The sequence below is a fragment of the Gigantopelta aegis genome, unplaced genomic scaffold (genome assembly GCF_016097555.1).
Source record: "Gigantopelta aegis isolate Gae_Host unplaced genomic scaffold, Gae_host_genome ctg1970_pilon_pilon, whole genome shotgun sequence".
Taxonomy (NCBI): Eukaryota; Metazoa; Mollusca; class Gastropoda; order Neomphalida; family Peltospiridae; genus Gigantopelta; species Gigantopelta aegis.
Window position 1 is genome coordinate 120,004 of NW_024532815.1, and position 72,089 is coordinate 192,092.

At 33.3% G+C, this 72,089-nt stretch overlaps 5 protein-coding genes and 1 pseudogene across 5 annotated transcripts; 5 read left to right on the forward strand and 1 right to left on the reverse strand.

Annotated features, from left to right (window-relative positions):
- Nucleotides 1-13,838: 13,838 nt before the first annotated feature.
- LOC121391228 lies at nt 13,839-15,233 on the forward strand (annotated as a pseudogene).
- A 112-nt stretch (nt 15,234-15,345) lies between these two features.
- Nucleotides 15,346-24,764, forward strand: LOC121391229 (50S ribosomal protein L13-like). Its single transcript, XM_041522924.1, is given in 8 exon segments — nt 15,346-15,366; nt 15,423-15,539; nt 15,747-15,827; nt 15,829-15,842; nt 15,890-15,950; nt 15,995-16,016; nt 16,019-16,080; nt 24,618-24,764. Coding segments are annotated over 8 exon segments (525 nt in total).
- A 1,437-nt stretch (nt 24,765-26,201) lies between these two features.
- On the forward strand, nt 26,202-28,109 carry LOC121391230 (L-threonine 3-dehydrogenase, mitochondrial-like). Its single transcript, XM_041522926.1, has 5 exons — nt 26,202-26,386; nt 26,487-26,557; nt 26,774-26,910; nt 27,081-27,266; nt 27,900-28,109. Exons 1-5 carry the CDS (start codon nt 26,202-26,204, stop codon nt 28,107-28,109), a joined length of 789 nt encoding a protein of 262 aa, XP_041378860.1.
- Nucleotides 28,110-29,159: 1,050 nt separating this feature from the next.
- Nucleotides 29,160-33,566, reverse strand: LOC121391231 (acyl-protein thioesterase 2-like). Its single transcript, XM_041522927.1, has 7 exons — nt 33,516-33,566; nt 33,304-33,335; nt 32,883-32,948; nt 31,685-31,755; nt 31,425-31,442; nt 31,224-31,339; nt 29,160-29,201 (listed from the first exon to the last, which is right to left on the reverse strand). The coding sequence occupies exons 1-7, from the start codon at nt 33,564-33,566 to the stop codon at nt 29,160-29,162; spliced, it is 396 nt and encodes a 131-aa protein (XP_041378861.1).
- A 12,578-nt stretch (nt 33,567-46,144) lies between these two features.
- Nucleotides 46,145-51,671, forward strand: LOC121391232 (PITH domain-containing protein 1-like). The gene is given in 8 exon segments (XM_041522928.1): nt 46,145-46,333; nt 46,490-46,533; nt 46,618-46,664; nt 46,667-46,693; nt 46,696-46,798; nt 46,922-47,030; nt 48,456-48,531; nt 51,532-51,671. Coding segments are annotated over 8 exon segments (735 nt in total).
- A 906-nt stretch (nt 51,672-52,577) lies between these two features.
- On the forward strand, nt 52,578-62,054 carry LOC121391233 (transcription factor AP-2-epsilon-like; the record flags this gene model as incomplete). The annotated part of the gene is made up of 4 exons (XM_041522929.1): nt 52,578-52,707; nt 58,818-59,034; nt 61,554-61,814; nt 61,901-62,054. Coding segments are annotated over exons 1-4 (762 nt in total), but the record flags the coding sequence as incomplete, so codon positions are not given.
- Nucleotides 62,055-72,089: the final 10,035 nt, after the last annotated feature.

Below are 72,089 nucleotides of genomic sequence, written 5' to 3' on the forward strand. Positions count from 1 at the left end.
TCTTAGCCCACTTCTTTTGTAGGTCTTTAAACAGCCCTTGCAATACTGATAACAAGGTTTATTACAGTTAGTTAACTATTAACTGTACTTCTTATAAAAGAAGCTGCACTCCTTAGCAAATCATTTAGAGAGCAGCTGATCTTTCAGGTTATCATTTACCAAATCACATTCTAGCTTTCCAGTGTATAGCACGATGTCTACTCATCAATACGTCTCGTTTACTACTGATTTTTTTGAGACTCCTTCTCTGGGATGCCTGCCTCTTAATCCTTTACCACAACCAAATTGTTACGATGTGTCCGAATATGTACCAGAAAATGCTACTGAAGTTTTGATCTATGTTTTTATAACCGTTCGCAATAATCCTGAAGGTACTACTAGACGATCTGTGTATGACATTTTTACTAAAGATGGTGCTGGACGACGCTACAGTCAACTCATGAATGTGGTGTTCACTAAAGACAATGACTTGTCATGAATTCCGCAAATATATGCTGCCACTTCATGGACGGAAGTTTTATATACGCTTGCCTGGTGAGTGGACTGTTCCTCCTCCAAACGCAATCAAGGAGTCAACAAAGACCCATTCTAATCTTGGTGAAGCAATGAAGGAGTTTACAGAAGGATCAGAAGATATTTTTAATGAAGTCTTTCTACTTGGATATCGTAACTAGCTCAAACTGAGAATATGAACGGTTCAATGACTCAATGAGTATGTAGGCCCTTTTTAAATTGTGTAATGTGTTTTTTTGTAGTAACAAAGAAGTCAATTGATCAAGTGATCATTGTTGTTGTTGTTTAAAGAATCATTAAATTAAAAAAAATCATTAAATTTTTCACACTGTAACAAAGAAGTCAATTTGACTGACATTTAGAGACATTTAGTCTGTCTCTAAACAAAGAGACCCCTTAGTCTAAGACATTACTTGTATACAAGTTAACATGTGTCAGTTATGTACCCCTGATGTTATATAATGCTTGTTTGTCAAAGTGTTATCTTCCTCTGAGAGAAGGTCTGGTTGCTGTTATCCATATATAAAACAGCTTTCAAATCCAAATAGTTTGGAATTAGAAGTGTTAATAAAATTACAATTGTAAGCATATAAAACTGAATATACTTCAAACATACTGACATTGATGAGCTATTGTTTTATAAGTAGGTTTACTGCATAAAAACTGCATATATTCCATATCGTACTATAGTAATGTACTTTCATATATCGTTAATGTACTTTCATATGATAAGGGGTCAATCAATAAGGTCTATTATTTTCATGGGGACAGCAAAATTGAGAAGAAGACTATCATTGACTTAAGAGTAATGAAGCCACTTTTTGTTAACCAGCAAATTACACACCTGTTCTTGTGGTAAGAAAATGAGACTACAGATAAATTAGTTTGTGAGGCATCGTGGTTGAGAGGAACGTTTTAACTTATTATAGTACATTATATAACATGGACCACATATGGCTGTGATAGTAAGCAAATGTAACGATACTCTTAATGATAAAATACAAGGTTGTTATATGTTATTATAGAGGCAAATATAAGGGATTCACATGGTCATATGTCCACTTGGTATAATTGTGTGGGCTCAAATCAGACCAGCACGCCCTGGTATTTGTATGGCAAAAAATGAACATTAAAGTTTTGACATTATCAATTCAGTTGTACTGACTACAAAATCTTTGCTATAAGGTTTCAGATTTATGTAATTAAACAATGTGTGATGAAGATAATTATATTGTATGTGCTGTTGCTATGTTAATGTTGTTATGGTAACTGTTACTATGGTAATGTTGTTTGTGGTAATTGTCCTATGGGAAGTTTTGCTATGTACATATATAATACATGTTGTTGCTATGGTAAACTTTGCTATAGTAATGGTTACTAGTCTGCAGTGATGGAAGTATAGAATATTAAGGTAAATGCCATCATAATAAGGTGGGATTAGTTTATATCACTGTGATTTAATGTACCTGGACAAAAACAACATAAAATTACAGCTCTGGATTTAGTAATGGTAGAACTCTTCTAATACAATACACTAACATAATTCCTTTACTATAGAAACAATAAATATGCTAATATTCCTTTACCTCTACAAACAATATTTAGGACTTAATAACCCCTCTCACATTCTACTGTATCCTATCACACAATTAAATGGACACAATGGTCCTTGTCAAAGTCTTGCTTGGTCTCCAAATTATACTAATATATTGTTCTCTGGTTTGTTAAATATCTCTTAATATAATGTTGTTATAGATGGTATTAGATGGCTTGGTTAGGATATGTAATCTCTGGATATACAACAATCACTGATGACATCATAAACTATCTATTATAATCTTCCATTCATTCATCCTATGCTGTATCTTCAGTGATAAATACAACAGGCAACAATAGAGGCCACATACCTTTAATAATTACACCATCTACAATACATAAGAGATACTTATAAGTTGATGGATAATGTGGTTGTTATCTATCTCAGAGATTATATATCCCCACCTAATTATAATAAATACCATTTATAACAACATTATATTAAGAGATATTTAACTAACCAGAGAACAATATATTAGTATCATTTGGAGACCAAGCAAGACTTCGACAAGGACCATTGTGCGCATTTAATTGTATAATAGGATATATCCTATTATCTTTAGAGTGCAGTAATGAGAGAGAGGTTATCAAGTCCCAAATACTGATTGTTCCTAGAGCAAAGGAATATTAGTGTATTTATTATTCATAGAACAAAAGAACATTACTGTATTGTATTTGAAAAGGCCATCATTACTAAATCCAGCTGCAATTTTATGTGTTGTCCAAGTAATCAATATAAGCAGAGACATCAACCAAATTGGTTACTAATAAATACAACAATGACAATCACAAAGAGGAATAAAGTTAATAGTTACTAAATGTAACAAGAACTAGTTATTAAATGTTGTTAATGTTTTAATAGTTATAACTACACATTTTATAAATGTCCTTTATGTTTCACTTTTAGTATTAGCTATTAATATTATTTGACTAGACAACTAATTATATTAATTGTTTGTTATTTGTCTAACTATTATGTCTCAATATAAATCAATGTGACTAAGTATTCCCTAATATGATATTATATTTATAACTGTATATTAAACTTATTATACTATTAGGATATGTTTTCCTATACATAGTTAATAAACTATTTAAATTAAGACTTATAATTCTATATAAGAGCTGTTAACTAGTGTGACAATCAGTCTAGCTATCCAGAGATTTCCCTTAACTTAAATCAAAAAATTCACAAAGTTCAAGTTTTCCAGTAGATATCATAATGTCTACACACCAATATGTCTCTTTTACTACTGACTTTTTCGAGACTCCATGGCTGGGAAAACTACCTTTAAGTAGTCAAATTCCCCCAGTATGCTATGACGTGTCCAAATATGTACCACCTAATGCAACTGAGATATTGGTCTATATCTTTGTGACTGTGCGTGAAGCTAAAGGACCTCTCAGGAGATCTGTTTATGAAGTTTTACACTCAAGATATGGCTGGACGACACTACAGTCAACTCATGAACATGGTTTTCACTAAAGATGATGACTTGTCATGAATTCTGCAAATCTATGGTTGCCTCTTCATGAGCAAAAATTTTATATACGTCTACCTCATGAGTGGACAATCCCTGAGACTAGCTTGCCACAGTCAAAAAAAAGACCTACAAAAATCTTGCTGAGGCAATGAAAGCCTTTACAAGTGGGACAGATGATATATTTACTGACGTTTTTCTTCTTGGCTATCGTAATTAGCCTACAAAAGGCAAAAATGCTGCAAGACTCTTTAAATATATATTATAGGCTAACTATTTTTGATATATAAACTTTATTGAGGCTCATTTCTTGCAGTTGATAATTTGTTTAATTATATAATTCATATACATTTTTTTGAGGTTAATAAAATCATTAATTTCTATACAAATAACTGTCATAACTACCAAATTAATAACTTTTAAATAATACAGTTAACTTGGTCAATTCTATTAATGGTTGTGCATCAGTTTGTTATCAGAAAACCGTGTACATAATATTAACTAAGCTATTGATAGACATGCATGTGCAATGTTAATTATGATGATGTTATATTGTCCTGACCCTCTTATTAGTCAGTGATTATGTAGATGAAACATGGCAATAACTCATTGGATTTAATATAATTTTAAGATCATGATAAAGACTTTAGATTGGTGTGTATTTGAAATACAAGTGTTATAACAATGTTTATTGTTGTTGACTATGTCATATTATAGGAGACTTGTAGTTGATAATAGGTGTGGACAAGGAAGGTAGACGGAAAAAAGGTGACACTTGTACTCTAAAAACTGTTACATAAACTAATGACAGCTGCATCATTTGTTTAGCGGTAATATCACATCACTGCTTTACATTTCCTAGTTTGACAAATTTGCTAATGTCTTGCTATCAATGCAACTTATGTTAACATTATGATAACAGTCATCAGTGTATAAGTGTTTCTCAAAATTGTACAGTGAGCTATAAATATTTGTATCATAACTAAATCCACCAAGTGGGGATTGAACAAAAATAGATATGTCAGGCTTTGTCAGCTAAATCATATTTTTGAGATTCCAGCTTCATTTTTTAATTCTTAATTTCTAAAAATACCATGAATTATATAGTCCATGGTTTGAATTAAAAAATGACTCAGATGATTGTTAAGTAGTGTCTTTGTTTGTGGTCAGTCAAAGTTTATAAAATAGCTAAAGACATTCATTAATTTACTAATGTACATGTACTAAATGGATTATTATAATTTTTAACAAATCAATGTTATCATTAATGTCATTCAATAAGGACCTAAAAGTCTGAATCAATAAAAATTTAAAGTGATTATGTTACAAAACTACTCTGATACAATCTATATTATCATCTTAATTTGAGTTCATGATCGAAAATGAATATGTTCATCTTAACTAATGTGAACTATACTTACAAACTGTTCCTGTATTACAAACAAGCCTGAAATAGTTTGGATAGTCCTCATAAAGATAGATTAATGCAAAACTATTATATTACACATGTATGAAGATAGCATGTATTATTATTAATAACAAAGAGGAATAAAGTTTATTAGTCACTAAATATAACAAGAACTAGTTATTAAATGAAGTTGTTAATGTTTTAATAGTTATAACTACACATTTCATAAATGTCCTTTATGTTTCAATTTTTAATATTATCTATTAATATTATTTGACTATTTCAATAGATAACTAACTATATTGTTTGTTATTTGTCTAACTATTATGTCTCAATATAAATCAATGTGACTAAGTATTCCCTAATATGATATTATATTTATAACTGTATATTAAACTTATTATACTATTAGGATATGTTTCCTATACATAGTTAATAAACTATTTAAATTAAGACTTATAATTCTATATAAGAGCTGTTAACTAGTGTGACAATCAGTCTAGCTATCTAGAGACTTGTCTCAATTCACATCACCAAATTCACAAAGTTCAAGTTTTACAGCATATATCATAATGTCTTACACACCAATATGTTTCGTTTTACTACTGACTTTTTCCAGACTCCATGGTTGGGAAAACTACCTTTAAGTAGTAAAGTTCCCCCAGTATGCTATGATGTGTCCCCCAATATGTTCCACCTATGCAACTGAGATATTGATTTATATCTTTGTGACTGTGCGTGAAGCTAAAGGACCTCTCAGGAGATCTGTTTTATGAAGTTTACACTCAAGATATGGCTGGACGGACACTACAGTCAACTCATGAACATGGTTTTCACTAAAGATGATGACTTTGTCATGAATTCTGCAAATCTATGGTTGCCTCTTCATGAGCAAAAGTTTTTATATACGCTTGCCTGGTGAGTGGACAATCCCTGAGACTCGTTTGCCACAGTCACAGAAGATCTACAAAAATCTTGCTGAGGCAATGAAAGCCTTTACAAGTGGGACAGATGATATATTTACTGACGTTTTTCTTCTTGGCTATCGTAATTAGCCTACAAAAGGCAAAAATGCTGCAAGACTCTTTAAATATACATAGGCTAACTATTTTTGATATATAAACTTATTGAGGCTCATTTCTTGCAGTGATAATTTGTTTAATTGTATATTTCATATACATTTTTTTTTGAGGTTAATAAAATCATTAATTTCTATACAAATAACTGTCATAACTACCAAATTAATAACTTTTAAATAATAGAGTTAGCTTGGGTCAATTCTATTATTGGTCTAGTGGAGGATTAGCTGTTCAAGAGAGTTTTCAAAAATCTTATCATAATGACTACAATCATTTCAAACTATAACAATTAACATAACAACTGACGTATATATAGCCAACTTTTATACATATATGACCAGAACATATATATATATATATATATACATATAATATTATATATGTATATATATTTACACACATATATTATATACAAGTATATATAGTTTATAAAATCCAACTTACATCATTTTAGGTTTTCTGCATTAACCAATATAGAGTGCTTGCTTAACAATGTTAAAGGGAATTGAAAACATTTTAATGATATACCAACATACTGGTGTTCTGATTAATCCTAAACAAAAAATAGTGCATTAATTGTATCAGAAAATAGTATACATAATATTAACTAGTTATTGTGTGCAATGTTAAGTATGATGACATTATATATAAGCTGAATATGTTCTGACTCTCTTATTAGTCAGTGGTCATTGAAACAATGGCAATCAACTCATTGGATTTAATACAATGTAAGATCATGATAAAGACTTTAGATAAAAGTGTATTTGAAATACATTTGTATCATATACAGGTGTCGAGAAGGAAGTTAGAGGTATTGATATAAATTATTGTAACTGTGTTAATGTACAGCGAATACTGACTATATCACACAACAGGATATTTGTATATAGTTGGTAACAATTGCTTTTGGAGGTATAGACAAGGAAGGTAGACGGAAAAAAGGTGACACAAGCACTATAAAAGTGTTATATAATGTATTGATAATTGCGTTATTTATTTGACAGTAATATCACGTCAATACTCAACATTTCCTAGTTTGATAAATTTGCTAATGTTTCCTGCTATCAATACAACTTGTTTTGACAACAGTTATTAGTATACAAATGTTTCCCAATAGTGCACAGAAAAGCTATAAATATTTATCATTCATACTAAGTCCACCCAGTGGGCGTCAAAAAAATGGGGGCGTGTCAGCGTAGGAAGGGTGGAGCTCGTTTGTAAGAAATGAACAAGCCAAAGAAACAGTCAATGGAAAGAGGTAGAGGAGCTAAGGTAAGTTTTCAATTTTTGGAGATCTGTAAAATCATATTTTTTTAGGCTTCAACATCTCAGCATCAACCAAGGCAAAAAGGCAGAGCAATCCACCAATCTTTTCTTCCTAATCCTGACTACTTACTAGAAGGTTCTGTAGAAAAGCATTGTCATGTGAGCTATCTGTCAATTTCTCTATCTAAAGCAAATAGAATAAACTTGATAATTATATTTTATATCTCTATTTCACTGTTGTTTTGATGTTAGGAGGTGATAGATGACCTATCATAAAATATGAGCTATCCTCTAGACACTCATATACTGTCTATACTTGATAAGAAAAGGGTATGTTAGACAATACATTGTAAAGAGTTAAATATTTACACTCAACTACTATAATTAAACTAAGTCAGTAATACCCAATGTGTTCATATTGTGTATGTAGAATGCAGGCCAACTTCCGTGGCAGCTCGGTCAAAAAAATCGTGTCATACTTTCTCTATCAGCTTATGGAATTAAAGTAGTTCAAGACAACAATTCTTTTGTAAGTTAATACATAGCAATAAACTGCTCTATGTTAAACATATTAAGGATTTTAGCCAGTAATCTGAGTATCATTAGTAAGCTCTAAACCAGTAAACATCATGACCTAGGATAGCTACCATTAGTAAGCTCTAGACTAGTGAACATCATACTTATCACAGTGACCCATTAGTAAGCTCTATACTAGTAAAACATCAGTACTTACCACAGTGATCTAGGATAGCTACCATTAGTAATCTCTATACTAGTGAACATCAGTACTTACCACAGGATAACCCAGTTTTAAATTAGTAAACATCAGTACTTACCATACACAGGCTACACTTCATCGTATTCCACTACATGAGATAGCCTCGGTGAGCTACATACGAGACGACCAGATCACTTTTTATTCATAAAAACTGGACATAGCAAGCACACCACTCTCTGCAAGATATTCGTTTTCTTGTACAAAACAGGTTAGCAATCATTGGATCCATCCACTCTACTTCTTCCATCCACCAACTCCACTTAATAGTGTGTATATTATATATCTATTGACCCATCCAGGGTGAAGCAGAGGAAATGTGTAATATATTAGAACAAGCCTTTGAATAGTCTATACTGAAGCTACAATACAACAACTACAAGAGTCAATTGACTACTCTGAACCCTCCCCTCGGCTACACACCCTTTCCTCTACTCCTCTTCCACCCAACTATATTGTAAAGACCATGAGTCAGCCTTAGCTGGAGACGAGATGTCAGATGAAACGTTAGTTATTTAAAGTAAAATGTCTCCTTGTTTAAGTATAGATTTAAAAGCCTTTGTGTTAATATGGTCACAATTACCTCATATACCATTTACTAACTTAAAAGCTATTAACATTTCTTATAGACTTCAGGCATCTCCTTATCCCAAGATTCTTCGTCCCACATCACTAACAACCCCTCCAGCAGATATACCCACAATCACAATTGTACCATCACCTCCTTCCTCACCCTCTCCTCTCCCCATCTCCATCACCATCACTTTCCTCTGCTAAGAGAGATACCAACATCCTCTCTCCCCTATCTCCCTCCGATGACATCAGAGGATTCAGAACAGTTAGTAAAACAATACATGGAGATGTAAGTCAATTTATTATGCACAAGAGACAAATCCAAGGACACATCTAACCTTGACAAGAATTGAACCATCTTCTCCTTCAATACCCTATGACCTGATCCATGGATTAGGCTAGCTAGGATAAAGAGAGCTTCTCTCTGAATAAGTCTAACCAGTAATTTTAGAACTTGTCCCATACTAATATCTATATTGTGGACACCTTTATAGTGAGGGGACAATATTCAAGGTGCTAATATATAGAGGTGGAAAAATTTGTGCATTGTATTCTACAGAAACACACTATCTAAATAAAGATATAAGTGTATGAGTATGTGAATATAATAACTTAGAATAAATAGTATAAAGGATTCTACCTTTAAAAAACATGTCATGGTTGTTCTGAAAGTTATTCTTTCTCAAACAGCTTCATAAACAGTTAAACTTCAAAGAACTCCAACAGTTTGCTGACTACTTGAAGTTGTATCGTCATGGACGACCAGTGGAGGAATTCTGTCAACAGTAATGGCCCTATATGGAGAATCGAGATACTTTTTTATTACCAGGTATGTAAATTAATAAGATTATATTATTATTAATAAGGTATGTAGATTAATAAAAAAATATTTTATACTAATTTCACAAAATATTTTGGACTGTATCTGCTAATAATATTTTAATTATTTTAGTAGTACAATAGATACTGTATTATATAATCCTGTAAAATATTTGTATGGTCTTCACCTCAAAATTTTGTCTTGTGATGCTGCAATATTATTAACAGACAATCTATTGTTTAATTTTTTTATAAATATGAAGACTTTTATTCCTGAAAAAGATAGACCAAATTTTGAAAAATTCTTGAGTGAAAAATTTGTCTACAGAGACAAAAAGTATACAATCATCTTCTCTACCTATATCTTTTTATTACCATCATCTATAACACCACCTCCTCCATCACAAACTCCTCCTCCTACTTCACCACCACCACCACCACCCCACCACCACCCCCCACCACCACCACCTCCCCCTCCTCCATCACCACCATCACAAGCTCCACCACCACCACCATCACAAGCTCCACCACCTCCTCCTCCTCCTCCTCCACCACCACCACCACCACCACCATCACAAGCTCCACCATCTCCCCCTCCTCCACCACCACACCATCACAAGCTCTACTGCCACCTCCTCCTCCACCACCACCACCACCACCACCACCACCTCTATCTCAAGTTCCCCCTTGCACCACCATCTTCACTTCATCCACCACCTCAAGCTCCTCCTCCACATCACCACCTACTGATCAGGTAAGCTAAATTATAATAATACTCAATATAATTTGATAAGTCCTTTGAAGTCAAATCATACTCTCTGTGAAAAACTACAGAGACAATCAGAAATAATGACTGTATCCATAATTATCACAATAGTAGAGATTGTAGACTATATTTAGACTTTAATTACAGTCAAAAAGGTGTTCTTTAATTTTAATTTCCAATAAAACTTTTTCCAATTGTATCCTTGCATAAAACTACCAATTAACTTGTATCATTACTAGTTTTTGTATATTCTGACAGTCACAAATGCTTGTAATAAGTGGATAGATTTCATATTTAGCTTACCCATAAAATTTATATAACACTTTTTTTCTCTCTTAGTCAATGATTGATCAGTATTTGCAAATATGTAACAAACAATGGACGGAATAACAGAAGGTCATGTTCTATAACTTAATTCGACTGTTTGGTTTTTTATTAATAGAATTTCCCCAAAAAATATTTCAAATAAAATATTTAATTTATATTTATATTATATTAATTTAATGCTAATATATGTCATCATTCTCATGTACTTTTAAGTCATGTGACAAATACAATGACAATCATGTGATTTTGAGATTTAAGTACTTTCAAATGATGTACTAACTGAAGAAAAGGTTTGTAAATAAGTTTGTCTATAAGAAAGCATAACAAAACTAAAAAAATGCTTTTTAGTTGTTTTTAATTGAAGTATTAATTAAATTAATTATTTTTACTGTTAAATGTTTAGTTCCTTGTCTTTTGAAGCGGCCATTTTAATTTGAACATTTTTTTAATCTGTAAACTCTAAAATAATTGAGGAAAGAAAATTAATAGTTTTTAATAACAACTCCGGCCCATGGTACTAGATAAGATTGGGATTAATAACGGCTTGTGTCACTTTTAGTCATTTTTATGCCATGTGGATTTCAATTATTAGGGATGATGCAAAAATTTTTTTCTTAACTTATATAATTATTTAATTGAAACAAAGCATACCTTAAACTTTGTTAATAATATATTCACGTCCACTAGGGGGGAGGACTTAGTCATAAGGATGATGACGATAATCTCGTCTAGTTGTAGGACCACCACCTTTTCTTTCACACTTCCATTACCGACGCACCACCTACACCACAATAAATTACCACGCCCCACACCTAATACGAACAAGGACACCCCCCTAAAAGCATAACTTACAATTAAAGAGAACCCCTCTATATTAAGGATACCCCTATACAAAGGGACACCCCCTATACTAAGGACACTTGTTTAAGGACCCCCCCTATATTAAGGACACTTGCTTTGAGATACTCCATATTAAGGACACTTGTTTAAGGATGCCCCTACTATATTAGGACACTTGTTTTGAGGATGCCCTATATAGAGGACATTTGTTTAAGGACAACCCCCTATATATAGGACACTTGTTTGAGGAGTTACCCCTATTTAAGGACAATGTCATTATAAGAATAGTTAATATGTACTGAATATGGGAGCCTTGCCTTGATGTAGAAGATTACAAAAAAGGACTATGAATATCATAATTTACGGTCATGCTTATCACTGTCAGTAGGCAGAACTTACAAGTCAACCCATACCAGCAGTAGTAATACACTACAGACCGGTGGTTGTGGTTCATCAGAAGGACCCACCTGTAAGCTTGCTAGCCATATTACTATAATATCTGGCTACCATACAGGAGGATGTCCCTTTAATCACACATTAAAATGAAACATTGTCTTTTTTAATGTACTTTCTACAATAACATTACCATAAGACTCCCTCCTGGTACTATCAGCATCGAAAGTTTAAAAATAACTATCTCGCTAGAATATAACGAGTCCCCTCCATAAAATGACTCTATCAACTCCACCTATATTCACCATAACTAGATACCCTGAAACCCAATGATATATGACATCATAATGAACATCCATTTGGACTAAACCTACCCATGATTATAAATCTTTTGGATATAGCCCTTTCTCGCCAAGAGTCAACGCCCACTAGCTAGATTAGAGCCACCTGCGTGAGAATTCATTTCCATACAAACTAATAACAATTAGAAGAATGTTTTTACTGAAATAGTTAAATGACCTTGTTATAAAGAGTCTGACAAATCTAATGAAATCACATTACTGCTAGCAATAAAGCATAGCAAGAGAGTTTTAAATTACTACAATTCTCTCACTACAAATTATATGCTTTTTTAATATATACCTTTTTTGTCTTCTAACAGAAGTGCTATCCTTCCCGGATCTAACATGTAGTGATAATATCAAATAGGTTCTCTCTCTCTCACTCTCTCTCACACACACACACACACACACACTTTATCTTGGCACTTTAACGCTAACCTTCCATCCCCCTTCCCCTCTTCCTCTCCCTTCCCTCCAAGACACCAACCCTATTCCCCGACCACGACACGTCCACTACCACGTCCACTAATGACTTGGTTGAGGTGACCGGTGTGGGGTAATATAGGTGGACGAGGTTCCTCTTCCCATGGAGCTAACCTCCCCCCGAGAAAGTAGCGCAGCTTCGTACTTAGAAGCAAAAGTCTGGCTGACCAGGTTCCTACCATATATACACATACTATAGTCCTTATACTAATAGCATGTGTATTAACCATGAATGGTATGCACTATCCATGATGTTATTTAAAACCCAATTTTATTAACGATTGCCATAGTAAAGCAGTACTGTTACCATGGTGGACTACACTTACTGGTGCCGGGATCAGCATTTGTGAACTTCAGCAACGCCAGCTGCTATTTTTTGTAATGAATTAGGAGGGTGGAGACACTCAATAAGACATCGAAGTCAGCCCACCGCAAATGAGCGTAGGCAGGATTACCAGTCTTTTTACGGAAAGCTCTTCCTCCTTGTTTCGATCTTTAATACTGCCACGCCCCAAAATGCTTCACTTTTTGGTATTGGTCTCAGCTTGGATACGCCTTTAAGGTGAGGCCTTCTTTGGGAACAAGTAATCGACAATGAGATTGAATTCTTTTTTTTTTTGATCATCAATGAGACCAAAAATTTTTTCCGACTGAGGTTGAAAGGATCTCCTGCAGACGAAAACGATTTGATCTCTGTGTATGGAATGAAAAGACAAAAAATGATTGATTTCAAGAAATAAATTCCGTAAGTTACTGGAGCTTAACCTAAGTCAAGTAGACTAAAACACAATGAACGATGCATAAGGGTCTAAAGCATTTCCTCTCTGCTTTTGTTTCATCTAATACATTCCTTTGCACAATTCATTTGCCCTATAGACGTTTGAAATGGTTGAGAAAGACCGGGGTTGCCCTGGTCTCTTTTCTCCTCCATTTAAAAGCACGTCAGCACATGCAATTGCTATAATTCCGATTGCTCATGCGCAGAATGTTTTTGATATTTTAGGTATAACCCCCAACCCTCAATTCCGACCGTTGCCCTCTCTGAGCTGCCTGCATTCGACGTTACTTTTATAGATTTCTTAAATTCTTATGATTTTTTCCCCACAGGAATTCACCCTAGCTGTATCTTAATATCCGACAAAAGAAATTAATATGTGCCAATTAACTCAATATTGTGTATAGGTTGCGGTTATGTCGTGGCCCACTTGTACTGTGATTGCTTAAAAATGTCCTAATATTAAAGTGACTGTTGTAGATATTAACAAGGAGAGGATCAGTGCTTGGAATTCAGATGACCTGCCTATATTCGACCCGGTTTAGCAGAGATAGTAAAGTCTTGCCGTGGCGAAACTGTTCTCTTTTTCAGATGATTGTGGTCAAGGGATTACAGAACTGATCTTATCTTTATCTCTGTTAATACACCCACTAAGACTTTTGGTATGGGTAAAGGTCGAGCACCTGATTTGAAGTATATCGAGTCTGCAGCTAGAAAGATAGCCGAGGTTGCTAAGAATCCTAAAATTGTTGTAGTAAAAAAAGTACCGTTCCTGTAAAGCTGCTGAAAGTATCTCAAAAATTCTTAGACATAATTCTCCGACATTGTTTCCTTCCAAATTCTTTTCCAATCCCGGTTTCTTGCCGAGGGTACAGCTATTAAAGACCTGTTAATCCAGATCGTGTACTTATAGGTGGAGAACCAACAGAGAGTGGTCAACAAGCAATTGCTGAGTTAATGCAATATATTAAGTTTGGGTACCAACCAAAGGAACGCATACTCACGACGAATAATTGTCATCTGAGCTTTCGAAATTAACAGCAAAGGCTTTCTTATCTCAGAGGATATCCAGTATAAATGCCATTAGTGGCTGTGTGTGAAACTACTGGAGCTGATGTCCAAGAAGTAGCATTCGCTATAGGTAAGGACTCGAGAATTGGAGATACAATTTCTTCGTGCTAGCGTGGATTTGGTGGCAGCTGCTTTTCCAAAAGATGTTCTTATTTTAGTGTATCTTTGCGAGGCTCTTAATTTTGCCTGAAGTAGCAGAGTATTGCACCAAGTCATAGTTTTAAATAACTATCAGAGACGTCGCTTTGCACAAAAGATTATTGAGCGCCTCTTTGTACAATAACAGGTAAACGCATTACAATTTATGGTTTTGCCTTCAAAAAAAAAAAACAAGGTGGACTCGAGAGTCTTCAAGCTTGTATGTTAGCAGTACCTACTAGAGGAGGAAGCCAATTTGATTATTTATTGATCCGAAAGTAGAGCTGAACAGATCCGCTTTGATCTTACTGACTGTGATGTTTTCCACTCACCAGCTGATTTGACAAATATGTGAAAATTGCATCCGATCCTTATAAGGCAGGGAAAGGTTCACATGCTATTGTCATATGTACTGAATGGGATGAGTTTGTTACTTTGGATTATCAGCAAATTTATGAGTTGATGCAAAAAACCTGCATTCATTTTTGATGGTCGGCTAATTCTTGATCATAAGCGTCTTACTGAAATTGGTTTTGAGGTGGAAGCTGTTGGAAAAGTGACACCACGCCCCAATTCCCCCCTCCACTGATGTCTAGATGATGTACTAAATTAAAATTACATATTAGATGTTCTAATTATTAGTATATATAATTATGTTAACTCTAAAGAAATTTTGAAATTAATTGTGATATATGGAAAGCATGGCCTCTAGACTCAGTCAGGTAATGAAGTACACTGTTAAATAACTAATATATATAATATCTTTGCTAGAGTATAGCAACACATACTAAGTTTATGGTACCTCATTGATGCTCGTAATCAAGTGGTCGGTCGTCTAGCAACAATGATCTCTTTGATATTGCAAGGAAAAAAAAACCAATCTACCATCCTTCAGGTACCTCAACCAATATATCATTATAAGCATTACCATGGTAACATAGTTTCATTATACCATTATGACATCAACTACCCATTTCTGCATTAAACATATACCAATATAAGCATTACCATGGTAACATAGTTTCATTATACCATTATGACATCAACTACCCATTTCTGCATTAACCAATGTACCAATATAACTGATCTTCTCTCTATATAGTGGACACTGGGTGATCATGTTGTAGTCATTAATACTAGTCATATTAGCTTCACTGGTCGCAAATGGGATCAAAAATTATATCGTCCATCACACTGGGTAAATAAATTTATTAAAACAACTTAATTTATCAATTAAAATTGCAGATTTCCTGGTGGTCTAAAAGAGATTTTAGCAAAAGATTTACATGAAAAAGACCATACAAAGGTTATTTCATTCTTCTTTTGTCTTTCTCCATTCTGTTACTACAGGTATTAAGGAAAGCTGTAAATGGAATTTACCAAAAAACAATTTACGGAAAAAGAGAATGAGACGTTTACATCTCTTTCCAGATGAGGTCAGTATAATTAAATTTTAATTAACCAGGGGTTATCTCTCCATATAGACTTATCCTTATCAAGCTAATATTTATAAAGAGTTACCTGGTCCTTGTCCAATAATAAAAAGACTAGAAGATTATACTTTAGAAGAAATAGAAAATTTTCCAAGTCTTGTTGATCTTCCTCACTTGTAAAAGAACATATATGGAATGACATTACTACAATATGTGAACTGCTATAGAAATTTATGGACAATGAATTGTTAACATTCATAAACAGAATAAAATCATTATTATATATAATAATAATAATAATAATAACAATAATAATAATATAATGAAGTGATTTGATAAATATTATATAATATATAATAATACGTAAAATTTTAAACAAAGTGTACCGCAGCTGGTTATAGTTGGAGATACAAAGTGATTATTAGTGCGTGAAGATATATTTAAGACTTTACTTACATTTATGTAACCAGTACTAGAAGTCTCTGCTGTAGAACTTTGTTGAGTAGACTCAGTCGATGAAGGGGGAGGAGTTATTTCAGTGATTGTTTGAGTTAATGGTGTCTCATTATCGGACAAAGGTTTTGTCAGACGTAGCTCCATTAGTAACAACTTCACTGTGATTATCAGAACTTAACAAATATGATGATGATAGCTCCACCCACTTCATCACCTGTTTGTTGTGAAGAGTGCGAGATTTGACTCGTATGACGATGTCTAGATGGACTACATTTTGAACCAGTAGATATAATTGAGTAACTCGACCATTGGATCGTGAGTATGGAGAGGATTTGAGGGTCTTCGTTTTCTTCTTGGAGTATATGGGCTTTGTTTGGGGTACAGTTTGCCGATCTTGAATAGGGTGAACCACGTTGACTACTTATATATCCATCACTGCTACGTCTACTACCATATTGTATTGGACTGAGGCTTCGATGACGATGGGGTGTGGCTAATTGGGAGCGTTTGGTATGAGCAGGACTACTATTAGCACTGTCTAAAGGTGAATGATGGTTGCTATGGTTACGTAAAAAGTCGTTTCTACTCATGTGTTGTCTGTAATGATTCTAAATATGATTTCTCATCAAAATGGGTGGAGCTTCTCATTACTGATGATGGTCTATTGTAATCATTGACAGGATTAGATGCTATAGATAAACGAGAACGAGTACTACTACGATGACCATATGGTTCCTCTGCTGAGCTGACATGAACAATGGGAGTCGATTGTTTTCTAACAAACCCGTTATCTAATCCAGTTTGACCAGGCTCTTCACCAATTGGAGACGGTAGAGGATTAGAAGCTCCAAAGAACATACTGTGACGAGGTAATTTAGGAAGTGGGCGGCATTGCAGCTGATATCATCTGAATATCGCCACGCTTGTTTACGAGGCAAAGGAGTAGTTTTAGGACTGACCTTTGATACATCGATATCTTGTGATTCCATGGACACTCCATTGTATTTATGTTGGCGGTTATTTTGGTTGCTATGGCTACGGTATATGTTAACAGGGACACTATTAGGATAATTATATTGACTAGCACGGCTGTGACGATTCGTAACAATATCTCTGGGTGCAGGAGTTGCCATGGAAATGTTAGTCACAGGATTCTCATACAATGCTACAACTTGATTAGTTGGTTCATTATTTGTTGCTGGATGACCTCCATATAAAGCCCGGGCTCTAGTATTAGGTATACTTGATGTAGATCTTCTATTGTTTCGGATACTATTAGAAGATGGCCTGGCATTTTGAGCTACATGCATTGGTGTATATATAGGACCATTTCCAGAGGTAAGCATGTTAAATTATTAATAGCATTTGTTCTAGGATCATGACGGATTAATTCAGTGCTCCTTTCATTCCCAGGTAATTCTGAATTATGTATTCCATGAGATCTCATTCTATGTCTCTGTAAAGGTTGTTCATTGGTGATCTCAGCATCATTTAACGGAAGGTCAACATTACCTATAGATAAAGTAGCTTTATGAAAGCACTCACAACAATCCCAGCTTCTTGGACAACCAGCAAGAAAACAATCCTCTGTACGATTGGGATGCCAAGCAGCATAATACACAAACATAAAAGCCATACCCAGTATATAAAAGCCGACAGTCAAGGCAAACATCCAGGGAGCATAAAGTAAGTTAGTGTGAGCAGCATAAAACAATGCAGCTATAAGAAGTGTCTCAATGGAGGTTAGGAGATGATATATAATGATACGCAAGAGAGTTGATCCATCTCTTACATTGAAATAAATAAAAGTGAAAATAAATGAGACAACTAGAACGAATGGAATTTCTAAGTAGTATCTCTTTTTAGGTGGTGTAGTACTCAAATCGCCACAAAAATTAGTTCTCTCAGTAAATGTCCATATTGCAGCTACTATCCAATGTACACCTATTACCACGGCAATATATGGACCGTAGGCATATGTAAATAATGCAAAGGCTGCTATACGAGCTGGTACTAGACACATGTGCCATAAGAAGGTGGTTAAGTAAGCTGGAAGAACAATTCGGCGTTTCTCAGTGTGAAGACGATCGGATCCTGTATATAAAAATTGATAATACCAGTGATATTCCAGCTGATATTAAACAGCCTATTGATATTGGATAAGGGAGGTGCTCAGATTAGTGGGTGTGTCTGTCATTGTGGCTATCATGACAACATAAAGTTGAGCCACAGCAAGAGGTGCTGAGGTTAAGAAGCAATGTAGGAAGGAGAGAAGGGCAGAGTCTCGTCTCAATGTGACAGTGTCATAGACTGATGTTCTTGTGATCAATAAAATAATAATTTGACCATATCTATGAGAGAGAGAGAGGAGGGGGAGAGTGAGAGACAGAGATCTAGAGAGAGAGAGAGAGAGAGAGAGAGAGAGAGAGAGAGGAGAGAGAGAGAGAGAGAGAGAGAGAGAGAGAGAGAGAAGAAGAGAGAGAGAGAGAGAGAGAGGAGTAAGAGAAAGAAAAAGAAAAAAGAGAATAATTAAAAAGACATAGAAGAGAGAATAATTAACAACATAAATACTCACATAACATGTTGACATAATTTGTTATATAATGTTACACAACACCACAATACATACCAAACAACATTTGTTACCAACGTCTAATAACAATGACATTTGGTTTAACTAAATTAAAAACACACCACTCTATTACTACAAACAACACTTAACATTATTAACATATTTTTAACCCCCTACGTAGGTATTGTTACAACTATAAAAAAAACAAATAATCCCATTATTAGTCATGATACATACAGGTTAATAATATAACGTGAATTGTTTCACATGCTAAAAGAGTAGGAGTGTCATATCAAATATTATAATTACTATGTACATAGATAACATTCTTATATTATAATAATATATAATAACTATATAAACGAGAGGTATTATATTAAATACCACTCCTACTAGTGGCAAGATACTACAAACAATACGATCAATGAGTATATACAGACGATAATTGTTAGTCAACAGTGTCAATACATTTTGTGTCAACTTGTAGACAAGTTATTAACATGTAGGAATTGTCTGGTAACAAAAAATCAAAGAAATAAATCTGTTTGATAAAAAACTATGAACACTTTTAGTACAATAATATTATCTGTTAACTCATCGATCTGTTTATCAATAAATATTTTAAGGTAATGTTTTTAACGTCATGTGTTGTTGATGTAGTAGATTTATCAAAACACGCTATCAAAACAATAGATAGATTTATGTCTGATAAAAATTTGCGATAGCTATAGGGAAAGTGACTAAGTAATAGAGATAACTATAGCTCTTACAATATCTCTTGTAATTGCTCTATTCAATTGACTAGAAAGGTTCATGTATTTCTAAATAAATTTTAAGTACCTGTAGACTTGTCCCAGAAGTAAGACGTGGGAAAGAAGAGACCCAACTCCAATCAAATTTTTATACCTCCGTAACTCTAGGTCATCTGGATGAGCCTGTTGTAATAACTGGTATAACCTGTCTTGGTCATAATACCATATCAATGATACGATAGTAAGTACTATAACTGGTATAAGTATTGCAGCTGTTGTTACACCAAATAAGACATAGTGACCATGTTGGTAATAGAGTACTGTTGACCACACCCCAAACATGAGTTCTAACATGTATGCTATTAGCGATAATATCCAGAATAAAGTGATAAGACATGTTGATGTACAAGACAAACATCTTTGACAACAACTGTCAGTTTCTTCATGAGTTTGTTGGTTACCAGCCATGACTAGTGAGAGAGAGAGAGAGAGAGAGCGAGGACATGTTATTACTAAAAGCATAACGTTAGTTAAAAAACACACATACAATTTATAATACACAATTTTTTTGACATTCAATTCGATGAAAGCTGTCAAGTGAAAATAAACATCATTATATCAACAACAAACGCATAAAATATATTAACACATTCATATTAAACAGAGTTATTGATTTAAGCTTGGGCATAGCTAAGAAATTTGGCAAGCACAAAACTTATTCAATTATGTCTCATAATTATGTATTTGAATTTTAATATATTTTAGCTTGGAAAGCATGGCCTATTTTTATATTCATCAGCTTCATCCTTCGAGAATTATATACTCAAAGGGAAAGATTATGAAGTTGCTATGAATATTATTATAGCAGGACCCCACCAGTTCTATACATAATATACTGATTCTATTCATGAGGTCCTCTACGTGTTTTTGAAGTAATGTATGTGTATGTTGTGTAATTGAATCAGAATTAGTGAAAGCTAACTAACATCTGCTTGGAGCCACATTATATGAATATCCTAGGTCACTGTGGTAAGTACTGATGTTTACTAGTCTAGAGCTTACTAATGGTAGCTATCCTAGGTCACTGTGGTAAGTACTGATGTTTACTAGTCTAGAGCTTACTAATAGTAGCTATCCTAGGTCACTGTAGTAAGTATTGATGTTTACTAGTCTAGAGCTTACTAATGGTAGCTATCCTAGGTCACTGTGGTAAGTATTGATGTTTACTAGTCTAGAGGTTACTAATGGTAGCTATCCTAGGTCACTGTGGTAAGTACTGATGTTCACTAGTCTAGAGCTTACTAATGGTAGGTATCCTAGGTCACTTTGGTAAGTACTAATGTTCATTAGTCTAGAGCTTACTAATGGTAACTATCCTAGGTCACTGGGGTAAGTACTGATGTTTACTAGTCTAGAGCTTACTAATGGTAGATCACTGTGGTATTAAAAATACTATTCAAGTAAGCATCAGTGTTTATTACAGCTCTATGGTTACAAATTAATAAGGTAACACTATTTTAACTAATAATTTAAAGTGCTTCAATCATTTTATGTTCTCCCTATGGAGATGGAGGAGGGATCTATCAATCATGGTAACCATACCAGACAATTCTCAAGATAGTACAAAACAGTATAGTCATTATAGTTAATAGAAAATAAACTAAAAATAGACATAATAAACAAACTGAACTCAATACTAACTAATAACATATAAAATACACATTTTACTAGCTTTAAAAATCACTTGAGTAGCTGAGTATATCCATATATACTATTAGTTGTTATAAATAGAAAAATAATATAGTTTTATAATACACTATTGATATATACAGTGTTAAATATTATATTATACAGTATTAATATAATATTATATAGTATTAGTATAATATTATATAGTATTAATATAATATTATATAGTATTAATATAATGAAAACTATAGTTGTAAATAATACAGATAAAATAAACTTATAGTAAAGGTCATTGCCCTCTTAAAATGATTAAGCACAAACACTTTAGATAATAAAGTGTATCTACTAAAAATTAAAAATATCTAATGTTTTAAAAGATCATTATATATATTCTATTTACTATTTTTGTAAGTACTTGTGTACGGTGTGTGAAGTATCTAATAAAATTAAGTTTCTAAGGTTGAAGAAACCTTCCTAAGATCTTAGTGCAAAATTAATCATGGTTTGTTATGTAGTTTTAAGTAATCTCCCACTTCCCTTCCAGATAGCCACAGACAACCCAAAGTTTACAAAAGTATATGGATTGAGTTTGTATTTGTCATTTTTTAGTGTCGCAGTTTGTGTCTTTTTTAATAAAAGCTTTAATTCCACTTTTATTGCTTGATTGTTATAGTTCATAACATGAACATCGTTATACACAAAAAGTAGATTTAGTAAGGATATAAGAACATTTACTTTTAATGCAACTACAGATATTATGTTGACTTACTGCATTTATTGGCTTTACATAGAAGACAGTTAGTTGATCTGCACTGAGAAAAGATAGAGTTGTCTTCCAGCTGGGTCTATCTTAATTCACAATACAGTACTGGTATACTGCACAGATAAGCATACGCTTCTAGCGTCTGTAGACAGGCAATCTGAATGAAGATTAGACTTTAGAACCTCTTAAACGAACTATTAACAGATTCCCTTAGAGAATAACATTGCAACTTGACTTTGCACATAACTTATACAAAGTTTTGCATCAATTTATTATGGGTGGAGTAGTTAATAAAAGAGTGGGTGAAAACTACTGACCAATCAGAATGCTCCATTCACATGGGAACCCAAAAGGCAAGCGGAAACCCGTTTATTTACTATTAAAAAATCTATTCATATTATTTACACAGCTGTTCATATTGCTACTGTCAAAGGAAACTGATTATGTCAGTACTCAACTACACCCGAGATAGCTTACTAACAGTAGCAAGTTGAATGACTGACTTCACCAGAAGCCATTTCACAGCTTGGTATTATAACGTAGTATAATACTGTAACATGTCAGATATATATCTAGCAAGGAAATGTATGTAATGTTTTATCAAAATATAGTATAGTAATATTAAGAATTGTATATTCTAAGTAGTCAACTATATTGACAGCAATCTTTTAGCCATTTCTGTAAGTTTCTTTTATAATTTGAATACTGTTTGTGGTGATAATAACAGATATGCCCCTGTAATTAAAGTTTATTGTTAATTTGAACAAAGCGAGAAGGAGAAAAGAAAGAGTAACTGCTATGCTAGCATTGTCAAGGCTGTCATAATAATCTTGACTTTTGATTAATCTCCTTTTCATCGCTCTTACTTTATCTTAAGATAAACTACCTACTTTCCTTCAAGTTACCTCTCTATTGTAGCTAAATGTACATACTATAGCCATAACCAATATTACTGCAGTCTTTTAACTAAATCAAGTGTGAAACCTTTCTGTAGTGAACCTTTGGAAACAGTCCAGAGACTACATAACATATTGAACAAAACAAATATGGAACAGATGTCCAATATACAAAAGTTAATTGTCTTCAATTAGAGTCACTAAAATGAAAGGTTTAATTGTAACTTGATATGTACAAGTATATATTTTTCTATGGGCTAGTAGGTTATTACTGTGTAGTACTATAAACATTGATGTAGCTATTGTCTCTAAATTCTATGACTTGTTTGCAACCCAATATTATAATATTTAGCAAATATTTGTACACTAAATAAACTGTAATTAATTTAATGCATGCATGCATGGTTTGTAGTTAATTAACACTATATAAATTCAATATAATTATAAAGTGCTTATCATATTAAATGTGACATCTTTGTTTAGGTCCTCAATAGCATTAGCATCTATATAGTTCCATGATATCTAACTTTAACTGAACAACAATTAGATACCATTTAGTAGTAACTTTAATATGTTTATATAACTTATTAAGAGAAATGTCTTATTTAAAAATGACACATTGATCAAGTCAAATATTACTTGTTATGAATATTTCTTACAAGTCTTTAAGAATTCAAGTAGGAGCTTCAGGTTAGTACTCCTCTTGACGTGCTTACTCCTAATCAGTCCTTTGATGAGCAACATTGACCACATCTACTTGATGACCTATGAGGTCATCATTACTACTAATTGAAAACCTTAATACACTACTTATGATGTACATTATGTTACCATAGCAACATCTGTTGATAATTATTCAGTCATTACTGTTTACTCTTACCACATTTTTTTAATTTTAAACTGTTACAATGTTATGATCAAACTTTTAAAAGATTTAAGACCTTGCTTAAAACAAGAATATAAGGTTAGGATTGAGTTTAGGACCATTAGCAACAACTGTACTGTACTGTATTATAATACAATACTCAGTTCATAGGACTTGACTACATAGCCAGATACTATATCAAAATTATAACACACTCTATAAAGTTCATGCTATACAAATTAAAGAAGGATATAAATCTGAAAATTACAGTTACAATAGACTAAAAGGCTGCCATGCCTAGTAAATTGATTTCTACAAAGGCGCCAAAATCCATCTTGAAGAAATTTGATTGGCTATGTCTTCAATGTTTATTATTCTTACAAGGTACATGTGTTTGTTATTCTCTCATAGAATCAGATTGTCTGTCTTATCACACCACATGATAAGCACACGAGTATATAAGCTGAGTCGAGAAAGGGCCAATTCACTTCAGCCTGTTCTAGGTCTACTCTCTTCTTCTCTTCACTTGGACCCTTTCTTGTACTAGAAGGACTGCTCTCTGGAAGTCCTGGCCAAGTACTGCTGTAAAAGAGCACTCTGGTGTGAAGAATCTTTAGAGAAGAAAGCTGTAACTGTCATGGCTGCCATCTGTGTCCGCTGCTATGTAGGAAGGAGACTTTCACCGGAGTGTTGAGAACAATGCACTTATATTCATGGCTGCAAGCTACTAATCCTAAAATTGTAGTGTTCTCTCTGTTTTACCATTCCGTGAGTCTACTATGAAGAGTTTTACCATTAGTGCTTAATTAGTATGTACTATGTGAGTCATGAATGTAATTAGGTGCCTCACCCTTTGTAATGGGTGTAGCTGCTAATACAAGTCTCATGAAGTCTGCGTGGGAACAAAATGATATTAAATGTAAATACTGTACTAATATGGGCTAGTGGATTGAGTTAGTTGGTAAGTTAGTAACATTAACAACAAGTTCTTAGTCAATAGCATTACCATGTAAATTAGCAAAATTACTATAGCAACACCATGACAGTAACATTACCATAGCAATATATAGCTCATAAGTGTAGGAACAATTTTGTCATTGGGGCACCTATGTAACATTTTTAACATTGTTTAGTTTAACAATGAAGTATTTCAAAAACAACCATAATAAAACCTTCTTCTGTCATTTACAATGACAAAAATTTTTGAAAAGTGGCTAATCTAAATCAGTTGATTGTGAAAAAAATCATACAATATACCAAAAATATTGGGGGGGGGGGGGGCACATGCCCCCTGTGCCCCCCCCCCCCCCCCTGTTCCTACACCTATGTAGCTATACCATATGTAACATTAAAGTTTATTGCTGTAACTATTCCTAATTTGCTAGAAACATTGCCAATATATTAATTGTAATTGGCAGTTCCAAGCTGACTTGATTTGAAATCTCCAGATCCATAAAACTATGCAATCTCTATATAAAAATTCATGTCACTGATATCACTATAGCAGCAAATTGCTTTAGCAACAAATATTACCATGGTAACAATCACCATAAAACATTACTATAGCAACAACATATAATATAACTATAGGTCTTCAATGTCACGTAACTTTCAAGTTGGATACCCATCATATACTAGTTAGTATTGATGGAAGATTGTGTACACTTATTACTGGTAGTAATTGACATCAACCCTAATTAGTTGTACTGTAATGTACAAGTAAAAAGATCCTGCATTGTGGCAACTGAAAACTATTATTAATATTAATTGTGGGCAAGCCTGAGTGAGCCACATTTGAAGATGTTATGTGCATTATCATATATCATATACTGTATTATGTCTAATTCTCAGGTGACAATTAGCAGGTACTAGTACTGGAGAAAGTAATAAGAAATGAAGCAGAATAAAATATTATTAACCATTGCATGATTAATTAATCTACATAAATACAATTATTATAAATAATAATAATATATTATTTTTATTATCACATGATTATTGTTAAATACTTGTAGCTATGAATTCAACAATGTTAAGTATACGCCCATAACTTGTCACACCACTAAGCGTCTTTAACAGTTGGGCGTGACAAAGGTGAAGCAATCTTTTGTTTCTTTTCAATCTTTTGACGATGTCTTTGCAGAGAACTTTGTCATTGATAGCAAGAAATATACCAGTAGTATCACGTCTATCCTACAGTACTATTAATGGAGGACGTCTCGAGAAAAGATGGTATAGCACTAACACTGGTAATCCACGTATATTGATCACTGGAGGTTTGGGACAACTTGGTAGTGGACTAGCTCGTGTAATGAGGTACATGCTTACTGCAGTGACTAAGGATAGCTACCATTAATAAGCTCTAGACTAGTGAATATTCTTCAATGATATATTGTTAGTAAACTCTTTATTACAGATCACGTTATGGTAACGATAATGTAATATTGTCAGACATCAAGAAACCTACAGAAGCCATATTGTCTGAAGGTAAATAACACATATGAATCTTAGGATCCTTGAACATGTTAGTAATATATTACTTTTTGTATATTGTAACAAGTAGGAAATTAAAAGGAAATGTAATTACCAAAATCATCATTATCGTAATTATTAACTAACTGTAGGGAAATGGGCAGTTATCACATTGTTGTCTATGCATCTAACATTTCATTTATCTTTCCATTCATTTATTCATTTTCATAGGTCCTTATTTATATGCTGATGTACTAGATCTAAAGCACTTACATTCTATTGTCGTCAATTATGGTATTGATTGGGTCGTCCATTTCTCTGCCCTACTTTCAGCCGTAGGAGAGGCTAACCCACCCAAAGCTCTCCAGGTTTAAATTATTATTTGGCCATTTTTGTATTGCAAGCATTTAGTGACTAGGAAACAATAGTTGTTCTTGTAGAAACATATGTAACTATTGTAGTTGGTTGTAGTCTATTTATATTAATATTGTATCATGACTTTTTTTAATGTTGAATAGTATTGTTACTTATCTTGTAGGTCAATGTGATGGTTTTTCATAATATTGTACAACTTTGTAGTTCTCATAATTTACGTCTTTTCTGTCCGAGTACTATTGGAGCTTTTGGACCTGATTCTCCAAAGATGTTGTGTCCTGATTTGACAATAATGAGACCTAAAACTGTATATGGTGTCTCTAAAGTACATATGGAATTACTTGGAGAGGTAAGATAATGGTAATATAATAGTATAATATAGGTTTTTGTTATTGGTGTAATAGTATAATGGAGGTTGTTATGGGACATTGTGCTAATGGAGGTGGTTATTTGGCTTTTATAGGTTGTTATTTATATTAGTGGTTATAGTCAATCTGGACTTGATTTTTCGAGGTTTTACGGTTCCCTGGTGTCATGGAGCTGAAACTGGAACCGGGGGGAGGGATGGTATAACTGGTAGTTATACAATCTATCCATAGTAGATGTGCTTATCTCTCCATCTATATCTATTATATCTACTCATCTCTCCATCATCTCTCTAGCTAAACTGAACCGGGGGGAGGGACTACTCATCTCTCTATCATACTGATCTCTCCATCATCTCTCTATCTACATCTATCTCATCTCTCCATCATCTCTCTATCTACTCGTCTACTCATCTCTCTATCTACTGATACTCTCTCTATCATCTCTCTATCTACATCTACTCATCTCTCCATCATCTCTCTATCTCTCATCTACTACTCATCATCTTTCTATCTATTCTATATAAACAAAATGATCCATTTATTTCATAGATTATGCTGTCCATATTTTCCATGATGTTGCTAAAACTGGACGCTATTCTTGTTTTCTGAAAAAGGATACTCGTCTTCCAATGATCTATCTTGATGATTGCCTTGATGCTGTTGTCAAATTTATGGAGACACCAGCTGAGAAACTTAGTCTCAGAACATATAACGTTGCAGCAATTAGCTTCACTCCTGAGGAATTAGTTGAAGAAATGAGACGATTTTATCCAGACATGATAGTGGAATATAATCCTGACCCAAAGAAACAGAGCATAGGTTAATAATAATCGTACAACTGTCCTGTCTCTATATTGTACTAGTACCTGGTTATATTGTCACAGCATAGGTTATAATAATTGTACAGCTGTCCTGTCTCTATATTGTACTAGTACCTGCTTATATTGTCACAGCATAGGTTAATAATAATTGTACAGTGTACAGCTGTCCTGTCTCTATATTGTACTAGTACCTGGTTATATTGTCACATTATATAAATAAGCAATAGAGAAAAAGAACTAAAATTAATAGATAGGATTTGAACTTATAACTCTTTGCATGTGACTCTGATATCTTCACTCTACCAATTGAACTAGCAGGTAGACACAATGTTATGTCTTTGACAGTTGTCATAAGAAAAGAAATTATGTCTTTTGTATTTTATGTGAATTGAGCAATCTAGGATATAATTGCTCTATTAACTAAGGGGTCTACTCAATGTCTCTATTACAATGGTTGGTATATATCTCTATTATACATCCATTAAATATATTATATATTCATTACTTAAAACATATGTATGTGTGTGTGTGTCCATTCAATTACATTATACATCCATTGCTAATTTGTTCATCCATTTAGCTGACTCTTGGCCTGAGGTAATGGATGACAGTCGAGCGCGATCAGATTGGGGTTGGCAACCCACACACGATCTCCATAAAATGACAGAAGTTATGGTCAAGAAAATAACTAAACAAGCGTCATAGTTTTAGAGTTACTATAATATAGTGAAAAAGATGTATTATTGTAGCAACACTATTTATATAGTAATAGTTATTTTGTTCATTACAATAATTGTATGAAGTTAAGAATAGTTATTTCAAAGTTATTCTTATGGTGATTGTCACATTGCTCCACCTTGAGGTGGGAGAAGTTTTGCTATCCATTCTTGTACATCATTCAATTCCTATAAAAATAATTGAGACACATAACACTCATTCTCCTTTCTTTCTTTCTTTTTCTCTTTCTAACCTGATCCCCTGCACTATGTCCTAATCGAGCATATGTTTTAAACTGATGATTTTTGGGGTTAATAGATTTAAGAAACTCAGCAGTCATTTGTCCATGAGAATATGAAACAACTTGATCAGCTTCACCTTATAAATAAGAGAAATGTTTAAAGATAAATTACATCAAAACACAACACTGTTAATATTATGAAATTATTATAATGTTTATTAATAGAAAACATTACCAATCAAAAAAACCCAACTAATTACAATGAGTGTATCAGGTGCTCATAGCTTCATGAAGGAGGAAGAAGAGAACTATTAAGTAATAACTGTAGGTCATATATGTACCATGTCACTAGCAATGTGTTCTGATGTAGGTCATACATGTACATATATCATATTGCTAGTACATGTACATGTACCATGTCACTATTACATGAAGCAATGGGTTCTGATGTAGGTCATACATGTACATATATCATATTGCTAGTACATGTACATGTACCATGTCACTAGTACATGAAGCAATGGGTTCTGATGTAGGTCATACATGTACATATATCATATTGCTAGTACATGTACATGTACCATGTCACTAGTACATGAAGCAATGGGTTCTGATGTAGGTCATACATGTACATATATCATATTGCTAGTACATGTACATGTACCATGTCACTAGTACATGAAGCAATGGGTTCTGATGTAGGTCATACATGTACATATATCATATTGCTAGTACATGTACATGTACCATGTCACTAGTACATGAAGCAATGGGTTCTGATGTAGGTCATACATGTACATATATCATATTGCTAGTACATGTACATGTACCATGTCACTAGTACATGAAGCAATGGGTTCTGATGTAGGTTATACATGTACATATATCATATTGCTAGTACATGTACATGTACCATGTCACTATTACATGAAGCAATGGGTTCTGATGTAGGTTATACATGTACATATAATCTGTTTCAGTAGCCACACTTATTACTGTAACCCACACACATCATGTACAAGTGTAAAAAGGTTGTAGAAATACTAAATTAAAATTATTAACTATCAGAGAGATCAAGATGAAAGCATCCATTTTGTTTGTCACCCCTCAGATTGTCCTCAACATGGTGGTTTATTGGGTACGTTCCATAATAAGTTATTATAATATTATCAGTTCATTTAATATGAACTGATAATACTATCATTCAGTTATTTTTTATTTAATGTAGAAAAACAAGTTTCACTTTCAAGTTAATAAACATAACTTTCTTACAAGTGTGTAAAGTAAAAAAATAACAATGGCTCATTTGAGCAACTTTATGAAATGTCTATTACTCTTTACATAACATGTTGACTTCAAAGATACTTCAGTCAGTACACAACATTGTCAGCACACGCAGAGATAAGCATTATTAGATCATTTTTAAGGTATCTGCTAGCTAGCACAGGAAGAGGAAATACCTTACCAACAACTCATGTATAGGTGCATGAATCAGCATTTGATTAATCTAGTTTTGGTATAATTTAATTCATGTGCTTAGTTCAGCATGTTAATACTTATCACTGTTTAAATTATTAATAGATTATAACTGTATGATGTAATGCATGTTCTAAAAATATAACAATCCACTAAGTTTAATGGTATATTACCTTAATAGTACAATCAGAACACAAAATTATTTACAAATTAGTTATTAAGGTAATGAAGAAGAGTTTGTTTTCATATTAAGTTAATAGGTATTCCATGATGAGTAATGAGTATCCCACATTAAAGAGTTTACATTAGATTAGTAGTAATATCTAATTGGTGATGTCATCTAAGATTTATATATGGGAGTTATCAGTGCATTACATTGTATCCATAAAAATACATGTGTATCATGTATTATAAATGTTTTTATACTGATAATTGCCTCATTAATAAATACACATATATGTTAGTATAATATAACATTGACAATAATAGATATAACTACAAAACTTACCATGACAATGTAACATTGGTATCTCTTTATTACTGTCTAAAACCTCCTAGTGAGAAGATATATATATATATATATATATATATATATATATATATATGTATATATGTATGTATGTATATATAAGAGAGAGAGAGTATGATGGAATCAAAGTATACATATTAATTGTTATATTCACTTTCATTGTTTTTTCATGGACTGGAACCCAACAACTTAAACAGAGAAGTCCAGCTAGCTGATGAGGGTAAGTTAAAGCAGAAATAATGGCCAAGGAACCTCCTTGTGAAAACCCACCTGAAAATGGAGAAGTTGGGGGTAATGATCAGATGGTAAAAGATAAAAAGATGACCAGTTACTAAAATATAAACATAATATTGACCTAGTAAGATCCTATTAGCTGGTGTACCACACTGTTCTAGTTCTTCAAGTGCAGAGTGAACTAGAAAGAGAGAGAGAGAGAGAGAGAGAGAGAGAGAGAGAGAGAGAGAGAGAGAGAGAGAGACAGAGAGAGAGAGACAGAGAGACAGAGAGACAGAGAGAGACAGAGAGAGACAGAGAGAGAGACAGACAAACAGACATTTGTCAATATATTCATTTCTCCACCAATCCATCCATATATCTGACCATTCATTCATTTACCATTTTTAGTAGCATTCTTAATTCCTTCCTCATCTTGTTTACCCTCTCGTGCTAAATTATAAATATCAAACCTAAAAACAAATACAATTAAAATCCAATAATTTACTGTCTAATAAATTACAGTTTCAATGTTTTAAGTTATTGCTATGACACGTTGTAAACTAACAGTTAATTTGTAAATATTGAAGTAACATAGTGAAACATATACTGTTATCTTATCATAGAAGAAATCAGTTAAGATGAGTGAAAAGTATATAATATACATCACTTCATTAATCAGTAGGGAACAAATATATCAGTTTCACTATGATAAGTACTGATGTTTACTATAAAAAAAAAGTCTATAGCTTACTAATGGTAGCTATCCTAGGTCACTGTGGTAAGTACTGATGTTTACTAGTCTAGAGCTTACTAATGGTAGCTATCCTAGGTCACTGTGGTAAGTACTGATGTTTACTAGTCTAGAGCTTACTAATGGTAGCTATCCTAGGTCACTGTGGTAAGTACTGATGTTTATAGTCTAGAGCTTACTAATGGTAGTTATCCTAGGGTCACTGTCATAAGTACTGATGTTTACTAGTCTAGAGCTTACTAATGGTAGCTATCCTAGGTCACTGTCATAAGTACTGATGTTTACTAGTCTAGAGCTTACTAATGGTAGTTATCCTAGGTCACTGTCATAAGTACTGATGTTTACTAGTCTAGAGCTTACTAATGGTAGCTATCCTAGGTCACTGTGGTAAGTACTGATGTTTACTAGTCTAGAGCTTACTAATGGTAGCTATCCTAGGTCACTGTGGTAAGTACTGATGTTCACTAGTCTAGAGCTTACTATGGTAGCTATCCTAGGTCACTGTGGTAAGTACTGATGTTTACTAGTCTAGACCTTACTAATGGTAGTTATCCTAGGTCACTGTCATAAGTACTGATGTTTACTAGTCTAGAGCTTACTAATGGTAGCTATCCTAGGTCACTGTGGTAAGTACTGATGTTTACTAGTCTAGAGCTTACTAATGGTAGCTATCCTAGGTCACTGTGATAATGATACAAGTAGATATCTATCATACAATAGGATATTATTTACTAGTTACCAGCTTGGCATTCTCATGCCTCCATTTAGAGTGACAGGCATTACAGGTCTATAAAGACAAGAAGTATATGATATTATTACCTTATATATAATAACAGTACTACTTACGCTGTTGGACAAATGACCTTAGCATGAGATGGACGAATATTACCTATGAGTTGAGACCATCCATGTCTAGGGATTAATAGATACTCATAGTATGTGTAGTTATAAGTAGTTATTTAAATTCCATTATCAAACATGTATAATTATGGTCTATTATGCAAATAAGCTATCCCTTATGACTTATTATATGTTATTATATCAGTAGAGTGATTATTTTAATGTATTGAAATATACACAAGTTCATGATGCCAAAAAATGTCAGCAAACTGGTAGATAGCATGCAGACTGGTCCTTTTCAATGTAAGTACACTTCTACTAAAATAGTGACACAATATCATGTTACTACATTAATTGTTTAGGGTCAAGGTACAGAGATCATGTAGCCTCAATATCGGTTATATCCATAGGACACGATTAAACTTACCCTGTGTCTCCTAGACCATGAAGAAAAAGGATCTAAATCAGACAAAACAAACAATTAAGTTTTCATTTTTCTATATGATGTTATAATAACAAACCAACTTACTTGTTATTACTTTGTTAATAGTATTAATGTGTTTTTAGTTCTACACGTGCAGTGTATGTGTATGCTCACTTACGACAGCTGATTGCTTTGTGGTCGCTTTCCACAGTTACACAAGTTCGTTGAAACAATGTCGAAGTCAATCCCCCAGACCCAGACGCCATTTTACTTAGCTAATTACGCGCGTCATTTTACGTTTTTTTGCCGAATTGATTCGCATTATAAAAAGGGGAAAAGCGACACTATTCTTAATATTTATTATTTTAATATGGACAACGAGACTGAAGACTGCGTATCAACGGTAGAACACTTTAAGAGAACATTGGATATACAGAAGGCGCAAGCTATGGAGATACTAAACGACTGTCATGAGGAACCCGAGGAGGTCTTTTGCGGACTCATTATCGAAAAGTTAGTGCAATATTTTGTGTAATTTACTCGTAGCTATTTCTGCGAGTATCGTACTAGTTTTGTCATATTAAAATTAAGGCTACATAGATTTTTTATCATTACAATTCACAGCGTTATTCCAGTATCCTTAAATTTGATTCCCATGCACGCATTCATTATCAAGTACAGTAATGGATACATAATATCTTATCAAGAGAACCGTATCTCAGTTCCTGTCTTGTAGCTTTAAATCTGTCTCACCCTGTGTACACAATCCTTTTGCATATGGCTGCATTCTATATGAATAATGTTAGCAATATTCCCCATTACAATATAGTATATAGTAATGTCAACTTTAGCCATTATGAATAGTATTAATACCAAAATATGCCCCCTTTTTAACATAATATGATGTAATGTTGTCTATCCAATAACGGTATCTCAGAAAACTCTATTATAACAATCAGTTTCAGTACATCTTTAATCATGTTATATCATGTCTGTAATATAGATGGTATATTTGTCTACAAATAGATTATGATGAATAGCAGATGTTAATATATGTTCTTTGAGATAGTAAGCAATTATTAGAAACATTTATTTTTCTTTGTTGTTGCATGTGGCTTTGATATAATGTACTATAAATCAAATTACACACAGCCCTTACTAATTCAGAGCTATTGTTAAAATGTAATTTATATATTGTTATAATTATAATTATGTGATTAGTATCAGTCCCAACAGTACAACGGAAATATGATATAATCTTTATCTTTGACCCAAGCCATATATGGGTACTATTATTTTCATTTTTAATTATAACAGGATTGATGATGATGATATATAGAAAAAGATGGAGGACATGGATCTAAGCTTAAGATACCAGCTATACCTAGATCTACGGTGATTAAAAAACCAAAAGAAATGAGATTAATAGAGACAAAAAATGAATCGGCAGTAGTAAGTTTAATATCTACTGGATAGATAGGTGAATAAATAGATGGGTGAATGGGTGCATGGACAAATAGATTGATGATATGATGGATTATCATTAAAATGAGCTTTCTTCTAGGAATTCTATCACATGGAAAAGATCATGGAGGCAACAGATGATGGAGGAGTTGTTATAAAAGTTCTGTATCATGGTATTCCTAATCAAGGGTATCATAAAAACATTCATACTATAAGCAAAAATGATATACTTGTTTTGTTTATAGCAAAATTTATTAAGTGTTTGAGAAAAGATGGGAAACTGGAAAGCTTCACAATCTTGATGGTAAATATATTTGTCTTTCTCCTGGAGAGAAAACCCATCCTATTATCACTTAGTGAGGTATGAGGGAGGAAGGGAGAGAGACATACCAGTCATATTTAAAATACCATTTTGTTACATTTAGGGTGACATTAAAGCTCGCGGTAAAAATGTAGTCAGCTTAATCTCGATTTTTCAAACTCAAGTAGTCAAAGATGAAAGCCCAAACATTACAATCTTTCTTTTCTGTTAAAGAAAATCGGAAGCAGTTCAATTACTACTTAAAACCAACTTATAGTTCCGATGAAGTAGGACTTGCTCGTGAAGATGCAACTGGTCTTGACAAACACGCAGAAAGCGATCTTCATCGGAAATACTTGGCATTTAGATATGAACCCACTCCTTCAAATACTAGTGGCGAAATTGACGACATTGATTTCCATGAGGCCACACTCAGTCCAGAAACTCCTCATTCTAAACTGGATACTGAATCACAGATCTCTGCTGACTCTATAACTCCGCCCACTATCATACCAATAGTTGAGTCAGAGCCTCTTCCACAGAAAAATGGAGATGCACCTCACTTAAGTACTAATACTAGTGATTCTGGTATCAGTACCGGATCTATACCCCCAGTGATACAAGTCTCGATACTTTGTCCTTGAAATAAATAGAACTAATGCACTTTTGAACTCTTTAAGTTTAATGCTAGTAGAGACATAGTTGATATTACTAACTTATTCTTGTAAAGTTGCTTTTTTCTAATATATCAATGGTTTAGTAAAATTTAATAAAGATGGTCAGTACTCAGTACTCAGTAGCTGTGTTTGCAATTATTAATATAATTATAACTCGATGACATATTGTTGAGTGACAAATCTAGATGTAGTTAATAGTTATACTTGCTAGTACACACACTCTCTTCAATATGGTGGTGTAATTGTTATGGTATGTTGCTATGGTGATTGTCACCATGGTAATAGTTGCTATGCAACTATTTATCATATGGATATCCATCAAAGAAAACATGGCCTAAGAAGAAAAAGATTGAATAGTGAGTGAGTTATATTGTGAATTACGACTAACTTGGATATTTATAAAGAGTTAATGTATGGAAATAATGTTTTAGAAATAGAAGATATACCGCAATAATTATAACAAAATTAATAGTAAGGTAGTTCATGCTTTTGACCAAATAAGGGTTTCAAAAATTCATTGCAAGGGGAATTCCAAGGGATTTTCCCATTGGGTAAGCTCCAGCTGTCAGCGAGGCTTGTGTATATAGTTCAGTAGCATGGTGATTGATAGATAGATAATACTTTTATACTATTAACAAATAGTGATAAGATCTTTAACAAAGATATAAGAAATAGTTCCTCTAATGGGTTCAAGTCAGAGTGTACCTTTGAAGACAGTAAGTACATACTTATTAATCTGTATGCTACTAAGTACATTCCTTCACTATATGTACTGATATAATATGTAGTCTTATACATAGCTATGTGTATATAACTGTATATGATATCAATTTATTTTTACAGGAGATATACAAGGCAAATATATATGTCTGGATGGATCATGAATTATCCTTTTGCTCCATATGGATAGGGACTCGCTGAACATTGGTGGAATAAATCCTAACTGGAAGTGTTCTATTTTTCAGATAGAGAGAACATTCCATAAAGAGACCAGTACTAGTCCATTTAGGATTGATATAGAATCACGTCCTAATGAACGAATAGCTGTTAAAACAGCTACAGAAACTATAACAACAATTCCAAAAGTAAGTTTACTATATGAGATGATATAGTTCATACTTAAAATTAGGAGCTCTCTTATAAAGGGTATTTTAAAGGAATTGTACCAGAGGTATTTAAGGATTAAAATAGTAACATTTGATAATACTGCTACAATCTTTTTATGAAAAAGTTCTCTGGACATGATAGTAAATGCCATACATTTTTAGTATTACTTTTTTAGTGCTGGTGGAATTCCTTTAACGAGACTTGTTAAATCTGATATTTTAATACTTATATTATTTTCAACATCAGTGTACATTGAGGAAAGTCCTATTAGTTTCTAAGTTCTCACATTGAGGAAAGCCCTATTAGTTTCTAAGTTCTCACATTGAGGAAAGCCCATTAGAGGTCCCACATCGAGGAAAGCCTATTAGTTTCTAAGTTCTCACATTGAGGACACCTGTATCTGCTTTCTAAGGTCTCAATGTGTCTATTACGAATTTAAACTATTGCTGAGCACTGCAGTTAACATTGTTACTGTTGCCAAATTAGCATAAGTTTGCAAATATTACTGGTAATAAAACAGTGTTTCCAATAAGAACAATGAACTCTATCTTATAACACCCTAATGCCAGCTCAGTGTTTACAGAGTGTCACTTCTCTAATACATGATTAAACTATTAGTGTATATAGAATACAATAAAACATGACAAAAAATTTGGTCATTTTCCACATGATAGGATTACTCACACCATAAACATGTTATGATGTATTTCATCATTCCATAAATATTTAATAGTATTCATTACTTAATGTGTATAATTGTTTTATGTGTGGTAAATAATGACAATACAATAAAACAAAAAAACAATTTTGTGTGTGGTTCCACATGATAGGATCACGTATACTATAATATAATTAAATATAATTATAATAACAACATTCATAAGATAAGTATTTATTGTCTGTTATAATTTTATGTGAGATCATAAATGGCCATAACAACTTGTCACTTCATCTAGATAGTGACATGTAAGCAAAAAACAATGTCACATTGCTATAACAAAGAGATATTACATCATACTGGAACTATACAAGTTCTTGTTGAGGTTTGTCTTGTGCTGAAAAGACTAGATTATAATAATAAGTGATAAGTGTGTTTCTTTAGCTTGAAAAAAAAAAAGAAAAGACTAGATTGAAACTTTGTTGCATTGCATTGCATTAGTGATTTGTTCTCATTTTGCCTACATCTTAATTTATTTTGCCTACAAGTATCAGTGAGAGTAGTTAGTTACTCTCATGTAGTTAGAGTGTAGTTTGTTCTAAAATAATCTTTAGACACTTAGCTATCTAAATGGCTGTTCCAAGAGAGCATAACAAAAGCATATCAAAGTAGTTTCTGTACTTGTATGCTCTGTATTTAATAATGGATGTTAGTCTTGTAGTCAATACCTTAATAGGTAATATTAAAGTAGGGTAATTGAGATGTAGACAAGTGAGAGGCACTGCCTCACACTAAGAGGTGTATACAATATCTTTATAACAATATTCATAAGATAACTTCCTTTATAGGATATGCCCCCACAAGGAGTTGTTACTCAATTTTATGACACATCCATCGGCAACAGTTCCTCGTTTATCCAAATTCATGTGGGTGGAGTACACACTGATAACATTTGGGCAGTACCAAAACAAGGGAATAACCGTTTTGAGGTGGGCGTGGTCAACGATCCTGGACTAAATAATCAAGACTATTATTCGTGGTTTCAAATTGAACGTGTTCAATCTTCTTAGAAATTTTAAACCTTTTTAATTAAATGAAATATACCCATCAATCACCAAACTATTTAAAAAAATTATGATTTATTATTTTTAATTATATTTTTATTTTAATTTACCTCAGTGAGGTATTTTTATCTATTCACTTTATAGAAATGTTATTATAACAGTTGCCATGGTAACTCATATGTAAACTGGGGTTAATTGTATTCATAGACTGGTCAAGTCATTCTTTATGATACTTTAAAAATACTTTCATAAATGAACAGAATCAATTCCCAAAATGTCAACAATTCAGATTGAAATATATAATAAATATATTGATAAAAACTAAAAAGTTTTTCTATTTCTTTTGATTAATGATAATTATGACCTCAATGTATCACTTCCATAAAAGGCAAATAGTTATTGTTTCCATTTTTTTTAACAGTTTCAATAGCTCAATAACATTTAAACATGAAGTTCAATATTCGTTTGAAACTTTAATAGCAACCACTGATAATTAGGATATAGATATTTTGAATGGATAGTGTCATTAGGGAACTTGACTGTCTCAATGAAGTTTTGACAGCCTTGGGGTCAAATACATGAGTATTTGTATTTAAATACTTTTTTGAGTATTTGTATTTGTATTTGAAATATTTTGTGAAATCTTCAAATACTGTTTTTTAAATTGTTTGTTTCTGTGGAATGACATTCAGCATAGCAGGAAACTTTTTTGTCCCAATCGATGTCACCTAACTGAAAACATTTGAAGAACTTGTGGTTATTGGATGCAATTAATACTTTGTAATGATTAGTTCATTACATGTAAAATAAAATATTGGGAATGTTCTGGATAGTACAAAGAAGTATTTGGAAAGTATTTAAATACTATTTGACCTGGTGTCTGACTGAAAGTGGAGGTGTCATAGTCATAAAATCCCATACAATGTAACCATAACTTTCAATATGGTAAATCCCTTATTGGCTTTTGACTGGTTTTACCATATATGGTCAATTTGAATTATAGGATCAAAACCACAAAAAAAACAACAACAGGGTTCAACAGGAAGTATTACTTTAGTTTTTATAGTTGAGAGTATAGGGTGTGGACATCAGTTAATATACATACAAAGTATTGACTTATGATAGACAAATACAGTTTTGACTTCCTATATAAACACACAACATTTGATATTACATTTACTGCAGATCATATAGCAGAGGAGACAAAGGACCAAGGTGGAGACATTTACTGTAACAATACCACAAGAAAATGATTGAAGCTGAAAGTATAGTTATGACTTATGTAAGATCATCATTAGTATTTATTTATTCAATCTTTTATTATTCATTTGTCATCTAGAAAGCCAACATTTTTGCACATGTAAATGATAATTTAAAACTACTTCAATGGGATGAGAGCAGTCAACAGTTAGAAACTGGAGGATTCAAACAGATAGGCCAGAATCAATATTTAAAGTAGAAAGAACACACAAGAAAGGAGCTAGTACCAGTTCCTTGAAAATATGTTTAGAAGTAGATCCAGAAGAAAAACTTGGAGTGGATATGAAGACAAAAAAAATCATTGCAACTTCTACAGTAAGTATAGCTGTATTTAGAATACAAAGTATTTGTGGTAATGCAATGTTGTTTAGTGTTGAAGTGTATGTGTATAGGTACATGTAGAGAAAAGAAACACAGATCATAAGTCAACATTCTTTGCTGTTAGCAAGAAAAGAATGTCATTCTGTTTGCATTGATATATTGTAGATAGTTATAAACATTACACTGTAAAAATTGAACAGTTAATTTAACCAATACATGATTATATTGGTTGCATATGCAAAAAGTAAACTTAAAACTATTTTGATTACTAATGTGTCATGAAATTAGTGGCTATGTAGCTACTTAAGTAGTAGTACATTAGTAATGAAAACAGTATTATGATTACTTTTCTAACAAAAATAAGTTTGTAATTGCAACCTGTATAACCAAATAATAGTTAAATCAACCAATCATTTTACAGTGTATTGTGCATTCGTATTAGTGTTGTTTTAGTAAGAAAAGTTCATTTTGTTATAGTTTTTGAGATTGTTAATTCTTACTTTTATTTAGTTATTGTTCACTTTAATTTATGTATAAAATAAAATAATGTACATTAGTTATCAATCAATTTTACAGTGTATACAGTGAAGTTATAATTATACAAGTTATAATTATTAATTTATATAAAATATCTTAACGATACATTTTAAATGATATTGTATCACATATCAATAAACATGATAATAAAATTAATTATTATTATTATTATTATTATTATTATTATTATTATATATTAATTATCTCTCTTTATAGGATATCCCAAATTCATGTGTTATTACGCTATTTTATGACACACCCATTGGCAACTCATCTTATGTCAAAAATTCACGTGGGTGGAGTAAATGCTAAAGACGTTTGGGCCATACCCAAAGAAGTGAATAGTCATGTAGTGGGTGTGGTCAATGAGGACACTGATGAATTGTATAACTGCTGGTTTCAAATTGAAAAAATAAATACATAATAATCTGATGACAAACTGTTATAATAGTTTATCTTAGTAGTTTATTAATAAATTATTAAATATTAATGATCTATGAGGTCACTTTAATATTAATAATAATTGTTGCAATTAATATTAACAATGATGAGATTATTTGATCATTGTTACTGACAAACTTATACAATACACAAGTTTCCATACGCTATATAATATTGCTGGGTGTGGCCTCGTACCAAAAAGACCACACCTTTTACATTAGCTAAATAACATGTCTTACATAGCTCCACCCATCTCACAAGAGAACAATGACCAATAGCAGAGGAACGTGAAGAAATGTGCCTATACCTGCTGTGGTAGCAATATACCCTATGGTTTGTCGGCTAGGAACAGGTAAAGTTAGTTTGAATGCTTCTTGTGGAGAATGAAGATCTATGATAAATAAATATTTCATAGTCTCATGCTCATAAATCCATATTCTCATTCTATCTATATCTTGTAGTTTAAGTGTTAGTATTCACATATAATATATGTGTATATAATATATATACATATAGTCACTATTGTCACAAATATCCATTCCTATATACTCATAATTTCATAAATTCAAGGTCATACCTGATTCCATCTTAGAATCTTCAGTCAATTCTCTTTCTTTGTTTTACGACTCACTCGTTGTCTTTCTTTTTTTAACTCCTTCATTTCTTTCCTTGTCATCTGATACACACCTATATAAACCACACCTCCTTCCACAAAGGTCACACCTCTCGGTGCAAGAGATTCCACAGGACCAAGATAACGCTTATCAGACTTATAAGAAGCCAAGTCTTCAGGAAAAGGCATAGAGAGAGTGGAATGAGATGTGAGAGTTCCATGACTGGCTATTTCAAGAGTTACTGTTATCAATGCATTGCCATGCTCTTGTAATAATGTGTCAATACCATATTTGGTAACTAGATTAGAGTAGGTGGAGTTAGCTTGTTCAGGTGGGGTGGCTTAGCCTTTGTTTTAAAGAGATCATTATGAAATTGTGAGAGTCGTTCAAGTGCCTTTGAACAACGTAACACATAATAGGGTGAGGTATTACACACACCCATTTGAGGTGGTCGATCTGCTGTTACCATAGTAACTACATCTGATTGAGCTGATTCCAAGTCTAGCCGAGGTTTCTTAGAAAGGCTATTTGGTAACAAAGGCTCTTCCAATAACATATTCTCAGAACAAGATCCATTTTCAGACCACATTCTCTTACAATTGTTAACAAGTTCTGCCCATTCAGCATGAAATGGGGTAGGTACCTTTAATTTACCAAAATTAGGTCTTTTATCTGGGGGGTATCGAGCGTAACGCTCCTCTCCATCAGCCCTTTCCTTCCTTCCTGCATCCTGACCTGCCAAAGTGTCTGGATATTCAGAGGGAAAGTTAGGTTCAAGGCATTCTATGTTACAACAATTTACTAATTCTTGGAGGCCACAGGGACGACATCCCTGGTAGATCAAAGAAATCCAAAATGCCATCCCCCAATTACGAGGAAGTATAATATCCCAACCAGTAAAAGTGTGTTTAATGAGTAGGTGTGGTTTATTGGGGTAACCCCTTTTAATTAACATAACTGGGATATGACAGGTTTCTTCTCCAAAATCTGTTTTGTCAGGTTTTAGAAAGAATTTTCCTCTAACTTCATTGATCACATGATCAGGTAATTTAGAATCAGATGTATGTTCTCGTATGACTGGATTCCAAAGAGGAGAATTCATGACAGACGTAGGAAATGGGAGTGGTCTACTTAGCACAGAAGCTACTAACAGTGCATCTTTATCAACTTCATCTTCGTCAGCTAACTCAGCATTTTCTTCCTTATCTTTTTGGTCAGTAGTCTCTTCAGGCTTGTCTTCATTAGCTAACTCAGTATTCTCTTTTACCTCTTCTTGGTCGTTATTTTCTTGAGGCTCATCTTCAATGTCTTCTAGTAAGCTAATAATTGAGTGGGTGGAGTGTACTTTATCTCCTTAGGTGGAGGACAACCTAAGTTGGTCTTTTTCTCTGGGATATATAACCGAGGGTCTTGGGTAACCATGGCAACAATACTACCAATAGGAAACTGGTCATATGACTCCTTTATGATGTCATATTCTTGAGATAGTTGGTGGGGTGTGGTCTGGTAAGATATCTTTCAGCCACCATTGACGATGTTGGCTGGTTTCTGAGAGCTCTGTCCACTTTGATAATGACTTTAAATGACGAAGACCTTCAGGATCAATATGGGGTTCAGTGCGTGAGTACTGGTTTGAGTCTGGTGGATGTAGAATGGACAATAGGCAGGAAGAGATTGAGGCCCAATTAAACGGAATCGTATTAACTGATCTTTGAGTAGTGTGATAGTTAACGAGTGGGTGGAGTCAGATAAATAGCTCTCTTTATCAACAGGTTTAGTAGTTGGAGCTAATGATAACAATACTTGGTACATTTCGTCTTTAGTTGATGGATGAGACCACACCCACAATTTTACAATGTGTGATGTCTCTAATTTTGGTTGCCATAACAACCACACTGGACCAATAGCTTGATAAGGATAAGACAAGGGATGATACATAACTGCCACACCCTCTTTTAATCCACTTATTACATCAGACGAGTAGAAATCTGGCAACAAAACAATTAGTAATTATTAACTATAAAAAGGAGGGAGGGGTCAAAGATGAGAAACCCCTCAATTAAATGAGTTAGTACGAGTTCGCCTACTCTGATTTTAATACAATAGTCTGTTTTCGCCTACGGATACCGTAATTCTAATTAAAAAAAATATTGCAATTTTACAAATTACAATGCAAGAGCTACTGGACCAAAAAGGACTGAAACAGTCTAAATAATGATGAAGGAGCTTAAGGTAAATGATAATTAAAGAGTGTACAATTTAAGAAAAGTAAAGATTAAAGAATTAAACAATTATAAGTTAATGTGTTGAGACATGCCTGGAACATAGTCTGATAAAGAGATTGCATTACTGCTAAATCTTTCTTTGAGTTCCTTAATGTGTTAATCTTTCTCTATAGCTTTCTTTTCTGATGAGGTGAACATGCACCTGCTATAAGCTGCTATATCGAAACCTCTGTGCTGACTCGTTCTCTTTGAAATACCTCAACACATTCAAAGATGTTTGGATCTTTTCAAAGTCAATAGACCTTATGAAATTTAGTTAAGTCGGTGTATTTAATTAAATTTTTCGAATGTTAATTCAGTGAAAATTTCAAAAACTTCTATTAATTAGAATTACGGTATCCGTAAACAAACTGGTACTATTGTATTAAAATCTGAGTAGGCGAAGGCGGACGAACCCAATTAAATATCAATCAAATTATTTATTACATAAAGAGTGTAAATTACTCCAATGAACCAGAATGATAACATTAGCGTTTCTAATTTGTTGTCATAAATAATCCAATGAACAACATTAACTGTATGTGTTAAGGTATAAAGCTATTAAATTTACTTAGAGTAGTTTAATGCATCGAGTTGGATTCATTCATTTTTGCAGTGTGTAAACAGCTGTTCATTTTACTACATCACTACCTCATATCATAACAGAACATACAAATAGTAAATGAACAGACATACAGATGAACTAACCACTATCTTCAGAGAAGAGGCAACTCAGAGACTTCAATATCTGTGACTGCTCTCCTTCTACTTCAATACAACAATAATAAGATATATCCTAGATAGATAAGACACACAGCATTAAATAACCAAGTCTTCCTCTCTCCTTTCCCTCCCACTTGTCCTTTCATCCAACCTACTGATATCAAACTGCCTTTCTTCATAAACCTGTAGTTAACACGAACACCTTTATTACAAGATCTTTCAGCTAGAGAATAACCCCATTGAGGAACCATCTTCATTCTCTTGGCATGCCATATATGGGTCTCTAACCACACCTTATTATCATGTTGACGTTTCATGTATTCTTGACGAAGGTTGCTGGGTTTTCTACGTTTACGGCGACTGGATTTTTTAGATCCTACTAGCTCACCATTGGCAGTCTCTAACTGCATGTGTGTACAATAGAGAATATAATAAATGACTTGAGTCATCCTGTATTAAATTAACAGAATTATACAAAGAGGAAACTCAGTACATGCATATTTATTAAATGTAATAAATATATCCTTTTTAATATAGATAATGCCTTAAAGTAAAATGTAGTTTTTTTCTCTGTTATATAGTTAAACAAGTCTTGTAGTTAAATAAAATATTAGTTAAATGAATCACTATTTAAATGAATTCTAATTAATAACAGGAGCTCTTAATTCTTCTTAACTATCACCTAATAGAAGGATATATATATATAAGTCCTGCGAGTTGACATATTGTTTTATTTATCAAATGCTGACCAAGATATTAGAGCTGGGCTGATGGTATTAGAGTCATAAGACAGGACCTTACAATAGGACACATTAATATTTACATTATCACAGTATTATTCTCACTTCCTTCGCTGCCATATCACGAAGTTTCCGTGGCAACCGGTGAACATTGAAACTCATTGCACGTCGTCGTAAATGTCTTGGAAGTTTTTGAAAAGTTCTCTTAGCTCCGCCCTTATTTTCAACAGCATGTAACATACTCGTGAACTCTTTAGCTCTAGCAGTGACAAAGTCAAATACTTGTATGGAGTCTGGAGTATTGTCTAATAATATACTAGATGGTTCGTTCTTTAATTTTCTTTCTTTCCTTCTGGCACGACCTGTTTTACGGGTTTCCGTATCTGATGGAGTTGCTATAGCAATGGATGGGTCTTTTTTCTGAGGTAGTTGCTATGGTAACAGACGTGTCTTCTACAATAGGTAATGAGTACTGGACCTCTTCTTCAACTGCTTGATCCATCTTGTACCACGTGGGTAGAAATATACGACATTTTACTGGCATAAACTACACATATTGATTTCTATTAATTAAAGTATACGGAAAATTAAATACAATTGAATTTCTATAAAAATTTCAGAACGTTTCCGTTTCTCGTCCGTAATTTAGTTTGTCCTTGAAAGTTCCACTAAAATGGCGCATCATCATCACCATGGCAACTGTGGCTGTGACCACGCCCACGAGGATCTTGGAGACCCAAGTGTGGCATATAGTTTGTATCAGAAAATTGACATAGACCATGTTGAGTGTTTTAATGAACATGAAGATGGTGCCGGCAAGAAAGTGTTCAAGCCATGGGAAGACCGATTAGATTTGACAAAGGTTTAGTAACATGTACATTACAAATGGATGGATGACAGCTAGATGAGATGAGTAGATAACAGAATGGACAAATGGTTGAATGAACACTTGGATGATGGATAAATGTGTACATGTATATGGACATATCCACATGTAAATAAAGTCTTTTATTCTCAGTATGTAGACAGTGATGTTGATGAGGAACTCCTTCTGTATGTCCCGTAAGTAACTATGGCACATGTAACAGCATATGATACAATACAATCATGTACATGTATATAACTATGTTATTACTGTTTATATAGGTTTACTGGTAACGTTAAGCTAAAGGGTCTGATATTATTGGGAGGAGAGGGGGTCAACATCCTAACGAATTGAGACTGTTAAAAATCGTCATCCTCAAGGTTTTGATGAAATAGCTGGTGAACCAGAGCAGGTTTTACAGGTTGGACGAGATGACAGTGCTACTCATGAATATCCCATTAAGTGAGTGGGTGGGACATGGATTTAAGTAAATGGGTGTGGTCATCATGTGCATTGTACTAAAGTGTTCTAATCATGTATCAGTAATAATTATGCATCCATTTTTATTTCTATATATCCATTTAGAACATCTCGTTTTAACTCAATTAACAGTCTCGTTATACACATTCCTGGTAACCACGGTGACGAAATAACACGAGTGTACTACGTTGGACTACGAGGTGACTTTACACTAGTAAGTACAAAAGTCCACGTCTTACTACAATGACTATATCTATGCAATTGCGGTATAGTAATCGCTCCTTTACTCTCTAATGCAATTAGTCTCATACTCATAAGTATGATTGATATGCATCTAGAGATGACATTGTTTTTCTCTGTTTATTATTACAGTATTCTATTTACTACAAGTTCCCTAACAATTAATATACTAGTATGTAATACTAGATATTAGTTTATATTTTTAATAATATGATATAATTAAGGAGGTAATTATAATTTAATTATTTGCCACAAATTGTAGGAGCATGTATTGATTATATATGATTTCATATTTGAAAATTAGGAGTTGTCTAGTGCAATTATGTTATCAATTTATGTGGTTAACATGGACATAATTGTAATTATATTGTTACATAAAAGCATTTTTAAAATGGGTTTGGTCAGTAGTATAGTAAATTAATAGGTAGCCTAACAGTCTAGGTTATTATTGAAGGAAAGAAATATATTAAAGAATATTTTATGATGGGATAATGCATTGATTAGTTGTGTAGTAATTTATATTTTCTCATGTATCAAGTAAATAGTTGGTACAAGTCACTGGTAACCTAGCAATGTAGGTTATCATGAAGTTAGCAATGTCAGGCAAGAGCATTTTATGAATAATGAAAAATGGAAATCTTCTAATGATGCACTTCAATGAAAGGGATGTCCTCATTTAGGCACACAGACAGGATGTTACTATAGCAACATATGAAGCCTCCCCAATCCAGCTGATCATAAACTTGATAACTTTCAACCAGTTAGTGATTTTGTATCATGAAATATTACAATATGTATTGTGTTATAATTCTTGTTAATTTGAATTATCTGAGAGTGTGTCTTGAGGTGAAGAGGGTGGAGAATAGAGCGTGACACGTTTACCAGGAATGTGTACTCTTCCATCTTTACCAAGATAGGCTCCCTCCATACCTCCTTCCTTGAGTGAGAGAGAAGAGAAACATCACTAGTGACCTAGGATACCTACCATTAGTAAGCTCTAACTAGTAAACATCAGTACTTACACCACAGTGACCTAGGATAGCTACCATTAGTAAGCTCTAGACTAGTGAACATCATTATTACCACAGTGACCTAGGATAGCTACCATTAGTAAGCTCTAGACTAGTGAAACACCAGTACTTACCACAGTGACCTAGGATAGCTACCATTAGTAAGCTCTAGACTAGTGAACATCAGTACTTACCACAGTGACCTAGGATAGCTACCATAGTAAGCTCTAGCTCTAGTGAACTCAGTCAACCACAGTACTTAGCCACATTAGTAAGCTCTAGACTAATTATCTTTTACCATCTCTCTTTAATCTCTCTTTTCCTTCAGTCAGTAAGTAAATATCCTCTATTCTCTGGATTCAAATAATACTTCATTAATTTCTTATCAGGCAGGGCACGACGAGGTTTTTGCCGATCCTCAAATTTCTCTGGTTTTAAGAGAACCCGCAGACCTAACTTATTATAGTAAGCAGTCGTAATAGTTTCCTCCATTTCTCTCAACAACTTCTATGGCAGTTTTAGATGCCTTACTAACTTCAATGTTAACTTTAGCTTTAAAAAGATCTGCTCCTATATGAAATATGAAATTAAAGGATAAATTGTGCATTGAATAAAAGGATTTTAAAATTACATATACATGTAGATACTAAAGAATATTTATTGTATTATATAGCTATTAATAGTCTTTAATTAAGAGGACGTTCCTTTTTAATTAACTTTAAACAGGTGTGCTCTCTAAAGATGTATGAAATTATATATTAGACGCTGAATAAAAAGTTTACAAATTACATGTTAATATTCAAAATATGTTTATTGTATTATATAACTATTAATAGTCTTTAATTAAGAGGACATTCCTTTAATTAACTTTAAACAGGTGTGCTCCCTAAGATGTATGAAATTATAGGGAAGACACTAAATAAATAGTTTACAAATTACATGTAGATATTAAAAATACATTTATTGTATTATATAGCTATTAATAGTCTTTAATTAAGAGGACATTCCTTTAATTAAGTGTCCAGATGAGAGATGTTCTAATTATAAGCCCCCTCCCACTTACATCAGCTAATAATTTTACTCCATTTTTAATAATATTCTTTATGACACCAATTTTATTGAGTGTGTACATGTTAATTGGATGGGTGGGGTCGACACGCCCTGTGTTAATTAAATGCTGTAGCCATCCTAAATTTAGTGGTTCGTATTCTACTCTGAACCTAAAAAACAGAACAAAGAAATGGATATACTAAAATTAATGGATGCTATAGTATTAGTAATGGATATATAGTATTAGTATGGATGCTATAGTATTAATAATGGATATATAGTATTAGTGATGGATGCTATAGTATTAGTAATGGATATATAATACTAGTAATGGATGCTATAGTATTAGTAATGTATATATAGTATTAGTGATGGATGCTGTAGTATTAATAATGGATATATAGTATTAGTAATGGATGCTATAGTACTAGTAATGGATATATAGTATTAGTAATGGATGCTATAGTATTAGTAATGGATATATAGTATTAGTAATGGATATATAGAAAATGGACAAAAAAGGAGAAATGGGATATATAGTATTGTATAGTATTGATAATCTTATTTATGGATCTGTTCTTGTTGTTTTAAGATCATATAGTATGAGTACTACATAAAAAAAAATGTTAAAGAATATATCCATTAGAAAAAGTGTAGTTTAAAAATCTGTCCATTTTTATTGGATGCTATCATTTTTTGTATCTGTCAGTCCATTCTTTCTGTTTAGTCCATCCATTTATCTGTCCTTCCAAAAGTCCAATCATCCATTTTTACCTTCATTTATCCATTGTTATCCATCTTTTTTCATTAATCATTTATCTGTCCTTCCATCAGTCCAATCTGGTCATTTTTACCTTCATTTTCCATTTGTCTATATTGTCCTTTCATTCATCCATTTATCTGTCCTCCATCAGTCCAATCATCCATTTTTACCTTCATTTATCCATTTGTCTATCCAAAAGTTTATTCATCCATTTATCTGTCCTTCCATCAGTCCAATCATCCATTTTACCTTCATTTATCCATTTGTCTATCCATCTGTCCTTTCATTCATCCATTTATCTGTCCTTCCATCAGTCCAATCATCCATTTTTACCTTCATTTATCCATTTGTCTATCCATCTGTCCTTTCATTCATCCATTTATCTGTCCTTCCATCAGTCCAATCATCCATTTTTACCTTCATTTATCCATTTGTCTATCCATCTATCCATTCATCCATCCATTCATCCATCTGTCTGTCCTTCCATCCATCCATCCACACACTTACTTTAAAACAATAGTAACAATTATTACAACAAGGAACTTATTATTAAAGGGATACACGCGTCATTAACTTACCTATTCTTAAACCCATGTTTTGGTATTCGCAAATAGAATGGCGTTTGTCCACCTTCAAATCCAATCCTAATGGCCATCCTGTTTCGTTGACCCTAAGGATAACAGGTAACAATGTTATTATTTTCCTGTTGTATTATATACCTGGCCTTTGTGTCCTCGTCCACATGTCTTGCCTCGCCCTGATCCAGGACCTCGTCCAACTCTTTGAGCCTGTTTTTGGAAGCAGAAACATGTATGTGTACATGTAAGGAACAAATCATTGACAGGTACATTTCAGATATTGAATACAACATGGAGAAATCAGATGACCAATGCTATTAATCTTAAAATAATTGCCTTACTTTCTGCTTCGCTCCTGGTAGATCTTGAAGATTATTGAGTTTAATTCGAGGTATTTGAGTCAAGTCGATAGCTTTTCTTACCCACGTGGCCATTTATAGTCCCACCTTCTTCTCTATGACAATATATCAATTATTCATAACATCTTGACTGTATTATTTTGCTTGCTGTTGGCATACCACAAATGCTTTGATATTCGCCGACTGATGAGGCCCGAGGAAATCCTGAAATCTGTTATATAGATAGAGTGGAATTGGAGTCAGAAAGAGCGATTTTTTATTTACCGACATTCTTCTCTGTTGTCTGCAACTGGTTAACCAATAGATATCAGTGGCGCTGTCCTGTTTTCCGGTCGATGGTACGTTGCCTAGTTTTTTTGAAGTCTTCTCGCTCGCAACCAAACGTAGGACGCATTATTCGTAGAGATCGCAAAAGACTTGTTCATCTGCAGAGAGAGAATTCAAGACGTCTTCTTTTCGTGTTTATTCTTTCCATTCGTGTAAATTGTTTCCTGCAAATATTTACATTTACTTTGTGTATGTTCTTTTGAAAGTGAGTTGCATTGACAGATATAACTAAGAGCACTAACTACACTGATCACAATTCTAGTATTGAACGGCTCTTTTCTTGTTTCATATATTAATAAAAAAAATGGCTATTAATAGTACAGTCTATATGACTCCATTGACTACTGTGTATTATGTATTAGTCTAATTCTCTTCTGTTATTTTGCAGATAAGTCATTTGGTACTTTACCCAAAATGAATTCTTCACAGTCTAAAAGCCGCAAGCGGTCACTTCCACATTCACTAGCAGAAGAAAATCGCAAAGCACCTCCAAATGTTAAAGTGACCAAATTAACAGTAAGGACTTAATTATAAATATTTATTTATAATAATAAAATATAATTTTTAGAAAGAGGTGATTATGGAGAAAGAGAAGTTACTGCGACAAAGTGAAGCAGAGTCTAATAGAGAATTCCATCACCAGCCATTGACATTCCTTTCACATCTAACAAAACCACCTGTTAATCAATTTCCCAGTACTCCAATTGGTATTGCTCCAGCTTATCCCTTTTTAACGAGCCCATTGGCATCATCATCAACCAGACAGCATAGTAACATAACGTCTGGACTTTCACCCACTACCACAATAGATCCTGCACTTACTGCCAGGATGGGGTCATATGGAACACCCTCATATCAAATGAGTTATCCTTTTCCTACATCCACTCAACCATTCAAAGTGCCTCAAGGCTTTGGCGTTGTATCACCATTTAATCCATTACAAAACGAGGTCAACATTTTAAAGGGCTCGTCTAACGTAGACCCAACATCAAACCAACTCTCTAAAAACAGAAAAAATTCTACAAATTGCAGTGATTCTCGCATTGAAAGTGCATGTGATAAACAGCCTTCTTCGCCATCATTAATTTCTATTGCTTCAACTCATAGAAATGATGTAATCGTGTCTACAAACTGCACCACTTCATGCACACAACACAACCAACTAACAGTAATAATATCTACCCTTACGTCTTCTCTCCTCTTTCTTCTCATCTCTCTTCACCTTTTTTCTATATGTATAATCGATCACCTTTATCACCTATGATGTACATCGGCTCTCCGTGTGCTCCACCCTCTGTAAATTCATGTCCGTCAGTAAGCAGTTCTAGCGGCTGTTCAAGTATGAGTGAAGGAAGTCACACTAGTATTGACTTAACTAAAGATGGATCGCAAACAGCTCCTAGAATTGCGCCTACTGAATATCATGTAGGAATTATGATGCCACAGAATTCAAGTAGAATTGATTGTGGTAATGAATGCGATTCGAACCAAAGCTCACCGATCAATAAAGAACCTGCAGAGGAAATAGAATTGGTAACAGACAAAAATGATGCTGACGTTGAAGGTGAACAGGATACTGAGTCACATTCTGGTTGTTTTGTCAAAAGCTTCTAGTGGTATTTACTCTACTGCTGTTGATGGAATATCTTCTAAATCATCTGGATCCAGTGATGGTACCTGTCCTTTGTCTGGTCAGAGTGTATCCAGAAAGAAAATTGAAGAGTCATCAAGGGTTAGTTTTTTTTACGTATCATAATTGAATTCAAGTAGCCAACCACTAGTCTAGAACTTACGTTAGCTAACCTAGGTCACTGTGGTAAGTACTGATGTTTACTAGTCTAGAGGTAGATATCTTAGGTCACTAGGTCACTGTGATAAGTGCAGATGTTCACATAATTTGTTATGTTAGGTAACCTAGGTCACTGTGGTAAGTACTGATGTTTCCTAGTCTAGACCTTACAAATGGTAGCTATCCCCGGTCACTGTGGTAAGTACTGATGTTCACTATTGGTGATAGCTATCCTAGATCACAGTTAAGTAATGATGTCTAGTGGTTGTTCTATGACAAATACTACTAATTAGTAGTCTAGATAGTCATAAAGGTTGCTAATTATAGTTCAAATTATAAAGTCCCTGTCCATTTGTCTCAGTATGTGTGTGTCATATGTTAACAACTACTTTATTCATAAAGAAATATACAAGTTTGAGACACTAGTCTATATCACAAGGTCACTATGTACATATACAATACAAACCATACTTCCAAGTTAGACCAATGCTACATTTGTATCAATGTCTTAGTACCATAGACTAAGTCATAGATTGATGTGTTTGTAGCCTGAGGGGCTAAAGTTGTGTGAGTGTGTGTGTCACTTGGTTAGTGATGTGTGACTGGATGCAATTGAGTAGCTTGTTAAAATGTGGAGCATGCTTGTCTGTTTTTCATCTCAAAATGTTTTTGATAAGCATTGTTGAATTGTGTAATTAATTTGAGATGTGTAACCACTCATTTTTTAAAAATTTTCTTTTAATTTTGTGTTTGAGTTGTAAATAAAACTTAGAAAATCTTACTGTCTGTTTTTATTTCATTGTGGTGACTGAAATTTAGATAATGCCAATAATATTACTATCCTTTAGTTAATTATATACAATTATTATAAGTCCTCAAGAAGACGTTATTTAATAATCATTTGCCATTTTATAAGTCTCTTTTGTTTGCTTGTTAAAATGCCATTTATCATCAGAAATATTGTATTGTCTGTTTTCCTCAGAACAATTTCTCAAATTGTGATTGTTTTAAAATGAAAATGTCACTTACTTTTTCCTCAAAACCATTATGCCCTCAAACTCTATACTTTTAATATAAAGAACAACAATCTAATATTAAGACCGGTATTCTTAATGTCAATGTTGATGTTGGAAATGTTGACAATACTTTAACTATCTGAGATAGTTAACTCTTGTTTTGAAGACTTTCTAGTATGCATTTAATTCTTGCTGTCTGAATGAGTTGTTTCTGAGGTAGCTGCTAGCCTTGTTTAGCCCTATGATATCTAGGGTTTTTATTTTCAATTTGTATTATTATTTTTATGACATAGTGTATGTCATAAACCATAGAGTTTTCTCTTTCATTATTTAAAGCCATTCTTGGCTCTCTATTAATGAAAACTACGTAACAGGAAATACAATTGAATTACAACCACATGAAGCCCATTGACATTATTAAATTGTTTATACGTAGCCTGAAGGTACAATACACATGACTGTCTTATGATATACCTGTCTCCTCAATACTTGCCAAGTCTTGTAATGAGATTGTTACTGATGGAGGAATTATGTAACCAAGTTACTTTTTATTCAGATTTTAAAACAACTGTCTGTAAACAGTCATAAGTCTTGTGTATGTTGTTACTCTCCTCTCTGTTCCTTTGTTCTTGACAAGTTGCTTGTCATGATGACTGTGTTCTAAATACATGTAGTTGTAATCTTTAGAAGTTCCTTTATTTCTAGCTTTTATGTTGTATGATGTATTTTTCCTCCTTGATGTGGTAGTGGGATGCTGGCCTGGATCTCGTAAATAATTCCTACAGCATGTTCATTGTACTACAATTATAACCTGTATATGCACGCACACATGCGCTTGTTCTTATGTTGTAGTTAATCTGATATTCCAACTAACCTGACATTTAAGAGCTGTGTTCTTTTAGTAATAAAAGACATCAAAAAAAAACTTGTTAGTCGCTCACTCTAGCTACATATAGTAATTGTTGTTTTAAGTCAGCTTTACAATGTGTGTTTCCTAGGTAACCAATATGGTATTTGACTAGTTTCAAAGCTATTGATTCACCTGTGCTACACACATCTGTTATCAGTAATTTGGAGGAGTAGATTATGACATTAGATTCCTCACCTGTTTCAAGTGCAGTTTTATTCAGAACTGAAGCATTAACTTTCTTGTAACACACTATTGCCATCATTAGTCCAGGGCTGTGTGGGTGTCAATACATAGAGGATACATATCACAGGCTTTGTAGTATGTAGTTGGGGTATTGAGGAAATGATCTTAGGTAGAGTTAGTGGCTGCATACAACTGTAGGATATCTTAGATTCCACATTCTTGATACAAATATGTTTTATTATTAAATTTGATTGGTAACTTTATTTGCCCCTTTTCTCATTAAATTATAGTTATTTTTTAATAACTATTGCTGATATATAAAATAAATAAACTATTAAAAAATGGCTCCCCTCCTAACTCTTTACTGTTGTAGGTATGTTATGGTATGTTCAGTGATACATATAATCTTTTAATAAGACCAATGTATGGATAACAGCTATGACAGAATGATTGTTAAGTTTAGATGATGTCCACCACAGAATGCAAAGATTTGTAAAATTGGTTGTTGACCATTTACAGTAATCTCTTACTGTACGAACACCTACCTAAATATAGCGATAGCCTAAGGGGAGGTTTAATATTATTTATTGATTTTTATTCTCATGACAAATCTTATATTGTATTTTTTTATATTCATTATTGAACTGTTCTTTTGATGGTTAAAACTAACCAATATTCATGACTGATTTATTATATGTAGCTGGTATGCAATGAATATCATTATGGCTTTGTGAAATATGATATCTATCTCTTGTAGTATGTTATAAACAGGTTTTTAGCCATTTGTAGTGGAAGGTAGGAGTATAATCTAATTTAGCCAATTTTGAATGTGTTGTTATTGCTTCCATTAAGACAGTCTTTTTTATTGATTATGTTTATATTGGTCTTACTGATCTGATAGGTTAGCTATGTATAAGGTTGTAAGACTTTTATATGGAAGAGCCCAGTGGGATAGTATGACCTTTGAGCATAGTCCAATGGGACGGTCTGAACCTTGGACTGTATACTATGTTAGAGTTTAGGGGACAAAGCTTAGTATTAATCTGAAGGTTTCTCTACTTTTTATCAATTAGTACTGTTTACTGACTTGATATGCAGTCGAAAATCTCACCTTGTAATTTTAATGTGTACATTTTATGTGCTGGGAGGGTCACTCCTCTTTTTTATTTACTCTCTGTGAACCAAAGGCTGAGTTCTTAAGTGTTTGGCTTAGTAAGATCTGCCTCCCTAAAGTATATAATGTCTCATTGTGGTCTTATGTACAATATACTTAAGTCAATAGATCAATGAATTTGTAATAGACACCTACATTAATAGGACAATGGATCAACCCATTTTTATAATAGATATATATATTGGTAAAAGAATATTATTTTTAGTCTGAAGTAAAATGCTTCTTAACTGATTTTCAAATCTTTTGATAAATAATGTAATACCATTGTGAAGACATATTGTAACCTATAGTTCTAAATAAGGCATTTATAGTTTATGAAACTAGGTGTGTTTGTATTTGTTGACTATATTCTCATCTTTCTGTCTCTGGTACATAGCAACTGTTACGGTTTGTATATTATAACGTTGAGGGTCAGAGAGTTAGGTTGATAATGTGGTTGGTAATAGCTTTTTCTCACTTTTGTGATACATAATGTTGTGTGTAATAAGATGTGATATAATACTGTTCATGTGTGTAACCTTGGTAACTGTTGGATGTAAGCGGTCCCATACTAATGTGGTAGCTATCCTAGGTCATTGTGGTAAGTACTGATGTTCACTAGTCTAGAGCTTACTAATGTAGCTATCCTAGGTCATTGTGGTAAGTACTGATGTTCACTAGTCTAGAGCTTACTAATGGTAGCTATCCTAGGTCACTGTGGTAAGTACTGATGTTAACTAGTCTAGATCTTACTAATGGTAGCTATCCTAGGTCACTGTGGTAAGTACTGGTGTTTACTAGTCTAGATCTTACTAATTGTACCTATCATAGGCAGTGTAAATGATAGACAAGACAATTTTTTAAACACACCTCATACTCAAATACAATGTGTCATTTGTCCCATCTATGTGATGTTGATACTTGTAGGGACATTACAGAGGATGGCTGACAATCTAGCTTGCCTTTATATCAACAGTTCTCACAAGCACCCTCTAAATAACACAAACAGCTGGCAAAAATAATGTTTCAATGGAATTATTTAGAGCCTTGCACACACTCCCACTGGGTCCTGCAGCTGATAATTAATGTTAATTATTTCACAGGCTCTTGAGACCTGGAGTCTCTCTTAGTTGTGATAGCTGTGAAATAATTGCCCCAGTCTGCCTGTCACCACAATTATGGCGGTGGTTTTGTAGAGGGTGTGTGTTAAAGTAGCTAAAATATTTATATTGGCCTAATCTAATGCAATAAAATGACAACCTGTTGCTTGTAAGGAGTAACTTTCATCTTAATGACTCCCTTACACAGTAAGGGTTTGACAAACATATTTTATGATTTATTATTGATTGGTGACATAATGTGTTGTTGTTGCGGTACATTAGTATGTATTTTGTTTTCTAATTTTTTAATGTTATTTAAATAAATATGATGTAATAATTATTATTATGACTTGTACTTGATGATGTTATATCTCTCCCTCTCCCTCTCTCTCTCTCCCTCTCCCTCTCTCCCCTCACTCTCTCTCTCTCTTATAGAGATTCCTTTCACAGTTCCCTCCTAATTCACATTCCATTGAGAGACCAAGTTCTGGAATATCCAGTTTCTCTTCACCATCATCCAGTAGAGGTAACAATAAATATTCAATCATTTATACTCTGTCTTCAATACAGAGTGTGTGCATAGCAACATTATGTTAGATTGTATGTTACATATATAGTAAATGTGCCTGGAGGCAAACGGTTTAATTTAAAATTAATAGACTTGCAGGTGTAACCTGTGGCCTGTATTGACTTAAGGTTTCTATAATGGTGGTTGCTATGACAACCACACTGAAGCCGTCTAAATACATCTGTGTGTTTTTGCATTCTTTTGGCATTATTTTTATTGTGGTTAAGTTTTTCAGAGTATGTCAGTAATGCTAGTGTACTGGTTAGGAGGAATTCAGACTGTTTGTTCAAGTGTGGTTTGTTTAATATTACAATAAATGAAAAGCTATATTAATATTGCTATTATAATTATAAATACGTGTATTGTACTTTTTCATGTTTTTTACATGTACATGTCCATATAAGGACAAGACTATATTAAATGATGCATATGTACTGGAAGTGAATGCATTATGACACGTGTTCTATTATTGTCACATCCAAGTAGGTACCGCATCATTGTCCTTTCTCTGACAGTACTTGGGAGCATTGTACCTTAATATTATTTCTAAATGTCAGTCAAGTTTACTATGAATGAATGGTCTTCATGACAGACATTTTGGAGCCTTTGAATAAAGGCATTCTCAATATAGAATACATTTAAATTATTAATAGGGATTTATACAAGTGCCTTTAATGTACAAACTTTCCTATGGGAGTAAGGTATTGAGGTTACAGTAGTGGGAATAGACAAAGGCTTTCATTGTCTTTGATAGTCTTTGATTGAATATAAAGGATGAGATTAGGAAATATTTCGCTTTCAACCTGTATGTATAAATTTTATTTACTGACTTATTTCATAGGGAATTTTTTATAAGCAAACAATGATGTAATCACAAACAATTTTATAACAATTTCAGTAATTTTTGTCTGCATTCTTTAACTACCCACTTTCTCTCTCCCCCCCCCCTCTCCAGGTTCAACACCAGAACCAGAAGAGAATGACCCCCCAGATCAAAAATCTACTAACTTTCAAAGTAGTTCCACAGATGACGAACTGTTTTGCCTTGTACCGGGTCGTCTCTCTTTATTAAGTGCTACACAAAAATACAGGGTTTCTTTAGATGAAGTTCGAAGGCGTCTTTCCAATCCAGAATGTCTTAATGCATCTGTACTTGGTGGAATACTTAGAAGGTATAGATTTTATTTGATTTATTATGTGGGAGAGTAGAAATAATTGAGTTATAGTGATTGATAGCAAAAAAATGACGTGGTTTCATTGTAATTGCGTACTTGTTGTTCAAGTGATGAGTAGGATAGTGCAGACATCTGTGATGGTTTGTGGCTGCTACCACAAGCAAGGTTTCTTCATTGTAGGGAACAAATGACATCATTTGCAGAACATACAATACAATGAACTACGATATATGTGTATATACATGTATATAGTGCTTACATGTAGGGACTATTTGTCTTGTGGATGGACTTGTGGGAGTTCACTATAAATGAAATAATTGAATTATTATTGTTTTTGACTTTGAAAGTGATAGTCTCTATATTAAAGAAATTGACAATGATATTAAATTGAGTCTTTTTATTGTGTTGTGTGATTAGACCTCCATAGTCGAGCATTTAAGGAATATAAACTTTGCTTTGACAAATGTAGCAATACTATGTGTCAAATCCATATTAGGGGAATGGGGTCAATTGAGGGAGTTACTGTCAGAGATATTGATAGCCAAAAGGAGAGCCAATTGACAATTAGACTTGATATTGAATTTGTTTACAAATGTGAGGTGTCCAGCCATAAACAATGTTATATGCTGCATATGATCTTAATATAGTATTATAATTAATATGTAAATAATAGTTATTGTATTAAACTGTATAGTAGATTTGTTATGTTTCAAAATTATAACAATTGAGATCATTAATGATCTGTTATATTATGCACGTGTAACAAATGATATTTGAGAATAACGTAGGTGAATTAGTGTGTATCGAAACGTTCAGCATCTTTGTTTATTTTGTGTTAGTTTTGAGATTTAGTTACTATTATATTATTATGTGTGGGCTATTTTGTGACTTACTTCTCTAGACTTGATTGTATGAGTAATGGATATCGTGGAAGTTGTATGATTATTACATAATTGAGACTGCGTAGGTCTTTTGTATTGTCTTGTATTTTTGTTAGTAATTTATCACTATTTAAATCACGGTAGTAAGCACCAGTTCATTAGTCTAGAGCTTACTAATGGTACGTATCCAGTGACCTAGAATAGCTACCATTAGTAAGCTCTAGACTAGTAAACATCAGTACTTACCACAGTGACCTAGGATAGCTACCATTAGTAAGCTCTAGACTAATGAACATCAGTACTTACCACAGTGACCTAGGATAGCTACCATTAGTAAGCTCTAGACTAGTAAACATCAGTACTTACCACAGTGACCTAGGATGGCTACTATTAGTAAGCTCTAGACTAATGAACATCAGTACTTACCACAGTGATCTAGGATAGCTACCATTAGTAAGCTCTAGACTAGTGAACATCAGTACTTACCACAGTGACCTAGGATAGCTACTATTAGTAAGCTCTAGACTAATGAACATCAGTACTTACCACAGTGACCTAGGATAGCTACTATTAGTAAGCTCTAGACTAATGAACATCAGTACTTACCACAGTGACCTAGGATAGCTACCATTAGTAAGCTCTAGACTAGTAAACATCAGTACTTACCACAGTGACCTAGTGGTAAGTATTGATGTTCACTAGTCTAGTGGTAGATGTCCTAGATCACTGTGGGATTTTCACTAGTCTAAACTTCTTAATTGTAGGTAATCTAGAGTTATCTTAGATTATTGTGAATACATACTGAAGTCATTGTAATGTCCAATAATTTGTAGTGTCTCATTAGTGGTAGTAACACAATACTATTGATAGATATGTGATGTTTAAAGTGATAAATTATTACAACTCTTTGTGCTTTAATTGGACAAATATGTGGCTATCCAATAACCCACTATACACTATAGTACTATACATTTTGAGGCTTGACCTTTGACATTGACTGCCTGAGAAGGATATACCAACTTCTGATAAGCATGTTTGTTTAATATATACACTATAGTTTTTGTGTTATCTTGTACAATCTAGCTATTTAAACTCCTACCCTGTCCTGATTCAATTATAGTATTCGTATGTAAACAGCATTAATAAAATATGAAGTCAGTTGTATAAGCTATATCCTTGGGCATTATTAATGTTGGAATAACTTTATACTTAGATTTTATTGATACACAGTGATTGTCTAGACATTGTGTCTGTTGTTATTAATAAAGGTTATATGATAATAGTCTATTCTCTATGTTATATACGTTTCAATACAGCTGGTACATTCTTGTATACATACGTGTAATGGACATGTGTAATGGATGTTGTGGTTGTGGATTGTAAATGATGTTTGAAATGCGACTGATTTATGAATTTTAGTGAATATTAAAATTTTTATTTAATTTATTGTGTTTGATATTCACTATTTGAGTCATTACCTTACCTTCCCCCCCCACACCACAAAAGAATGTTATAAATTTAATGTATTAATATTATAGTATGATCATATTGTAGCCTGCTTTCCAGTAATTATAATTTAATTTATTACCTTGTATTTTTAATGTATTATTTTATTTATCATTTCCTTTTCAATAGAGCCAAGTCCAAAAATGGTGGGCATCACCTTAGACAGAGACTTGAAGCCAAAGGACTGTCTCTTCCAGCTGGTCGTAGAAAGGCAGCTGAATTATCTCTGTTAACATCTCTTGTTGAGGGAGAAGCTCTACATCTTGCTGAAGATTTCCGACGTCTGTGTGAAAATGCTTTTCCTCATACGGAATTAGCTCAGATTATCGGGGCTCAGCATATAAATACTCCACATGTTGATAGAAGAATATCCATGGTACAAGCTGCACAGTAAGTGACCTTTCTCCCTCCCTCTCTCTCCCTCTCCCTACACACACACACACACACCTAAGTTACCTATCATTAATCTTATTCAGGGTACTTATTCAAGAGCTTCAGGCCATGGTCAATACTGTAGGAGGTCCCACAAACCTACGTCCTGATGACCCATCAAATCCATATCCTGGTCTAACAAATTTCAGCTTGCTATCTCATGGATTTGGTAATCCTAATATTAGTGCTGTTCTATCAGTAATTCAAAATTATTTCAATGAATTACTCGGTGTTTATGATGGGAAAAAGTCTATGATGAACTTACCGTATCCTGGTGTTAACCACGCCCCTTCTCAATTTGCCAGAAACACCAGTCATCCTACTATTCAGCCTGATATTTTTTTTCAGCTACAATGAAGCAACCCTTTGAAAAAATAGACTCTTTACAACATCAAGGATTATCATTAAAACAAGAAGCTAACATATCATGTCATCGTAAATTGTAACACGTCAAACAGGTTTGCTAAGCCTGTTTTACACTTGTGTTGTTATGTAACTATATCAATTCATTTATCACACTACTTGTAAACATTTTACTTATTTTTATCATGTGTCAATTTGTGTGGTGTGGTGTATCGTTCATTACCCATCGTTATTACATAATGTGTGTTGATGTAAATGTATTTATTTCAAATTATCTTTTTTCAATCAGTTAAGTCTCAAATTTAAAGATGATTCTGTTATCACTTTGTTTACTAAAATGAAAATAATTTATTTGATTATTAAAAATTTTAAATGTTTGAGAAATTTGAGAAAGGATATTGTTATTAATTATATCTCAGATACAATTCATGGATGTTAGTAATTATTATTCTAATAACGATAATGATGTTTGTCAACAATACTAATGAATTATCTTATGTTAATTGTTCGATAATGACCTCAATTATAGTATGAAGTAATCATAGGATAAAGTTGATTGTATAAAAATGGAATGCAGTAACTTTATGTGGACGTTGTTAGGGTAACACTCTTGACCTGATAGCAATGTAGATTATTTTTGTTAGAAAACCAATATTGTAGTAACACTGATAAGAAAAGTAACAGAAAATACCTATGTACATTATTCTGAGTAAAGGAACACTACGCCCTGAACTCTAAACCTTGAACCATCTCTCAATTGTTGACTGAACTATTCCCTCATTCTATTTAAATGTGCACAATATGTCACAATATTATAATAACTCTGAAAACTCTGAAGTAATTAATATTACAAAATACAATAATTTGTAAAATTAATTTTGTTGTAAAGCTTCGGCAAAATACAATTTAGTGAAGGCCTGTCCTGTTACTTGAACTATCTCACGACATTGACTGTCAACTTGTTCAGCTGCTAATAAAGCCAATTGACGAGGAGGAGCATGTGTTGGTTTCATATTGAGTTCTTTGTCTATTGTTTTATCATCCATTGGTAAGAGGGGCTCGTTCTCTTTAGCACGACGAATATTTTCTTCTTTCTATAAATGTAATGGACTAATGATAATGTTATAAGTACTGATGTTTACTAATCTAGAGCTTACTAATGGTAGCTATCCTAGGTCACTGTGTAAGTAATGTTTACTGATGAGCTTTAATTACTAGTCACTACTGAGCTTACTAATGGTAGCTATCCTAGGTCACTGTGGTAAGTACTGATGTTTACTAGTCTAGAGCTTACTAATGGTAGCTTACTAATGGTAGTACTATGATGTTAAGTACTATCCTAGGTCACTGTGGTAGGTCACTGTGGTAAGTACTGATGTTTACTAGTCTAGAGCTTACTAATGGTACCTATCATAGGTCACACTGTGGTAAGTACTGATGTTCACTAGTCTAGAGCTTACTATCCTAGGTCACTGTGGTAAGTACTGATGTTCACGAGTCTTTATATGGTATAACTTACCCTTTTTTGTATGAATTGTTGTCTCATTTGTTGCTGTTTTGCAAAGTTACGTTCATATCCTAATAATTTGTACGTCTCCTGTTGCATAAAATCAACTGTATCACATTAACTGATACATATAACTACTGAGATGATGACTGTTAGAGAGAGAGGGGGGAGGGAGAGGGAGAAGGAGGGAGGGAGATAAGAGATAGTGAGGGAGGGAGGAAAGAGAGAAAAAGAGTCAGACACATTTAGATACTCCAATATCTTACGTTGCTGAGAGATGCAATAGATCTAGTTTTGGAGGCGAGGTAGTGAGGTTATCTAACTTACACAAGAGAGTCATTAGTTAAATGTGAGTTCCTTACAACAACAGGAAGTTCCTCAAACATTTCACTGTGTTTGAGACCAGCCTGTTGTATACTAAAGTAAAAAAAGTAATAGTGTTAGAATATTGCTACGTCACACACACACAACACACACACACACACACACACACACACACACCTTTCTGGAGCTGGAGTAAAGGGGTCATTTTTGACTAACAGTTCAAGAAGAAGTCCTGTAAACCGAAATGCTCGTATACTCAAATTACCCAGAGTTGTCTTCAAAGGATCTAATAAATAAATGTATTAATTATTTAAATCAACTAAAATGATATTTAATTAATCAATATACTAACATAATTTACTAAGATATCCTGATACAATTTACTAAGATATCCAAACTTACCGTAAATCAGTACTACGGACTCCTCAATTTTTGGCTGGTATCCAAAATGATTCCTCAAAAAGTCTTGAGTGAAGTGTGGTCCAAGATAAGTTGACTGATACCAACCTATCTGATGATAATCAGCATTTACTTTACGAAGACTACTCAACATATCTCGTTGATACTGTTCTAGAGAGAGACAGACATTATATCAACTATAATCCACTCTCAATACCTGATTCTCTTTCTAAGTTGATGAGTGATTTAGGTAGCGGAAAACAGTTTGTTACTTCCAATGTATCATTGACAACAAGCCCCACTAAAAAACCTTGTACAAGATCGGTACTGGTCCCCTCCTCCTGACAATGATTGACTATTTTGAGAGCAACCTACAATTACACATATAACTGCCAATTTTTATACATAAATTATATAAACAATATTAATTCCTTATTAAGACTTCATAAAAGGCAACTTACCACACCATCTATTTGTACTCGAGTAATTTGGTCAATAGCACCTTTCTCTCTTTGACTGTCTTCAACACTACCACTAACCTTACCTTTACCTTTAGCAGACATCTTGACTCTACAGGACCACGTGGAAGATGACCACACCTACTTAATTATGTCTGTATCCTACTTTATCGAAGATGTCCACACTCACTTAATTATGTCTGTATCCTACTTCATCAGGCAACCATAGATATTGAGGTAGCGAATTAAAAGCAATTTTTACTCAGGGCTATTCGTTACAAGATGTCAGGACGTGGTAAAGGTGCAGCTAAAGGTACTTATTCTACTATTGAATCAGAGACTCAGTCAAATGGAAATCCAAATGGAGAATCTACTGGTAGTACTACTTCTGTAACTGATAAGGAGAAGGAAGTATGTTGAAGTCAATGTAGTCTTGCAAGCTAGACCCTTGTTTGTGTGGCTTGTAAAAGTAATATTCTTGTACTATTTGGAAAGATTGAATAGAACTGTATGTTTGGATAGTAAAGATGTAGTTTGGAGGCATTGAAATAATAATATGAGAATGAGGCTGTGGTACATGGATTAGCCAAATAATGAGTGTATTGGAATGGGGTAATGGGGTTAATAGAAACGAGGCTATGGTATATGTATATTGGTGAATGAGGGTATAGAATGAGGTTATGTTAGGGAATGAGGGTATGGGAATGAAGCTATATGTATGAGATTATAGGAATGAAATTTATGTTGATTATTTTGTCTTTAGAGCCCAAGCAATAATGAAGAAAAGGGAAAGTGAAACAATGCAGATCCAGAGAGAACAATAATTTCATTGTCTCATATATACAATAAATATATAATACCTTTAATATTTTTCCACCTTTAATATTTTTTCTAATATTTGTACAAAGGAACTTTCTAACAATAAAGTTTAATGTTATTGCTATATTATATCAAATGGCCAATAATCATTTGCTGTGGTAATAGAAAGACATATTGTTTCTATGGCAACTGTTTTTATAGTGTTTAGTTAACTACAACTAAAACTAAAACCATTCAGTTTAGTATGTATATTTATTATAAATTTATTATTTATTTATTATAATTTTATTGGAAATTATATTTTTGTGAACTAACAATAACTAATTAAAAACTATCTACTGAGAGAACAAAATTAACTAACTATGACGAAAACTAGTGTGATAGGTAGTAGTAAAATTAACTATAACTAAAATTATTCTAAACCTAATAAAAATTATCTGCTGAGCGAGCAAAACTAAATATCATTAACTATAACTAACTGTAAGTAACTAAACCTGCTAGTGTTATTGATGTACAGAGAGGTTGTTGAACCATAATATAATTGATGATAGAAATCAATTATTAACTAGCCTTCAATAAATTGAACCTAGTACAATATATATATATATATATATATATGAATCAGAGACTCAGTCAGACGGAGAATCTACTGGTAGTACTACTTCTGTAACTGATAAGGAAAAGGAAGTATGTTGAAGTCAATATAAATATATAATATATATATATATTATACTGAAGTATCTAAGTCTGTTCTATATATAATTATACAATTTAATCAAATTTGTTAAATTTCTCACAGTTCTACTGACATTCCTTCCCAGTAGTTAAAATAAAAAAAAAAAAAAAAAACCCCCTGTGTGTTGCCCAAACGATTCCTACTCGCTCACCCACTCAGGCTTCCACTTAGGCTCCAGGATTCCCTGCTATTGCTAGCTGGGACCGCCACCTGGCTTGGTAACCCTCGTCTTCGCGAGGTAATCCTGGCTGGAGCGTCGCCCTAACTTAAAACCAGCCGTACGGGATTCCAGCTCTTAGGGAATGTCGCATTCAGGAACCGGGAACCACAAATACACCAGCCTCATCTCGTTTAAAGGGAGACTACCAGCCCTATCCTAGTCGGCCTTTCGGATACTCCGTAGAGTATGCTGGTAACCATCTCAGAGGTCTGATGTATTGCAGAACGCTGGCCCACAACACACTGGCACTCATGACTGTTTTGGTTTCCTTTTATATGTACGTAAGATTTTGTCTTCATGCTATTGTGGGTCACGATTGCACCGATCATGAATCTCATTAACAATAATCACCGGCTTTTGTTTAGTTCTCTCGTTCTTGTGTTGTCTGACTTTGTTGTTAGGAATCAATTGTGTGAATCTTGTTAGGCATCAAATTTTCTAGTTAAGGAATCAATTCTATGATTTCTATGTACTCTCCTAGATTATCAGACTTATTTATTGGTTTGTTTTCATGTGATTACTGTCCAAGAATTGTGGATAAGATTCAGTTTTCTTTTTGTTTACTGTCTGTCTATAAAATTGCAGTAGATTTGAGATTAAGTTATCAGATCTGTTCTTTCTCTCTACATCTTAGACTGAATTCTCAGTATATTATATTGTTTAAACTCTTGGTTTTTTCAGAGTGGCAAAAGATTTCAACACGAATCAACATTAAATACTATGACATTACAAGTCATTCATCTTGGTCCATTCTCTAATTCAAAATATGGACTACTATATTTATAAGATGAGAATTAAACTAAATAAACAAATCTAATTACAGGTTATGTAATGTTCCTGTATTTTACACATTTTAATTTAACATTAACTACCATAGTAACAATAAATGTTTTATATTAAAATAGTAGCAATAACATAGCACATAGTAACAGACATAATATCAACATTATTATAACTACAAGTATAGCATCCTCAGCAAAACATACTGCAGCAACACAAACATAGTAACATTTACTATAGTAACAATCACATTGTCATCACTAGTTAGCAACAAATGTTGAATCTAAGCAACATACACTGCACCAAAATCACCATAGTAACAACATATATGTCACAATTGTAAGTTACCATAATTACCATAATAACAATTATTACAACATTACAATACACATCACTATAGCAACATGATATTGTTACAATATTACATTTAAAAAGTGGCTTAAATAGACAAATTACTTTATAAAGTTTTTACAATGCAATTTCAATCTGTCACTATAGCAACATGGATCACTATATTACCAAAGTGACCTAACAATAAAGATAGCTACTAAATACACTATGACAACAATAATCAAAGATTGTTATTGTAAAAAGTACATTTAATTTTTTATATTAATTATTAAGACACAAAACAATTGATAATACAAAGAGATAATAAGAAAAATTATTACAATTATTAATATTATGATGTAAAGAGATGATGACTAAAACCACATATATATATATATATATGTGTGTCATGTGATTACACTGTGATATTACATCATTGTCATGTGATCATGAAATGACATTATACAATAAATTAGCTGTTCAATGAATCTGATTGGATGATTATATTGCGATAATTGTGGGTGGGACCACGTCTCTTGACTAAAGCAGGTTGACTAACACGATTTTTTGTAAGTGGGCGTAACACTTCAACTGGAGGTAATTCTATAATAATAATAATAATAAATATAGGTCATGTGACTATATCATGTGATTCAAATATCTATATTCATTATAGGCTTTTATTAAAATGTGTTTTTATTAAAAATTAGAATGGATCAATGGATTAAGGAATGGATCAACAGATTACTGAATGGATCAATGGATTAAGGAATGGATCAACAGATTACCAAATGGATCAATGGATTAAGAAATGGATGGATTATAATAATTTATTGGATCAATACTTCAATAAATGGATTATATAAAGGTACATTAGACTTACCAGGTAACTCATGGTCATCTGAAACATTCTCAACAATATCTTCTTCTCCATTTTCTTCATCAATAACTACAACAGTGACTTTACTCATGTCTTCTTTTGTATCAGTAGCTTGACTTGGATCTAATGAATGTCTCTTTAGTCCACTAGATGACTCCACCTCTTTTGGAGTACCACCTGTGAACATAGACTGTCGTTTTAAAAAACTCCTCTCGTCCTGTACCAGTGATGTCACGCCCACTTGTATTGGATGCTGATGAGGAGGTGTGGTTTTGTTGTAGGGAGGTAGGATGTGAAAAATGGAAGTCTTTAGTATCAATAGGTGAAAAGGGTTCTAGTTTTGGTAGACTTGCTGTTAGAACTGCCCTATATAGAAAAAAAGTATTGTCTATATAGATTCCTGGTCCACCTATCCATAAATCCATCTATTAATGTATCTATCTATTAATGTACTATCTATTCTTACCTCTCTTTTTCAATCAATCTTAATTCAGATTTTAATTTTTTCTTCTCTTCCTCTCTTTTCTCTTGAGACAGTTCTTCTTTAGTATTATCATTTACTTCAGTCATCTTTTTGTTCTTCCATGTTTTGTCCTCTTTTAGTAGGGACTTCTACCTTTTACCTGGTTATCAATCTGGAATCAGAGAAAGTTTGGAAGAGTGAGTGACCAAGGATAGTCAACTTCTATAGTCTAGACTAGTATATATCAGTACTTACCACAGTGATCTAGGATAGCTACCATTAGTAAGCTCTAGACTAGTGAACATCAGTACTTAACCACAGTGATCTAGGATAGCTACCATTAGTAAGCTCTAGACTAGTGAACATCAGTACTTACCACAGTGATCTAGGATAGCTACCATTAATAAGAACTAGACTAGTGAACATCAATACTTACCACAGCGATCTAGTCATACCTTGGTCCATTGATCTGATAACAATAAACAATGGCACAAGGTCTTATATGTTACAATGTTAGTTTAATCCTAAGAACACTTTCAAGTCACATATTGAAACAGTTTAATGCGTCATCTCAAGTTTATTTTAGAGTAATGTTGTTTACTATCATTGGAAATATTTGAGATAAAATATGAAAATTACATTGTCTGAGTTTACTGAACTATCACATCTATTTAATAATGGCAGGTCCAATACTGATGTTTACTAGTCTAGAGCTTACTAATGGTAGCTATCCTAGATCACTGTGGTAAGTACTGATGTTTACTAGTCTAGAGCTTACTAATGGTAGCTATCCTAGATCACTGTGGTAAGTACTGATGTTCACTAGTCTAGAGCTTTACTAATGGTACTGATATTCACTAGTCTAGAGCTTACTAATGGTGATCCTATCCTAGGTCACTATGGTAACTGGTGGCATATATATAAGTACATACCTTATTTTCTCCTGCTGTTAGAAAACTTATTCTGTAAGCAGTATTTCTTGCTACCGATGTCAAGTTATGAATACCTCTAAGAGTGGCTGTTAATTTTCATCAATTGTTCCTTTATTATAAGTTCAATGACCCTATTGAGGAGGAACATATGATTTTTTGGACAGACAAATAAACAAATAGACAGGTAGACAAAGACAAAGGACAAACAGAGAGACAGACAGACAGACAAATAAACAAATAGACAGGTAGACAAAGACAAAGGACAGACAGACAGACAGACAGACAGACAGACAAATAAACAAAGGAGACAGGCAGAAAGACAAATAAACAAATAGACAGGCAGACAAAGACAAAGGACAAACAGACAGACAGACAGACAGACAAATAAACAAATAGACAGGTAGACAAAGACAAAGGACAAACAGACAGACAGGACAATCAGTAGGTACTAACATTGTTTGTTTTGGCATCATTTTCAGCAGCTGGTCTGGATTATGACTGTTAGGCCCTTGTAGTAATGTTGGAGAGAAAATAATGGCGAGATTATGAGGATCCATTTTGTTAACTGACTCTTGTTGTGCAACTCTGTAATGAAAATGGATGAATGCACAAATGAATGGACAGATAGATTAGTTAAATGGATATACCTTGCTAAATGAAACATTAATCTCTCAAACACACAGTGATTAAGATCAGGTAATTGATCTATTATTTTATGAAATGTTTCCATCATATCAGTACTATCAGATAAATCTAATAGAGAAAGAAATGGGGAGTAAATAATAATACTTGAATTGTCCATCCATTGATCCATCTGTCTGTCCATCTATCCATTCATCTATCCATCCACCCATCCATCTGTCTGTCCATCTATCCATTCATCCATTCATCCATCCATCCATCCATTTACCAGTAGCTCTTATAAAATCATTATAATATTGATGTGTTAAAAGTGGTTCTGGTAATTCTCTGAAGAATGATGTAACAGTCGCAGCTACTGCATATAAACTAAAGTTTTCAAGATCAGCCTGTTCTGGATCTGAAATGTACAACATATAATGTAATAATTATTTTTATTATCTATCAATTAAAATATAAACTTAGTTCAGATTACTAAGTACTGTGACCTTAATTTCCAAATATGGTATAGTTTTTTTTTTCACTACCCATTACCCAATGGGTACATGCACTTTGTGTCCTCTGTGGAATTTGTTGTCATGGTTACCTGAGTCCAGTGCTTCCCTTACTGCTCTTTTGCTAGTCCCTCCAGCTGATCTGCGATAAATCCCCTGAGTATACAGACCTAGGGAGAGGAAAAGAAAGTAAAATGTAGCATAAACAAAGGAGCTTTTCTACTCACCATGATTTTCAATACAATTGAAGCATTTTTCAAGGATGATAGGAACTCTGACCACACCCACAGGTACAAGACTTTCCAATGGTACACCAAATTGAGAATGCTTTGAAAGACTTGGAGACAAAGCCTTGAAAGAAAAAAGAGAGAATATTATGAAATTTATCTGAGTTAAAAAAAAAAAACAAACAAGGAAGTACCTCTATCTTATATTTGTCCATTCCTGCTCGACTCCTCCTCTTTCCTTCACATTTTGAAGCTTTCTTCATACAATTTTCATGACATGCATAATTACATTCTAGAGAAAGAGAGAGAGAGAGAGACAGAGAGAGAGAGACAGAGAGAGAGAGACGACAGAGAGAGAGAGAGACAGAGAGAGACAGAGAGAGAACAGAGACAGAGACAGAGAGAGAGAAAGAGAGAGACAGAGAGAGAGAGACAGAGACAGAGACAGAGACAGACAGAGATAAAACATATATTCATGACACATTTTTGTCTACCTTGACATTTTCTCCTTTCTCTAGTACTAAAATTAATTTAGAACATTGATCACACACTGTAATAACATGGAATTGTGTAAGAGCAAATTTGTGCCTTTATGAGTCTATAAAATGTAAAGAGATTGATAAGATGATGCAATAATAATAATAATAATAATAATAATAATA

Coding starts and splice junctions, on each gene's coding strand:
- LOC121391231 (XM_041522927.1), bottom strand. CDS start 33,566: ATGGCGTCTGGGTCTGGGGGATTGACTTCGACATTGTTTCAACGAACT. Junction 32,949..33,303: donor CATGGTCTAGGAGACACAGG/GTAAGTTTAATC, acceptor ATTAATCCCTAG/ACATGGATGGTCTCAACTCA. Junction 31,756..32,882: donor AAGGTCATTTGTCCAACAGC/GTAAGTAGTACT, acceptor ATTTGTTTTTAG/GTTTGATATTTATAATTTAG.
- LOC121391230 (XM_041522926.1), top strand. CDS start 26,202: ATGTCTTTGCAGAGAACTTTGTCATTGATAGCAAGAAATATACCAGTA. Junction 26,387..26,486: donor GGACTAGCTCGTGTAATGAG/GTACATGCTTAC, acceptor TCTTTATTACAG/ATCACGTTATGGTAACGATA. Junction 26,558..26,773: donor AGAAGCCATATTGTCTGAAG/GTAAATAACACA, acceptor TCATTTTCATAG/GTCCTTATTTATATGCTGAT.